At 35.4% G+C, this 72,089-nt stretch overlaps 1 long non-coding RNA gene and 1 pseudogene across 1 annotated transcript; both read left to right on the top strand.

Annotated features, from left to right (window-relative positions):
• LOC112662973 (phosphoglycerate kinase 1-like) overlaps nt 1–4,623 on the top strand; it is a 10,487-nt pseudogene extending 5,864 nt beyond the window's left edge.
• A 24,900-nt stretch (nt 4,624–29,523) lies between these two features.
• On the top strand, nt 29,524–65,394 carry LOC112662945 (uncharacterized). The gene is made up of 5 exons (XR_003138971.3): nt 29,524–29,712; nt 30,365–30,480; nt 42,150–42,242; nt 56,152–56,363; nt 62,364–65,394. It is a non-coding gene; the product is annotated as an uncharacterized LOC112662945 (long non-coding RNA).
• The last annotated feature ends 6,695 nt before the right edge of the window (nt 65,395–72,089 follow it).

The raw sequence follows: 72,089 nt of genomic DNA, 5'->3' as shown, positions 1-72,089 counted from the left end.
TATAGTCTGTTTTTCATGTCAGTACCTTACCAATGTCTATATACTGACTACTCTAGGTAAATTTTGATCAGAAATCCATAGTTTTCAAATTATTATCCCTCTTCATGTAATGTCTTTAGTTTTTGAGATATCTTTGGATTTTGCTATTTGGTTATTATGTGTCTACACATGATTTTCTTAGAATTTATCCTATTTAGAATTTAGTGATCTTCTAGATTCTATAAATTTATGTTTTCCATCAAATTTAGGATATTTGCAAATGTTTCTTTTTAAATCCATTTGTGCCCTCATCTTTTTATCTTCTCCTTCAGGAAATCCAAGAAATCCACTTACTTTAGGTATTTTATTGTGGTTTCATTTGTACCTAATTCTTGTTTAATTTTTTTTCTTGTTTAATTTTTAAATCATCTTTTATTTCCTGTTTTCTTGGGTTTGAACAATTTTTATTCATCTATCTTTGAGTTTGCAGACACCATTCTCTGTTATGTATATTCTGTTATCAAGCCCATCTAGTAAATCTTTTATTTAGGATAGTGTACTTTTAAGTTTTAAAACTTCATTTTTTAAAAATATTTTTATTTCTGTGCTGATATTTCCTATCTCTGTATTTATTCTATGTGTATTTGTTATGAAAGTTCTAACACATAGTAGTAGTTAGTATTAAGTCTTTGTCATGATAGTTCCAAATTCTGGGTCATCTGAGGCTTTGCATCTGTTGTCTTTTTTAAAAATGGGTACATTTTTGGGTGCCAGTTGGTTAAGGATCCAGGTCTTGATTTCAGCTCATGTCATCAAGCCCTGCATCAGGTTCCACACCAGGCATGGAACCTGCTTCTGATTCTCTCTCTCCCTTTCTCTCCCATTCCACTTGCACACACTTTTTTTCTCAAAGAAAGAAAGAGGGTCACATTTCTTAGGTCTTTCCATGTCAATTAATTTTGGGTTTTATGCTAGTCACTGTTCATGTTATTTTGTATAGATTCTGTTTGCTATTATAATCGTCTTGTGGATGTGGGTGGTTTTGTCCCAGGAGAAAATTAGTCCAGTTATGTTCAAGCTATAGGATCTTTATTGTCTTTTATGGGGAGTGGTTTAAATTTCAGTTCAGTTTTTTAAGTCTTTGTTATGTGGGTTTGGGTATACTTTGTGTGTATGCATTTCAAAGGTAAACCCAAATGTCATTTAATCATAAAATACTCTTATTCCCAGTAAGTTACACTTATGAGTTACATGTTCCTTATCATTAAGCAGTGCCCATAATTACCAATTAAAAATTGACATATCCCAATTAAAGATTCCAGATGTAAATGAACTGAATCTAAATAAGGAAAACCTTGCCTCTTCTAAATGTATCAGAAAGACTTATATTTTAATATATATTTTTAAAGCTGGTTCAGTAACTTGTAAAAATACTTTAGAGAGATGATAAAGAAATTCTTTTTCTAGCAATGACTAACTAGGACACTTAAGAACAGTCTTTTTGCTAAGAACAACTAAATAAGCTAGGAAAATATGTTTTTAAATGTCTATTTTAAGACACACAAAAAAACCTACCAATGTAAAAAGACTACCAATGCACAACTGAGAGAACCAAGAACCAAGGAAGAAAATTTCAGGGTCTAGAGCTACTTTTCCCATTAAAAATAATGATAAATGCTAAAGCATTGATAAGAGGATAAGACACTGAGCAAAACATTGACACTTTCATATAGCTGGGAAAAGTGTGGAGCTAAGTGTTCTTATAAATACTTGAGTTTTCAGTTGATACCTAAAGGTGTTACATTCTACATGTAACAGTGAATGTAAACTAGACCAGTTCTCATAATTGACGCCCAGTTTAAAATCACCTCAATTCCTGAGTGTATTATGGTGATGCACCCAGCTGCTCAACAATAACAAAAATAATTCCTCTCTGGAAGAAGAAAGCATTCTCTAATGCTTCAACTGATTGATATAAATTTGCTATTTAATAATATAGAATGTTGATAAGCAATACAAAGTAATCAGGCACAAAAAGTTCAGAATTGGCCAAAACACAAGAGAAAAAGCAGGCAACTGATATTTATCAAGAGAATAACCACATGTTAGAGTTACAGTACATAACTTTTAAATTAATATTATCAGAAATTAAGTGACAAGATGGAAATTTTAGCAGATGATGGGAATATTTGGAATTTGGAAATTCTAGAACTTAAAATAATCGAAGTTAATATTTCACTATTTGAGATCTTATTAATCTGTGGTTGAGTTTAATCATCAATTAGATGTAGCTGAAGAAAGAATAGGTGAGTTGGAAGATAGGTCAAATGAAAATGTCCAAACTGAAACAAGAAGCTCCAGAAATATGGAAAACCTGAGACTATAACAGACAATTAGAATATAGTATAAATGTCTAATGTAATTGAAGTCTTAAAATCGGAAGAGTTAATCAGGCAAAAGCAATAGTTGTGAAGATTGTAACCGAGATTTTTTAAAAAACTAATTAGAGGATTCAAGGCTAAGATTGAGGAAGTTCTGTAAAACTCAGGCAACATAGATACAAAAAGAAATATACTGTGATATGTCATAGTTCAATTATTGAAAACAAAAGTTAAATAGTAAACCTTAAAAGCAATCAGACCTCTACAGATTCAATTCAATCCCAGTCAAAATCTCAGAAGGATTTTTTGAGGAAATTCATGAACTATTCTAAAATTAAAATGGAATTACAAGGAGATTTTTACAATGAACAAAATAGAAAAACATACATTCCTTCTTTTAAGAACCATTATAAAGTTACATTAATTAAGACTGTGGCATTGGTATAAAGAATGAGACAAATATATCAGTAGAACAAAAGAGAGAGTCTAAATTTAGGTATAGACACAGATGGAAGTACCTAGAGAGACAACTTATTTTCAGCGAAGATGCTAAATTAAATCCACTCAGTAGAAATGAAGTCCCCTTAAACAAAAAGTGCTGGGTCAATTCTGTAGGTCACTCCATACACCAAAGTTAAATTACTTCAAGATGTATCAAAAGCCTAAATATAAAATCTTCTGCCATAAATCTTCTAGAGAAAAACATAGGAAATTGTCTTTGTCACCTTAGTAGGCAAAGATTTTTTTTAACCCAACAAAAAACCACCAGTCATTATAAAAATTGATAATTTGCACTTCATCAATATTAAAAACTTCTTTCAAAAGAAATCATCAAGAAATCCATAAATTAAACAAAATATTTACAAAATGCATAAATCTGAAAAATGGCTTTTATCTAGAATATATCAAGAACTTCACAAGTCAATCTTATAAATAACCCAATAAAAAGGGTAAAACTTTTGAAAAGATACTTTGCAAAAGGAGATACAAGAATAGCCAATAATGCTGTTGTTTAAAATCTAAGCCTCACCACCACTGTATTGCCAAGGCATTTCTTTCTAACAAGCTGCCTCTGGACAAACTGGACATGAAGGGGAAGTAGGTCATCATAAGAGTAGACTTCAGTGTTTCTATGAGAACAACCAGATAACAAACAACCAGAGAATCAAGGCTGCCATCCAAAGCAACACATTCTGCTTGAACGATAGAGCCAAGTCAATTGTTCTTATGAGTCATCTAGGCTGGCCTGATAGTGCCCCTATACCTGACAGGTTCTCTTTGGAGCAGTTGCCGTAGAATTCAAATCTCTGCTGAGCAAGAATATTTTGTATGGGTCTGGAAGTGAAGAAAGTTTGTGCTGACCCAGCTGCTGGGTCTGTCATCTGGCTGGAGAACCTTTGCTTTCATGTGGTGGAAGAAGGGAAGGAAAGAGATAATTATGAGAATAAGGTTAAGACTGAGCCAAAATAGAAGCCTTCCAAGCTTCACTTTCCAAGGAAGAGGATGTCTGTGGAAATGATGCTTTCGGCACTGCTCACCAAACCCACAGCTCCATGGTGGGAATCAGTTGGCCACAGAAAGCTGTAGGTTTCTTGATAAAGGAACTGAACTCCTTTGTCAATACCAGAGAGCTCAGAACAGCCTTTCCTGGCCATCCAGGTGGACCTAAGTTTTCAGACAAGATTCAGCTAATAGATAATGTGCTGGACAAAGTCAATGAGGTGATTATTGGTGGTGGAGTGGCTTTTGCTTTCTTTAAGGTGCTCAACAACCTGGTAATTGGTGAAGACAGAGCCAAAATTGTCAAAGAAGAATGATATGAGGATTACCTTACCTATTGACTTAGTCACTGCTGACAAGTTTGATGAGAATGCCAAGACTGGACAAGCCACTGTCCAGATGGCTGGATGGACTTGTACTATAGTCCCAAGAATAGCAAGAAATACTGGATGGACTTGTACTATAGTCCCAAGAATAGCAAGAAATACTGAAGCAGTTGCTTAAATAAGCAGATTATGTGGAATGGACTTGTGGACATGTTTGGGAAGCTGTTGACCAAGGAAACAAAACCCTCATTGATAAGGTGGTGAAAGCCACTTGAAGGGGCTGCATCACCATCATAAGTCGCAAAGACACTGCCACTTGCTGTGCCAAATGGAACACAGAGGATAATATCAGCCATGTGAGCCCTGGGAGCGATGCCAGTTTAGAGCTCTTGGAAAGTAAAGTACTTCCTGGGGTGGATGCTTTCCTCAGTGTTTAGTATTCTGTGTTTGGTTCCTACAGCCCTAAGTTAACCTAATACTTTCTGCATCTCCATATAGCATTAGCTAAAATCTTCCCCCATGTCAGGATTCAGCTAGTGTCCAAGAGATGCAGTGCCAAGAGCCCTCTAACAGTTGCATAGTGTCTCAGCTCTTCTTACACACCCTGGATTTGTCTACATACTTCAAGATGTCATTTGAATTTTTTAGTAACTAAACTGGTGTGCATTCTAAAGTGCATATATTTATATTTTGCCTGTTAAAAGAAAGTGAGCTCTGTTAGTTTCTCTTTTTGAAGTACTGTATTCTTATTAGTTTTGTCATTGTTTCATTACTCAACATGGAAATAAGATGAAATTCCAAGTGTGTGTGTGGGGGAGACAAAGTTGGCAATCTATTAAATAAATATTAAAAGTTTTTTAAAAAGAATGACCAGTAAGCACAAATATGTACAAAAAGTCTCTATGCTAGTCACCAGAGAAATATTAATGAAAACCGCAGTGATATATCAACTGTAATTCAATAAAAAATAAATTAAAAGCATGAATATGTACAATTTTACATCCACTGTAAGGGAAAACTGTTAAGAGTGACAATAATAATTGTTGGCAAAGTTGTGGAGCAACTGTAACTGTCATATATGCTAGTGGGAATGTAAAATTGTACAAGTACGTTGAATCAATGTTTTGCAATTTCTTATAAAGTTGAACATAACTGTTTTACCCCACAGCCCAGGAATTCTATTTTAAGTATTTATGCAAGATAAATAAAAACATAGGTCCACAAAAAGATCTATAAAAATGTTTATCACAGCTTCATCAAAATAGCCCCTGATTTGAAACAACTCAAATGCTCATCAATAGGAGAGAATGGAATAAACAACTTGTGGTATACTCATGCAGTGGAATACTTCTTGACAATAAAAAGTAAATCAACAGTACTGATACATGCCATGTCATGATGAATCATAAATGCAGTGGTAAACACACAATATGGGGGGTTCCTGGGTAGCCCAGTTACTTAACTGCCTGAATCTTGATTTCAGCTCAGGTCATAATCTAAGTCCTAACATCTAGGCCCACACTAAGCCCTGGGTGGAGCCCTATGTCGGGCTCTGCACTCAGCGGGAAGACTGCTTGAGGTTCTTTCTCTCTCTCCCTTTCCCTCTGCACCTCCCCCTGCTTGGGTGCTAAATAAATAAATAAATAAATAAATAAATAAATAAATAGCTTTAAAAACACTACACAATTTTGAACAAAAGAAGCCATACATAAATAATTATATCCTATAGGATTTCATTTACTTGAAGTCCGAGAAGAGAACTATAGTGATAGGAATTAGGACAATAATAGTTTAGAAGGAAGTGCCAAATTGAATAGAAAAGGCAAGAGGATTATTTTGTGGTGATGGAAATGTTCTATAGGGTATTTATAGGGTATGTCGTTTTGGATAGTAGTTACAAGGGTGAGAACCATCAAACTGAACACTTAACTATCAGTGTATTTTATTGTGTATATATTTCAATAAAAAAGAACTTAATGAGAAGTCATTACATATAAAAATGGCTAAAATTAAAACAAACAAACATGGTAATACTAAATACTGATAGGTTATGGACCCATGGAAACATCCAAGCACTGCTAGCACAACCAGTTTGGAAACCTAAAGGTAAATAACCAAAAACTTCTACCTAGAAAGTCCACTCTTGGGTGGACTTAGAAAAAAAAAAAAAAAAAGAGTAGGAAATGCTACTCTAGGTAATTTAATTTAATTTAATTTAATTTAATTTAATTTAATTATTCATAAGAGACAGAGAGAGAGAGGCAGAGACATAGGCAGAGAGAGAAGCAGACTCCCCTCTGGGAACCCGATGCGGGATTTGATTCCAGGACTCCAGGATCACCCCTGCCTTTGGCTCAGGCATGATCACTGAGCCAATCAGGCGTCCCTGCTCTAGGCTATTTGTAATAGTATTATTTTAATAGCTAAACTTGTGTGGTATATACATACACAACAATGAAAACTACCACTATATGTAACAATAAAGGGGAAAAAAATCTCATAACCATAATATTTTATAGAAGAAACCCAAAAGGGCTCCATACTGGGCCTAGATCCTACTTAAAATAAAAAACAACAACAACTAAAGAATACATACCATGCAAGTCCATTTATATAGGTGTCAAAAACAATCGTAAATTTCTCTGTGCATTTTTCTGTTTGCATGTTTTATTGCAATTTCAGAAAGTGCATTATAAAAGAAAAGGGAGAGGCTAGGTTGTGGGGTGGATTTGGATTATTTGAGGTAGAGGAGGCATCAACAAGAAGCAATGATTTTATATTTAGTCTCCATTTCTGTTATCAGAAAAACATAGTATCTCTTTTATATCTTTGTTCAATTTTTTTCTTCATTGATTTTACTGTATTCATCCCAGGATAAAGTCACAAATCTTAAGCCCATTGAAATATTTTTTGTTCTTTTCTTCCATATGCACTCTGAAATACACTTTTTAATAGTTTTCCAGTGTCATATTACCATGTTATCTTGCTGAATATTTAATGCATAGACACAATTTTCTGTATTTGCTTTCACAACTTTTTAGATTGACTCCTAAATGCAGCTTTCTGATGAGGCTAAAACTTTTTGCAAGTCTGTTAGACCCTTTCAGCTTTTATAAAAGTATGCTGATCTTTAATGATTGTGCTGTTAAGTGGCATGATTAATATATATTTATTTTTTTTGAAATTTGGACATAAACAGACTAGAAAAAGTAATAATTTAAGTATATTATTAATCTGTTTTTATTTATGCATATTTTTTATTCATAAAAAACACGAGAGCCTCAAATTGTTGTTCAAATCCAATTTTATTCTATTGTGCCATCCAGTAATTCCAGTGTGAAAAATTTCTTTGTAGTAAATAAATTACCTGATTAAAAGGATGGAATAATTAGAGATGATTCTATGCATTTTTCTTCTGTAACTCCAGGATTTCAACAATGCCAACAATAAAGCATTCTGAAAAATCAAGTCTTTTCCTTTTATAGATACTTTCATGTATACATTCTGTTTGGGGAAAATAATTTCATTCTTAAACATATGCATTTACAGACAAATGCAAATGTAATTGGCAAACGTAATACTTATTTGTAGAAAATATAGCAGCTATAATTTACTTAGTACCTTCATACTAAGGTGCTACATAGACAGTTTTCATGTACTATTTTTTATTGAGTGTAATTTTCCACTACAAATCTCTATCGTAAATGATCTCTATATTCTATTCCCTTTGCAAATGAGGAAAATGACTTGAACAAAACACACATGACTATTGTGATTCTCTACTGTTGCTGTTCATGGCTTTTCATAATTGACAATGACTTGTTCGAGGGTTTAGCCACTTCAGGACCCACCTGTTCAACCTTAGAGTGGCTCAGTATGGTTGTTGGAAACTTCTGATCTGATAAGTGGTAGAGGTATTTGTTAACGAGTCAAAAATGGGAAATAAATATTAACAGATCAGGTACTCTGACTCATGACAGAGGTAATATCATTGGAGATAAAGTTTTGCTGGGTATTTTTGCTTCAGCCCTACATAAAACTATAGATCTCTCATTTTGCTAAATCATTTCTAACAGCAGCCATAGTGGTCAAGCACATGAAAGCATGTCTTCTGTGTCTGCTCACTTCACTTTTGAAAATGCCCCTTCCATCAGAGCCCATCACCCTCTCCTTCCAGTGTGCCTATTTGTTCTGTGTTTCACCCAGGCCTATGGATTGTGCTTACTCATCCAGAATCTTCCTCCTCCCTTCTCACATATTAACATATTTCTCTCAAGTAACATATATCTTCAAAATTCCAATATCTGATAAGCATATCATAATAACTTTATTATTTTTTGTCATTTCAAAAATACTGTGGTTTGTGATTATCCTACAAGTGGCATCTCTAAGTGGCTTAAACAAAAAGTGAATTTATTAGCTAACTGAAGTTACAGCAGCTCTTCCTTAGGGAGTGTTTCACTCTTGGGCTCAAAGGATGCCATTTGGGATTCATCTTTCAAGTCTCCTAACTCTGCTGTCTGTGCTGACCTCATTGTCAGACAGAGTTTGCCTTTCTGGAGCAAGTATGCTTATACCTCCAGGCTTATCCATAAGCAGCTAGGCATTCTCAGTTAAAAAGAATGCATCTTTTCCAAGAGTTGTAGAGAAAAAGACCTGGGGTTCCTGACTCCAGTTGGTTTGTCACATGCCGCCTACTGAAACAGATCTCATGGTGACGTGGTCTTTTCCTTGGATGGATGTTTGATAGGGAAAAAGCATGCATTGAGCACACTCTGTATTTTCAATAAGCCTTAAAGCAGTTGTACCAAAATGTATGTAACCATAGACTTAGTAGAAGCATTTCTATTTTCATTTTAGTAGTTTCAGTACATAGAATTGGCATTTCAGAAAGGGAACTTACAGATATGAGAGCTGATGCAAACACTCTTTGGGAATATATGGACTTTGGGGTGGGGAGGGGAGTCAACTTCTCCCTGTAAATGGAATGGAATGTAGCAATGAATGAGTTGTTCTAGGGAAGATCTTAACTCAGAGTTCTGGTTCTCTCACCCACATTATAATCCTGTTTTCCTTGTCAACAGCTTTCCTGTGCTGATTTTAAAATATTCTAAGGGTTGTTGTTTGTTTTGCTTTTCTGGTAGCCATATGGTCTCTTTACAACCAAAAATGTGTTCTTCCTTTGAGGGGGATATATTCTGTTCTGGCTTGGGGTGAATACTTATATATGTTCACATTCACATCTTTACTCTTGAATTTGTTGAAAATCAGAAAAATCTAAGGCTCGTGAGGCCAGCAGTGAAACATTATGGTGCACAATGAAACATGTCTAGTTTATTTAAATAGCACAAGCAAAATGTATCCAGCAACTGGCAGACCATTAGAGGTATTTCTCAGTGGTATACCCTAATGCCTAATATGTCATCGGCATGTAACTGCTGGAAATTTGATCAGGGATTCCCTGTGCCATCTAGAGTTGAAGATAAAGGATCAAGATGAAAATTTCCCATCCAAAATACCCTCTTTCCATCCAATCAGATAAAATTGGAGTAATCAGTCTGTGCGTAGAAAATGAAGGCATTAGCCCTAGAGTTTAATTCAGAATCAGGGAAAATACAATATGCTCTAATGTTAAGCAAATACCTTCTTCACTGCAAGTGGGTCATCCAGAGCCCAAGCTGCTTAAGAAAAACAGATAAAATATGGCAATTCCAAGTACAGACCAATAAAGGCCAAGTGTCTAGTTAATCCTTCAAAGGACATGTGGGTAAGCAAAGTCCCTCAGTAGCCACATGGTGCTGTGAATGCCTGTTAAGGGTTGAACATGTCTAATTCATATATGACTGCAGGGTCATCATGATTTAGTGGGAAGGAAACAAGACATGATTTGTAGAAACCAATGAAAAGGAAACCATTAACAGAAGGTTTTAAGGTTTAAAAGGTTTTAAGGAACCTTTTTAAAAAGAAAGTTCATGTCATAGCTCCCAAATGACAGCTGTCCCAAAGAGCACAAATGAAAAGACTCCAGCTCATTAACTCCTTTTTTAAAGGCCGAATAGAAACAGAATTTAAAGGAGTAAAAGCAGGAGAGGACTTTCCAGGCATCCACGTGAACTCTCAATTATTCTGGAGCAGCTGGCCTGGTAAGCAGTTCATTACCTCATTTTCAAAGGTTGGTTTGAGGTGTGATATGATGTTCTTTTTACAGCTTTAGAAATTCAGTCTGTATTTATAAAATATTATCTTCCTTCCTTCAGATTTACAAAAGAGGAGGGGGAAAATAGGGTTTTGGCAATTTCCCTTTAAAATTCAAGTCCTCCATGCAATGCGCATGCAATTCTAGAACAAGGCTTGACAACCTTTCTCTGTGAAGGATGGTGTAGTAAATATTTTCAATCCCTGAGTGTAGAAGTTTCCTGTAGCAGCTGTTTAACTCTACCACTTAGTACAAAAGTAGTCATAGGCAATAGGTAAATCAGTGTGCATGACTGTGTTCCAATAAAGCTTTATTTTCAAAAACAGGCAGCAGGCTGAGTTTGACCCAGAGGCTACCATTTGTCAATCCTTAATATAGAAAATTGTTTAGCTCAGAGTCATGCCATTGTAGTAACTCAATGACTAGCTGCAAAAGTCAATGGTTATATGTATATGAATAGTCAACTTTTGAATGACTGGTTAATGGTATCCCAGTATCCTGAGCTGCATGACTTAAAATAATTCTGATATCAATAGTAACTGATATAATTTGTATTTCTGATGTAACTAGTAAGAGTTGTGGATAGTTCTCAGAGGTTTACATGTTCTGATTGTTAATAACTATTTTGTGAACATTGAATTCTAATTATGCATTTGTGTGTACACACATACGCATACATACATAGGCATATATTTTCTAAAAACTATTTTTTGATCATCACAGTACTTTGGAAGTAAGGTAACTGAGTTATTTAAAACTGTGTTTCTGATTATGTCATAGATCCATTCTGGACATTATTAATAAATCATATTCTATTGTACTCTTGTTTTTGCAAAACCTTTGTTTTTTGAAGCTACATTGTAAAGTTATTTTACTTTAATGCTTTCATTTTCTTTGACTCTAAGAATGAGATACCAACTTAGTTCTTTAAGAAATATATAATTAAGAGTCATATGATCATAAATTGGGAAATGAGATAAATCCATATTGTGTTTTAGCTCTGCCTCTTACTAGCTTTAGAAATCTGTACAAGTGATACAAGTTCTTTAAGCTTCTATTTCTTCATCTGTATGTAAGATAAAGTCAGTAATATGTGTAAAGTATTTAGCACAATTCTGAGCATATAAGGAATGCTCAATAATTTACAACTACAGGCTACCTCGTTTTATTGTGCTTTGCTTTTTTGCATCTTGCAGATATTCCATTTCTTACATATTGGAAGTTTGTAGCAATCCTGCATCATGTAAGTCTATTGGCACTATTTTTCCATTAGCATTTTGTTCACTCTGTGTCTATGCATTACATTAAAGTAATTCTTTCAATATTTCAAACTGTTTAAAATTTTTGTATTTCTCATGGTGATCTGTGATCAGTGATCTTTGATGTCACTGTTGTAATTCTTTTGGGGCACCATAAACTGCATCTCTATAATATGGCAGACTTAATTAATTAACGTTCTATGTGATTTGATTGCCCCACCAAAGCCCTTACCATCCCTCTCCCCCTCTTCAGGCCTCCCTATTCCCTGGCATACAGCAATATTGAAATTAGGCCAATTAAAAACCCTAAAATAGTCTCTAAGTGTTCAGGGGAAGGGAAGAGTTGCACATCTCTCACTTTAAATCAAAAGCTAGAGACACCTGGATGGCTCAGTGGTTAAGCATCTGCCTTTGGCTCAGGTGCGATCCTGAAGTCCCTCAATCAGATCTCATGTCTGGCTCCCTCCATGGAGCCTGCTTCTCCCTCTGCCTATGTTTCTGCCTCTCTCTCTCTCTCTCTCTCTCTGTGTGTGTGTGTGTCTCCTGTGAATAAATAAATAAAATCTTTAAAAAATAATAAGTTAAAAGCTAGAAATGCATAAGTTTCATGAGGAAGGCATGTCAAAGGCTGAGATAGGCCAAAAGCTACATTTCCTGTGCCAAATAGTTCGCCAAATTGTGAATGCAAAGGAAAAGTTCTTGAAAGAAATTAAAAATGCTACTGTAGTGAACACCCAAATGACGAGAAGGCAAACAGACTTTTTGCCAACATGGAGAAAGTTTCAGTGGTTTAGTTAGGTCAAACCAGCTACAACATTCCCTTAAGCACAAGCTTAACCCAGAGCAAGGCCCCAACTTTCTTTAATCCTATGAAGGTTGAAAGAGGTGAGGAAGCTACAGAAGAAAAGCTTGATGCTAAAGACAGGTTGATTCTTGAGGTTGAAGGAAAGAAGCATCTCCATAACATAAAAGTGTAAGGTGAAGTAGCAAGTGCTTATGTAGAAGCTGCAGCAAGTCATCCAGAATATCTAGCTCAGGTAATTAATGATAAGGTGTCTACACTAAGCAACAGATTTTCAATTCAGACAAAATAGCCTTCTATCGGAAGAAGATGTCATCTAGGACTTTCATAGGTAGAGAGGAAAAGTCAGTGCCTGACTTCAGAGTTTCAAAAGACAGAGACTGACTCTGGTTAGATGCTAAAGCAGTTGATGACTTTAAGTTGAAGCCAGTACGCATCTACCATTCCAAAAATCCTAGGGCCCTTAAGAACTATGCAAAGTCTACCCTGCCTATGCTCTATAAATAGAACAGCAAGCCTGCCTGGATGACAGTGCATTTATTTACCATATGGTTTACTGACTATTTTAAGCCTCATGTTAAGATCTATTTCTCAGAAAAAAAGATCTCTCAAAATTTTACTGCTCCCTGACAATGCACCTGGTCACCCAAAAGCTCTGATGGAGATAGACAATGGGATTAATGTTGTTTTCATGCCTGCCAATACAGCATCCATTCTGTAGCCCATGAGTCAGGGACTCATTTCAAATTTCAAGTCATATTACTTAAGAAATATACTTTGTAAGGCTATATAGGTGCCATAGCTAGTGATTCTTCTTTTGAATTTGGATAAAGTAAGTTGAAAACTTTCTGGAAAGGATTCACAATTCTAGATACCATTAAGAGCATTCATGGGGATCCCTGGGTGGCGCAGCGGTTTGGCGCCTGCCTTTGGCCCAGGGCGCGATCCTGGAGACCCTGGATCGAATCCCACGTCAGGCTCACGGTGCATGGAGCCTGCTTCTCCCTCTGCCTGTGTCTCTGCCTCTCTCTCTCTCACTGTGTGCCTATCATAAATAAATAAAAAATTAAAAAAAAAAATTAAAAAAAAAAAAAAGAGCATTCATGATTCATAAGATTTTATATTTAGTCTCTCATGAGAGAGGACTAAATATCAACATTAACAGGAGCTTGGAAGAAGTTAATCACAACTCCCATGGAAGACTTCAAGGGCTTCAAGGCTGCAGTGGAGGAAGGAACTGCAGATGTGGTGAAAATAGCAGGAGAACTAGAATCAGAGTGGAGACTGAAGATGTGACTGAATTGCTACAATCATGAAAAAACTGGAACAGATGAGGAATTGCTTCTTATCAATAAGCAAAGAAAGAAGTTTCTCGAGAGGGAATCTACTCCTAGTAAAGGTGCTATGACGATTGTTGAAATGACAGCAAAGAACATTACATAGACTACATAGAATATTACATAAACTTAGCTCTCAAAGCAGAGACAGGATTTGAGAGGTTTGACTTCAAATTCAAAAGAAGTTCTACTATGGGTAAAATGCTACCAAACAGTATTGTGTGCTTTATAGAAATTGTTAAAGGAAGAATCGGTCAATGTAGCAAATTTTATCATTGCCTTGTTAGAAGACATTGCCATAGACACTCCACTTTTCAGCAACCACTTCCCTGATTAGTCAGTATCATCAACGCGGAAGCAAGACCCTCTGACAGCAAGAAGATTATGACTTGGTGAAATATCAGAGGATGGTTAGCATTCTCTAGCAATATTTCTAAATTAGGGTATATATTTTAGACATGAGTGTGCTATTGCACACTTAAAACAGTAGAGCATAAACATAACTTTCATGTGTACTGGGCAATAAAATATATTTAACTGGCTTTATTATCCTACTCACTTTATTGCATTGGTCTAGAACTGAACCCATAGTATTTCCAAGGTATGCCTCTATAATTATATTTTCTTTAGTAAGATGGGGGAACCACTCACATAGCCATTATTACCAGTATTATTAATATATTTCTTGGTAAAATAGATGACTACTGTTTTTTGCTTACCAGCTATATGGTAATCTTACCTGGATTTTTCTTGTGGTTTCTAAGTGACTAAGAGTGAAACTGCCCTCATCTTTGGTTCAAAGAATAGGCATATGACCCTTTTTTGACCAAAAGATTGCTTTAACAGGAGCTTGAATAGGAGCACATGAACGCTTTTTGGCCAATGAGATTCAATTTGGGGGCTTTTATTAGAAAGAGAAGTGGGACAGTATGTAAGCCCAGAGCTGCTGGCAGAGATATTTTCCTAAAGCCATACCCACCCATGAACTTTTCATTTTATGTGAATCAATAAATTTGTTGTTGCTTTTACTTTATGCATTTTGAAATGGGTTTCTGTTCACTTGCAACTGAATGAGACCTGGCCAATACAACTAATTATTTAACATTTCCTAGCAGAGTGGATTTTATCAGCTAAACAATGGCTGAAATTTTATTTTTCTTTTTGGTAGAACAGTATGTATGATTGACCTTTCTTTCTTTCTTTTCTTTTTTTTTTTTGATTGATCTTTTTTTCTTTCTCTCTCTCCTTTCTTTTTCCTTCCTTCCTTCCTTCCTTCCTTCCTTCCTTCCTTCCTTCCTTCTGGCCTTCTTCTTTCCACTTCCTTTCCTTCCTCCCTCCTTCCCCTCTTTCTTCTCTTCCTCACATTTTCCCTCTGGCTCCCTTTCTCTCTCTCTCTCTCTTTCATTCTCTCTCTGTTTCTCTGCCTAAATGTCTTTCTTTCTTTCTTTCTTTCTTTCTTTCTTTCTTTCTTTCTTTCTTTCTTTCTTTCTTCTTTCTTTCTTTCGTATTCCTTTATTTTTTTTGACCCTACAGATCAAAATTCAAAGTAATCATATAGAAAGACTTAAATTTGTTATAAAGATAAAATATTTTATTCTGTCAGCGGATGTAATAGAATTCTTGATAAGGCTTTCTTTGAGAACACAAAACCAGAGTGTTAACTCTGGGGAGGATGCTAAGACCAGCCCCTTCTTCCCACAACAGAACTCTTTGTCCTAAGAGATACAGACCTGCCCAAGTTTGCAAAATTAGTTACAAAAAAAAGGATTAGAATTCAGGTTTTCAATCCATACAGGAGTTCCCTTTTGATGTGCATTTATATGTTTAGCAGGCCATCTTGTCTGTGCGACATGAATCCAAATGAGTAAGATTTCTCAGATTGAAAACAAGAAATAACCACAGATGTATTTGTTTTGTACACACAGCCTAATTATATTCATAAAAATAATAGCATCTGTTTAAATGCAGGTAATAGTTTAATATAGCTGTCAAAATCTGTTAGCAGAGTTTTCAATGCTTTGATTGGCTCTACAGCTGTCGTATTTTTCCTCTGTATTGCTTAAAGCTTTACATGGATTTTCATCGAATTTGGATTAAAAGTAAAGGGCTGCCCTGGTGGCGCAGCGGTTTAGCGCCACCTACAGCCCGGGGTGTGATCCTGGAGCCCCGGAATCGAGTCCCGCATCGGGTTCCCTGCATGGGGCCTGCTTCTCCCTCTGCCTGTGTCTCTGCCTCTCTCTCTCTCTCTCTCTCTCTCTGTCTCTATGAATAAATGAATAAAATCTTTAAAAAAAAAAAAAGTAAATATGAGATGACTTTGGAACAATGACAGAGTGACCTTGGGAAGTTACTTGATCTCTGCAAACCTAAATTTCCTCATTTGTAAGGTATTTGTGATATTAGTCACTTCAGCTTAGTAATAATTTAAGTAAAGATAAATGGGACAATATTTGCCAGGTATGTAGCCCTGGGCCTGGCACATAGCGTCTAAGTCTGCTCAGGCTGCTATCAACTGTGTCTTAAACAAAAGAAATTTATTTGTCTCAGTTCTGGAGGCTTGGAAGTCCAAGATCCAGGTGCCGGCAAATTTAGTTTCTGGAATGAATGGTATTCCTGGAAAACAGACCCTTCTTTCTCACTGTGTCCTTGCATAGCCTTTCCTCCATGCTTTCACAGATGGAGAGAGGGAGAGATATCTCTTTCTCTTTTCAACACACCAATAATCCCATCGATAGTCTCACTCTGTTAAAGATATTTGTGACACTAGTTAAAATGGAGATATAATGTACAGCATGGTGACTCTGGTTAATAATACTGTATTGCATATTTGAAAGTTGTTGAAAGTAGATCTTAAAAGTCCTCATCACAAGAAAAAAAATGTTGTGACTATGTATAGAGAAGGATGTTAACTTGAGTATTGTGTGGTGGTCATTACACAATATATATAAATACCAAATCATTGTGATGTACACCTGAAACTAATGTCAATTATGTTTCAGTAAAAAACAACAACAACAACAAAAAAAAAAAACACTTACCTGATAAAATAATATAAGATAAAATATAATAAAATGGTAAAGCCAACTTAATTCAGAACTATCAGGATAGTAAAGGGAGGGGCACTGCCATGAGGTTTTCTAGTAGGGGAGAGAGATTGGGTTCAACTCTAAATACAACAAGGAATGGAGGGAATGTTTATAGCCCAAAGAGCAGGGTAGAAGTTGCTGGAAGGAAAATTACTAAGAGGAAACATCAGGAGTAAGGGGGATTCTGGCTAAATTCATCTAGCAGGATTCTTGCTGAAGGCAGGCTATGTGACCAGACATCGCCTGAGGGGAATGGGGGATGAGGAACCCAGTTATCTATCAGGGTGACTGGATATTGAGGGTGGATAATTCTGTGACTGGATATTGAGGGTGGATAATTCTGGCTTACCTGACTTATCAGGATTTTTGCTGAAATCAGACAATGCAGAGGTGGACAGGGTAATATAAAAGTTGAGGCCTTCTTGGGTAGAGGCCTCCTTGGGGAGAGGCCTCAGACAAAGGAGCTTGACTAAGGTTTGGTCAAGGAAGACTGTTACCCTTCATGACCTAATCTTACTTCCCAAAGGCCCTGTCTGCAAATAGCATTGCACTGGGGGTCAGGGCTTCAACATGTGAATTTGGGTGGGGAGGGGACACAAAAATTCAGTTCATCCTGATTAGTGTGTGTTTATTTTAAGATTGAGTATTCATTTTAAGATTATTGTCATGTTGATATTGTAGCTATACTCTAGCTCAAAATTAACCCATAGCACAGGCTAGCTGTTTGAAAGAAGTTTTCTTGCATCCCCACATATGTTCTCATGCTTTGTTTACAAGGGTGGCATTTTGGTGAGCTTCCTCAAGTAGTTTGTCACATAACAGACAGTGCAGTGAAAGTGGAGTGGATTGTGTGTCTGAAATCCATAACAATCACAAGTTGATCTATTTGTATGATAATAGTACAGTTAAAAATAAATAGGCACCCATACCTCTGAAAAATAGAATACAATTTCAGGAAGCCAGTGAGTTCATTAGTTTCTCTTAACGATCTAACAAATAACATTTCACATATTATAGTCTTCCACCGGGAACCCTAAAAAGAAAATTAAGCTTTTTGTGTCACATCCTGGATTCTATTGGTATGATATGTAGTGGTCCTACTCACAACAGCCAGACATTAGAGAGGGATAATACAGGAGAATGGATAGGAAGGGGGGTTAGTGGGGGGGAAACCTAAAATCATGTTTGGAAAGAGCTATAAGACAATGCTCTTTTCAAATGTAAAACATTTGATTTGAATCAGGTGATGTGTATATTTCACTGAGCTCCTAAAGGGGCTTGTAAAGATCCTGTGACACTGAGGCTCAGACTGGTCCTTTACTTGGCAATATTGACATCTCTTTAGTCATTATCCTCTATATTAGAAGTTTATCTGTGATTTTCACCCCATTCAAAGCATCAGATTATTATTTAGGATTTCACTGAATGTTCAGTTACCTTTCAGAATTATGGTCCTCAATCTGTAATAGGTATAGAAGTCACCCAAGAATCTTAGCATACAGGGCAGGACTTGACGATGTGTATTTCTAACCAGCTTTTAGGGTTGGGTTACCACGCTGGGGTCTGCAGACCACCTCTAAGCAGCACTGCTGTTAGAAATTTCTGCGACAATGAATATTCTATATCTGTGCTGTCTCTAATAGGTAATTACCAGCCACATGTGAATACTAAGCACTTGAAAAGTAGTCTGTGTGAATGAGGAATTGAGCTTTTAATTTTATTACATTTAAATTTAAATAGTTACATATGGCTAGTGCTTATCCTGTGTGACTACATAGTTCTAGGGTCAATAAGAATAATCTCAGCTATCACCCTGCCAGTGTCCTCTCCTCATGTTAGCCCTCCAAGGGGTTCCTATTGCATTTGTAGAAGGTAAAGGCAGAGCTAGTCTACAGATACAGTGTTGTCCAGCCACTACTACCAATCTTGCTGCTTCTTAAACCTACTCCTCCAACCCATTTGCTATCATCATGCTGGGCTTCCTATGCCCACCTGTCTCTCTTTGTGCTCCTTCTGAAGCATGATTTATGATGTCACTTTCCCACTCTCTGGAGCTCAACCTTTGTCTCCTCTTCCTGACTTAGTTTATACTGTTTCGGATTTTATTTCAGAGGTGTTTTCCTTGAAATTCCTGGCATGGCCAAGCATCCATACTTTGGATGTTCTCTCCGTCATAGTTCCTGTAGTAGTAGAGATTCTCTGTGCCTTTTTTGTGGTCATTTGATTAATATCTGCCTCCTCTCTAGGCTGAAATTCCTTGAAGACAGGGATTATGTCTTTTTCTATTGATCATTGTAGTCTCAGAAAGCAGCATAGAAAATGGCCCATAGAAGATGTTGAACATTTATTTGAATAATAATGTTTAACATGTATTAATACACACATATACTTACTTGGAGGTACTTGTTAAAAATCTAAATTCCTTTGCCTCGCTTTGGCAAATTTCAAGTCAGTAAAAAATTAGGATGGGGAATAATAGTCCTCATTTTTATCAAGCATTTGAGCTGCTTCTGATGCAGATGTCCATGGGTTCTATTTTGAGAAATCGTGTTCTGGGTAGTCCTAGAGGACAGTGAAGTTTAAGTGTATTTTAGTCTTCTTTTGATGAAAGAGGTGTGAACATTGGTTTACTCACTCCCTTTCAAGGATTAAAGGAGGAACCCTCCTCCTTCCCCCATGACATATTTGAGCAAAGCTGGAGCAAAGCTGAGCACAGCTAGAAAGTATTGCTTTCATAATACATTCATGTGGAGTTTCATAATGCATTCAGCAAACAACTCATATTTCAATAAGAGAAATTATATTAGGATGCAGTATATATGGGATGGGAGAACAGAGTATGCTGGTGAATTGACTACAACTATGATATAATCGGTTGAAAATTGCTGCTATTAATAGTATACTAACAAGTTGTGCTATAAATACGAAAAAGAAGAAAAATTAAGTTATGCCAAGTTAAAGGGTACACGCATTGGCCAGCAACAGTTATTTTGCATTATGGATGCAAATCATTGTGAATCTGGAAGCCAAGTGAAGGTGATGAAAGGAACAAAGAAAAAAAAATCCAACATATTTGCACACCCATCTGGAAGGAAGGGGTTCCCTCTCATGCAGAAGGAGGGATGAGAAATAAAAGCCTCACTATTCTATCTTCTTGCCTGCATTCTTCTGATTAGAAAAAATAGTGTCTTAGAGGAACTAAAATTTACCCTTTTTCAGAAGGAGATCAAGCACATGAAAGAAACATGATCCTATTAATAGGATGGTGCTTCCTTCTTTGGTTTATTCAGCACACCTAATTATTCCATGCTCATTGGAAGCATAGTGCAGTGGTCCAGAGCATTCTCTCTAAAGCTAGACTGCCTGTGGCTTGGTGTTTGAGCGTCTGTCTTCAGCTCAGGGCTTGATCCCAGTGTTCTGGGATCGAGTCCCACATTGGGCTCCCTGTGAGGAGCCTGCTTCTCCCTCTGCCTATGTTTCTGCCTCTCTCATGAATAAATAAATAAAATCTTAAAAAAAATTTAAACCAGACTGCCTAGGTTCAAACCCTCCTATCACCATTTAATAGCATTATCAGTAGAGAGGATTGCTTAAGGATTTGAATGTCTCAGTTTTCTTATCTATAAAATTGAGATAATAATAATAGTAATAATAACCATATCTATTCCATTCTTGGAGGTTATGGTAAGAATTTGGCTCTTACTTAAAGTGAGATGTGAGTTGCTGTGACTTTTTAAACGGTTTTTAACAAAGTATTACCATAGGAAAATATTCAAATATAGTAAGTATTAAAAAGGCATACAATAATATAAACAATGTAATTCTAGAAAATAAATTCTAGAGAGAAATACAATAATAACACACTAACAGTAATAAATATCCTGTGTTTAGAATATGGCTGGCTTTTATCCTCTTTGTACCATTCAGTGTTTTACAAATTATAAAAAATAGTGTGTTTCACATTTGCACGCAAAGAAATAGAATATTATTTTCTAAAATATTGGTGGTAGCTAAGCAACTAGCAGTGAAATATTAACATCTGGTAATTTACTGATCAAACACTTAGTCACTTTAGGCAATTTGTATACATTACTGATGGTCACCAAGGGAAGCTTTTCAGTGAGTTGAGACAACCCGATTAAGTGATAGAAATAAGTTTCCCTTACTCAGTTACAAACAAATACTTTGCCTGTCTTATCTGGATGACTAGATTAATGCAGAATTCACTTCAGGACAAACATACTTTATTCCCTCTGTTATCAAAGGTATTTTTGTACCTTTATAAACCTGGGATTAAAACTTGTTCATTTTAAATTTAGTAGAGTTTTAGATGATCTGTTACATTTCATGTGAAGTTTGGACGATTACAAATTTAGTCTGAATTGATAAAATATTTTGTCCTTTAGGAAAAATGTTATAATTCTGTTATATCATTGAAATGTTAATTTCATGTTGGGATTTGGATAAACTATAATTATCTTATAATGATACTCACTTTTACAAGAAAATTATTTGAATAGAAGGAGATTTAGGCATCTATTTTGCACATACTTTTATAATTGTTCTCTTTCTACAGTGAATTCTTTCTATACACATTACAGAATTGCTGAGTGGTTTAGTTTGAATAAAAGAAATTTGCATTTAAAATATTTTTTCTCTACTACTTATCCTTTAAGTTGAAATAAGCAATGATATATCCATTAAGAATCTCTCTGTGGTTAGAGGCTAATAATTCAAATTATATTAAGGAATAAGTAACTGTCAATTCAAACTTAAAAAAAAAATCCAAAGCTAGATTTTTCTTCAGGTGTAGTTGGGTCCCAAGACAAGGCCACATCTTTAGAAATTGTTTCCCTGTCTCTTGATTCTACTTTCAACTTTGTTCAATTAAGTCTTGGTAATTCCGTTTTTCTTTTATGTGGACAAGATGTCTGTAGTATCCTAAGCTTCCCGTTTTAGTAAAAGACGAGGAGGAAACAGTAAAATTATTTTTTGGTAGGTCTTCCAAAAGTTCTGAGATATATTCTCATTGGCCCTTCTAAAATCATGCATCAAAGGTGGAAATCAAATCATGTGCTCAGAGGAATATCAGCACCTTGTTCATGCCCAGTACTTCTTGCTAAACTTTATGAACTGAAGGTGGGTGTCCTGTTGAAAATCAGGGAAACAAATATTGGGGAGTTAAGCATCAACCATTCATAGTATTAACATTGCTAAGGAAGTCTTTAGTAAGTGTCATAGTCAGTTTTTGCCCCCTAACAAACAACCTAAAAAATCCCATTGACTTGAAACAAATATTTTTTCTGGTTTTCAAGTCTGTGGGTCAGCCTTACATGTTTCTAACTAATTAGTTAATAGGTATGTGAGGCATATTTCTCTACTGGTAAGTGACATAAAAACAAAAAGAGTGAGCAGAATTATGAAATGCCTTTTATGTCTTCAGCTTATAGCTAGGACTTGGTCACTTTAACCCACATCCTAGTAGGCAAAGCAAGTCATGTGTCTAAACTCAACATAATTTGAGTGAGGAAACATATTCTACTCACATTAGTGAGAAGTGATGCAAGGTCATATGACAAAGAGCATAGAATCTATAACTCTAAGATAAGACAGGAGTGAGAGCAATGATCCAGTTCACCAGAGTGTGTTTCTAGTGCTCACTTGATGACAAAGTCAACTATCAGATTTTTCTCCATTTCTCTTTGTAGAGTTTATTATTAAGATCCAAGAAGGTAAATTTCTGTTCAAATTAAATTACACACTAATATTGGTATGTAATTTGTTTTATAATAGTAACCAATGCAATGGCAAATTTAATTCATGTTTAAAATTATTACTGGCATTTTCCCATATTACAATTTTTGAGTACCAAACTTTATTGAAATCTTTATAGTAGTTCTGGAAAAATTCAGATGTAAATTTCAGTTTATAGCTGAGGTTTTATAATATCTTTGATTTATTCCCTTGGAGTATATTTTCTAAAACTCACAAAGGAAAGTTAGGTCAAATCACCATTATATCTGACTATACTGGGGTTTGATTGGTTTAGTGTCATAAGTGTAATATGAGCTAAGTGTATTGTTATACAGTAATTTGGTAAATCATCTCAGTAGATGATAGCAAATTACCCACTTTTGTTCTGCCTGATAGATAATATGTTCTAGATGAGCAATTAGGTATTAGTTATACACAGCTGTAGCTTGTGTGACAAATACCTTTAAGATCACACATTTATCTCTCTCTTTGTGGATAAATTGGCAACATGCCTCATATAGGTCCTTATTGTACGGTTTTTATGTAGTTCCAGGCTACTGGTCCAAAAGGTATTTGTATATAGTCATACATGGGTGTAATGCCATCTTTTAAGAGAAGGGCCAGTTTCTATTAAACATTATACTTGGTAATACTGATAGAATACACTATATTTTTCTTTGAATTGTCCCCATTTCATTTTCCATTTAGGTTATCTTTTCCAACCTTGATAGCTTAAGAATTATACTTTATGACTTTGCAAATAATGGTTGCCTATGTATAATTAGTATGTTTGGAATATTGGTGACTGTGTCATTGACTGAAATGCCAATGTGCCACATGGTGTTCCTCTGAAGCAGGATTTTTCAATCTGAGCACTAGTGACATTCTAAGCCAGCAGACTTTTCGGTATGGAGGACCATCCTCTATTCTGTACACTGTGGGATGTGTTATAGCATCTCTTGGCATCTGCCCAGTAGATACTAGTAGCACTTTCTTTTGTCTCAGGATGTGACAACGAAAAATGTCTCTAGACATAGCCAAGTGTCCCTAGAGCAAAATTATCCTTACCAAGGATAAGGATAGATAGGATACCACTGCTTTCAAGTGATTTGTAATGAATGGTGACATATAGGATAGCAGCCCTCTCTCTCTGTCCTGCTTATCTTACCTAAAATTGTTGGTCAGCAATTGGAAAAAGAAATGAGGAAAAAGTGAAACTAATGTCTCCTATAACATAAGACTATGAATTTGGGAAATAATCAATTGCACATTAGGAAAACATTTTCATATCCTTTTAATCAGGTTTTTTTTAATGTAAAGCTTTATAAGATAGTGAAGTTCAGGTCTACCAGGTCTCTCTGTTCCTTTTGTTAGAAATGTTTCCCTCTCCCTATTGTTATTGTTATTATTGTTCCCTTAATAGCTATTAATTTATAAGATTCCATTTATTCATTGCCTTTGCTGTGCAAAATATTTTAGAACAGATGCTATTGTAAGTGATCTCCATTATATCTACCAAACTTACTCTGAGTAGACAGTTTCAGAAAATTAGAAGGGTCTGGGGAGTAAGAATCTTTTATATTTGGAGAGAGAATGACTTAGGATTAATTGAACATAGTTAGTAAATGATCTTACTCCTTTAGTGTACCCATCGGCAGGAATAACAGATGAGGTTTCACGATATCCTTTTCACCACAAGAATACTTTGGCTTCTATGTTCACAAGCTTTAGAATCTAAGATAATTTCATGAATCTTAAGTTCTAGGGAAAATACAGTCCAGCAGAAAGAATTAGGATTTTGATTAAATAGAATCAGATTTCAGTTCTGATCCCTATCTACTTGCTGTGCAACTTTGGCCAAATTGTTAAAAATCTCTGAATCACTGTTTCCTCATCCACGAATGGAGATAATACATTTTAATTGTGGAGATTGGGGCAAGAGTGAGTTGGCGATGGGAAGATGAATATATCATGAAAGAGTTGTCTGCATTTATTCTCTATATTTCCTTTTATCCCATTCTTCATGTTCAGCACCAACTGTTTCACTGAAAACTGCTCTCAGAGTCACCAAAAACCTACTTACTAATAAATCCAGAGGACAGTTGATCCTTTTCTTAATCAACTGTGCCTTTGCTTTAAACAAAGGATCAGCAAATGCTTTTTATAAAGAACCAGATAGGAGATATTTTTGATTTTGTGGGATAGAGGGTATCTGTCTCAACTACTCAACTTTGCTATCATATGTGAAAACACCCACAGACAATATATAAATGAATGGATGTGGCTGTGTTCCAATAATACTTTATTTACAATGGTGGGTAGTGGGCTGGATGTGGCTCACACATGTAGTTTGCTGACCCCTACTCTAAACCCCTCGTTGGATTCCAACTGCACTTGGTATCCTTCAGCTTTCTGCCTACAAAGGATTCATTTACTATCACTGACCACTCCTCCTCTGTCTCCTTCTTGGGTATTCTTTTCCTGCTCACATGTTAATTGTCTAAATTAAGATGGTGCCAATTGGGAAGAAGTATTTGTGTTTCCAAATGAGATCATTATTTCTATCTCAAGCCTTTTTTGTCTGGATGAAGGCCAAGTCTCAACAAGATATACAAGGTTCTTTGTTATTTGATTTCTCCTACCATTCTCCTCTTCTCCTCCTCAAATTCCTCATTGCCTGATAACATCCCAAGCAAACATTTCCCCACTTTGCCTGGGAAAAGTGCATTTCCTTTATCTTTTCTCCTGGATGGGTTGTATTTATCCTCTATACTCCACCTACTTAGCTTCTTATCTCAGTAGGTTTCTTTAAATCCCCACTGAAGATTGAATTCTAGGCTTTGTCTACATGGTTTCTTTGAACCCTATCTTTATTTCTACCTTTGTCTTTCTTTCTTTCTTTCTTTCTTTCTTTCTTTCTTTCTTTCTTTCTTTCTTTCTTTCTTTCTATAGGCTCCACTTAGAGCTTGAACTCACGACCTGAGCTGAGATCAAGAGTCACACACTAAAAAAAAAAAAAAGAGTCACACACTTAACTTACTGAACCACCCAGGCGCCCCCTACCTTAGCATTTCTTATATTGTTTTGTGATTAGTCTGTTTACATTGTTTTTGTTTTGTTTTGTTTTCAGTCAGAATGACTAAAAAATAAACAATGGTGCCAACACCAAATGCTGAGAAGAATGCAGAGGAACTAGAGCATTCATGCATTGCTAGTGGGGTTATAAAATGATATGGCCACTCTAGAAAATAACTTGGCAAGTTCTTAAATACATAAATGTAACTACCATATGACCCAGCAAGTGCAATTTTCAGCATTTATTCCAGAGAATGAAAATTTAAGTTCATTCAAAAACCCGTACATGAATGTTTATAGCAGTTTTATTCCTAGTAGTCAAAAACTGGAAATAGCCCAGATGTCTTTCAACAGGTGAATGATGAAACACAGTAATACAGCAGTATTATTGGTACAGCCACACAACCTGGATGACTTTCAGAGAAGTGTGCTTAGTTAAAAAGCATCTCAAAAGATTACATACTATTATTTATTCTTATAAATCCACTTATATATTATATAGATATATAATAATATAGATACATAATAATATGATTATATATTTGTATACTATCTATATGTGTCTATTTACATATTATATATATGATGCCATATATCCATTTATATAGCATTATTGAAATGATAAAATTATAGAAATGGAGTTGAGGAGAGAATAAAGATGTGGGTGGGATGCTGATGTGGTTGTATTTATCCTTCTGTTGATAGAAATGTTCTGTATCTTGACTGTATCAATGTCAATATTCTAGTTGTGATATTGTAAATAGTAAGATATTGTAATGAAAGGAAATTGAGTAAAGAGTACATGGTATCTCCCCATATTATTTCTTATAACTGCATATGTATTTAAAATTATCTAAAAAAATTAGAATATCAACTCGGCGTCTTCCATGATAGATTTGCAGTTGGATTGCTATGGAAAGGAAGAGAAAGGGTGGCATGTACGTTTCTTTGGAGAGCAAAATGCCATGGAAAGCATCAAAGGGAAGTAACTTTTTAGTTGAGTCTTAAAGATAGAGTAAATATCACACAGAAAAATAGGAAAAGAATGTTCTACCATGGTGATAGAATGTCAGAAGTCAAGACTGGGACACTGGGCAGGTCATGGAACAGTGCATGTTCTGGAAGACATTCTTTGATTCATGTCTCTATTCTCCACAATAAATCCTCACTCACATAATTGATGCTTAGTAAGAGTTTGTGGGTGATCAGATGACACAAGTTCATCCTCGGAAGTTACAAGTTAGACTTATTTTTTTAAAGCAGGAATATACTTCTGATTAATCTTAATATATTCATCAATTAAGGTAATTTAATACATATTAATCTTTAATCACAGTACTCTGGGTGAACATTCACAGATGTATGTATGGCCAGACCATCTCTCCTCCATCAGTACCCAACTTAGTGCATAGAGAAGGCCTTCATAAATAATTCTCACATGAAAGAATAAACCTATGAATGTTGCAAGTAGGTGGCACTGGATAGAAGGCAGAGAGTATATAATTTGCCAACTTCAATAATGTATGTATTCAAGGCATAAAATAGATCTTGAGTACTATTTGTTTATAACAAAATAATCACCTTTTAATCATAAAATGTATAAGCAACTAGAATATTAAGCAAATGAGAAATACAATAAAGAAAAATGATCATGAGAATCTTAAACTCTGCGTTAAGCCCTATAATAACTTTCCATTTTCACTAAGGCAGTCAAGCGATATTCATCCCTTTCTCTTGACATTCATTTATTCGTGCATTAAAAAAATAGCTGCAGAATGCTATCTATGCAAAAGGCACTAATGCAGGCTTTCATTATCCTTCTGGTTAAAATCTGAAAACTTGATACTAGCTATGCATATATTTACATACACACACAATTATGAATACACATATGCGTGCACATACATGCATCCAGTATCTTCAAAAACTGTCCAGAATGGAAATGTTTTCTCAACACCTGCAATTAATGTGATTCCTGAACCGTATGTTCTTTGACTACATCTTGTAAATAGTCTTGAATTTCAAGCTACAACCTTTCAAAAGCTCTGAACTTATTTATGCAGTGAATAAAGTTTATGGAAGAAAAATAGCATTTAAGAAGTATTTTTACTGCAGGGTGACCAAAATCTAGGAAAAGAAAAAAAGGGAAAGATGAATTTTCTTACAGATCCATTCCAGTAAGTATAGGAATTTAGAGATACAATTTATGGAGGACATACACTGTTGTGTAGGTCCTTAGAGAGGTAGAACAAGTTTCCCATTTCATTGGGGTGAACAATCTACCCTATGATCAGAACCAGTTTCTTCTCCAGATGTCTCCCTGCTGTTTTGTGCCCCATCAACCTTGGCTGCATCCATTCAACTTTTAGGCAAATGATTAAATCTAGTTAAATATCTCATGCTATATTTCCCAAAAGAATATTCTGGGAAAATAATGAGTATCATATATTCATAATCTATTAAAGAATTTGTCACAGAATAGTTCATTGCTGATTAAAGTTTGCTAAGATTGAAAGAATGCGTTGTAACTACATAAATAGATGATTTGTCAAAAGCCACAAATGAAGTGGAAAATCATCACTATTTACAGACATTTAAAATACTGTTCAGTTCTTGACAACTTCTTGATAATTCACAGGTCTCTCAGGTTCCAGTAACAATAAAGGTGTACATATAGTATGGTTCTGGTTTGGGGTGATTTGAAAAATGGGAATGTTCTATCCTTGGAAAGATGAAGTAGTGGGACTCTATGTCTAACATATAGTTCTACCAACTAGCTGTAGTCTCTCTGAAAATAGAAATACTGATAATTCCCTTAGAAGTTCTTAATGAAATTTAAGTGAAACAATGCAAATAATGCACTTGCCTAAATCCTTATCATGTTGTAGAATCTTTTGATGTAAGAGAAATACTAAGATGAAATCATACAATCAAAATACATCTCTGAACATATTATTATTTTATTTTTAGTAATTTTTTATAAAATAAATTTTTGCTAATGGCTATCATGTTTGCAGTGGTCTGCTACTCTGGAGTTGTAATAGTAACTATATAATTGGAAAAAAGAAGACAATATTGGTTGAGGCTTTTCTATGGCTGTTTCTTTGCTTCAATCTCTAGACTCATGAAGAGTAAGAATAAGGAGCAAATAATGTAATAATGTCTTTAAAGTGTCCGTGTCATTGACTTGAAGTTTTTCTGTTTTTTTTTTTTTTCTTTCTTTCTGTTTTTGTATGTCCTTTCAACACCCTAAGTGACCAGCGCTAGGGAAGGGGTCATGGTCTGGCTGGGAAATGGATTATTTTTATGAATGTGGGGAGAAATTCATTTGAATTAGTTATATAGTGACTGATGAAAGGAATTCCTTGAATATGTGAATGTTTATTGTACATATTTCGAGCCATTTCTCTTCTCTCTTCTTATTTTTAAAAGGAATGGTAGATGATCATTTTATGTTCTCTTTATTTCTTGTTCTAATCTTACCCTTTCCCACTTCTCACTTCCCACCACCTCATCATCATAAGCACACGCATACACATACATACACACACAAGGAAGTCAGACTTTGCTACCGTTGTCCCAGGAGGAAGTTAGTTATCACAACTTCTTTTCTTTTTATTCCACTACTAATTATTTAAAATTTCTGTTGGAACCTTTATTCTAGGATCTCCCCTAAGACAAAAACTCTGGTAACCATAGCAGCATTGCCATCCAATTTCTTGAATCCACAACAAAATGCGGCTAGAAATGCTTAGCACAGTCTCCAAGGCAAACATCGCTGTGATGAGTGACAAACTGAAACAATAGGAACTGCTCCTGTTGCCATGGAAACAGGCCTTTCCGTCTGAGCGGCTCCATCCTAGGATTCACAATCTGAAGCTTTGCAAAGGAATGCTTGTCTTAACTTCCCTACTGGTTAGCACTCACCAGCAGACTAACGTTGCCTTGACGGAAAGTATGAAAGATCATTTAGAAAGGGGAAAGGTTGAACTCCTCCAGCTTACTGTCATTGAAGAGGTATTTATAGCTGATGTATGCACATGATCTTCAGATTTTATTTTTTAGTGTGTCCTACAGTAATAGTGACAGTTCCTTCTCCCCTTTCCTTCTGCTTCCCAGTATCACTGTTGCAAGTTGCAAGGAGCCCTAGAGCAAACACCATCAGATGAGTAAAGCAAGGCATGTGGAAGTCAGCCTTGGTATTAATTAGGCGACTTTGAAGGCAAGGCATTGTGGAATGTGAAATGCAACAAGTAGTAATTACTAGCCTTAATAAAATCATCAAACTTGAAGTCAGGAACTCAGACAGGGTTCAAAAGCTGCAGGAGAGGCAATGAAAACATTTGTCCTTAACATACCTCCAAATAGTACGGAATAATACTAGAAAAAAAATCTCTGTGTTCTGTTTTGAACTCTTTTTTTTTTTCCAACCTTATTTCCTGCTGTTGCTCTGAACATGCTCTGATCCCGCTACTCTTCAAAAATACACAGCCTTTGCTGCCTTTATTCCATTGTTTATGCTCTTTTATCACCAAGAATGCCAACCCTCCTGGAAAAAAATACTGTGAAAATTTTACTTTTCCTTTAATGCCACTCTCAAAAGGTCGCTTCTTTATGAATTATCCTTGAGACCCCCCACTTGTGTTTGCTCTCCCTGACTTTCTTGTAGATCCTCAGATTTCACCTTGGAGTTCCAGAGTAAACTATATTGCACACAATAGGGAGACAAGGGGAGAGAGTGAAAGAGAGAAATCAGCAGAGAGAAGCTGAAGAAAAGCCAACCATGTAAGTTGTGCAGGTGATTTTGCCTACCGTTTCAGTGGATACATGTATGGGCCAAAGGAGGCTGAGATGTGGGGTATCTGTTGCTCTCTGAAGTGATTGGATTTCCTACATGTGTAGTTTAGTTTGACTATTCAGCCTTTTGTATTTAATTTTAGTATGTAAGATAAACATATGTATATAATTCTAGTATTTAAGATAACTATATATATATATATACATATGTATATATCTATATATCTATATCTACATTTTACGACATCACTCCCAAACTCAATGTAAATTGCACTAAAGTGATTTTTGTGGTGGTTGCTAGTGTTCTTCTTGATGTTGGCTGCATTGGACTCAATGCTGATTTACCTTGGAAGCAAGCTATGTACAGGCTTTGGAGTAATTCAGCTATTTACTCTGAACGTATTTGACCCTTGAATTAAAACATATTGACTTCAAAATACAGTAAGTTGAAAAATTAAAATGTCAATATTTAATTAAATGCCTTACATGAATTCAACTTTTTAAACTGTAAAATTAATATTTGTACTAGATTTTCAATGGGAAATAATTTTGCAATGCATTTTATCTATCTGCAACAGTTCTTGAAAATGCACGATCAAAAAAAATTGGAATTTAATTAGTCACTTGTAGCCACATTCTGTCAAATGCAGAAGTGCAAATTTCCTCATTTAGAAAAATTTCTCTTAAGATATTTAATATAGAAATTGATGTTTTGTAATGTCTTTGATAATCTGTGAGCTAGGGGGATTCTAGCAGCTAGACTTAGGACTTTATAAGACATTCTTGAATTATCTTTACTGAGAGATGATACAGGAACCCCACAATTGCCTACCCAAGGATTTTTAGGAGTAAATTTAACTACCCTTCATTTTCATCTCACCTGCCTTTGTAAGACATGATTCAGCTGGTTCTTCCTTATGATACCCCCTGTGTCTTCTGCTATAGATATTTGGTTGCCATGACATTTTCATATCCTTTCCTTTGCCTATTATTTCCTTCCTCCTCTTTTAAATTATGTTCACTTTTTGTACTTTAGATCCAGGTTGTTAGGCTTTTATCAATGTAACTGGGTTGTAAAAGTGTACATACACTCAGGTGTGTACAAAAATCATAGCCAAATTATTTTATGTAACTAACCTAAACTTTTTCATAGATTGTTATCCTTCTAGGCAGCAGAGAGAAACTTGTTTATCAGCAATATCTGAGTACCTTCCAATTTAACAGTATCTTCCAAGTTTAACTAGACCCTCTCCGTTAAATATTTAGCCAGGTTAGAAGTCAAGCTCCTGTTAGGGCTGCTTCATCTCCCCCCTCGCCATCCTCACCCCTGATGCAGCCTTTCCAGAGACAGCATCTGGATGTAAGTGAAAGATCTTTATTGTGTTTCATGGAGAAAAAGCTGCCTGGAGTTTACTTACTACTGATCTCTTTTCAGAATGACTCATCTGGTATTTGTGTGTTCACTGGTGGTGTCCAAGGGGTGCAGTTAATTGAGCTCTATTCCTGAGCAACTAGCTTTTTCACCAGCTAGTCAAAGACCTTGAGGTCTGGTCTCTTAGCTCAGTGGTGACCTTGGGGTCTGGTCTCTTGGCTCAGTCTTGATGACTTGGTCCCACCTCAGTAATTGCTGGTGTTACAGATCCACCCCGCAGACTGGCTGTGACTGTTTCTGGGCTTCATTTTCACTGACCAAGCTTATTGTTCTTGGGTAAAAAACCACTGTGGCCACATCGTTCTTCACAGCAATTCTTTTGGTAATCTCCCCATCCAGACCCTCAATTCCTTATCTCACTATTTTTGACCTGTGATCCATATCAAAAATTTCTCTGCTTATGACACTTTCCTTTATTACATCTTTCTAAATCCAAATACTGTTTCTATTAAAAAAATAAAGAATGAAAAAGAAAGACACATGCAAAAGTAGCTTAAGTTTTCACAGCTTGTATCCATTGAACTTTTTACAATGCTGTCTAGGCTCATTATAATACATTTATGAACACTTTTACGTATAGGAATGGGATGCTACAGTTAATTTTGAAATAAAAGACTATTCTCCTGGACTCACTTGACTTCAGCTTGGGAAAAGATGACTAACTCAAACTGGGCCAGTTATATTCTCTTTCCCGAGCTCCTATGATGCAACCCTTATTTGTCAATCAGAAGCAAAAAAGAAAAATTACCTAATTGTTCAGAGAAAAGAATAGAGGTAAAAATAAGTCCAGTGTTGCAGGTACCTTTCCATTCCCTCTTCACATTTATTTCTGTGGCCTTGTTGTATTCTCACCCTTGGAAAATGGAAAGCACTTTGAATCTTCATAATGTTTCTGTTATATTTCTATAAGTTAACTCAAGTTGATTTCTGGTGTTTTTAATAAAGGATTTTTAATGAGCACATGTGTAGGGTTTCTTTCTTTCATGGCTAAATTACCCCATCAAAACCAAAATGATTGTTTTGGCCTTGATTTTGAATACTTTCAAAGAAAAATGATTCTAAAATGTTAAAGGAAGGGTAATCTCAATTTGTAGTTCCGAAGTGTGACAACTCAAATCAGTTTTCTTGCATTGTAGAGGTGAGGAGAATCCTTCTCTCTTCTTTGTTTGAGTCTCCATGTTACCAGTTTCATATTACCATATTCAGGAATTCAACTAGTTGCTGCAGTTGAAGCAGAAGAAAAAAATCTATTTCTGTTGGCTGATATTTGGATATTTTCTGTCTGTCCCTTTTACGAATATCCTCATAAAAATTTTACTCTAACTATTGTTGGTATTTTTAAAGAAAAATGGTTTGTTTTTTTTTCTTTAATGCAGTCTTAGCAGTATTTTCCTGCTATCTTAGAACACTGATACCTTAGAAACTTTTGTCTTCTTTAGTTTAATATTCTATAACATACGTTTTGCAGTGCTATGCATGGTTGGATTCTATTTTCAGGATTTTAAAAAGTATTTTTTAGAAATGTGTCAACTTGGTAGAATTATATGAATAAATCACGCACACTCTAATTGTCAACTTGTTATCGTGTTTTAATTCTTTCTGGCAATGTCCAAGATCTTGAAAAGAAAAATAAAAACCACCAAAATATAAATTTCATGACAGTATTTTAAGTATCTAAAGAAAAATTATTTAAAATTGTTAGCAGATTAAAGAATAGTGTGGTTTTCTGGTCAGTACTATTTCATACAAAAAAATTACCCAACATTACTCAAACTAAAAGATACAGATTTATATTTATTTTCTTTCTATTTGATATTACCTCATAAGTACTAATCTTAAGCAATAATAGAAGCATTTAACACAAAAAGCATTTATATGTTTATAACTTTTTAAAATATTGGAATAATATTAAACATACAGGAAAAAAAAGAAGAAATACAATTTTGTGTGTGTTTACAGGTACCTGTGGAGGCTTTATTTAAGTGTGTATAGGTGTGCATGTGTACATATGCATGAGTATTTTTTTAATTTACTACTATCTGATGGATGAATGACTTTCTTCTCTAACGAACTGCCCTTTTCCTGCTCTGTACTTGTTCCTATTTCTGTTCCTTAAATTGTCCCTTGAAATAGGCCTTCACATAATAGATAGGATTTTAAAATAATTATTATATCAATTTTGGTGCTATCTGTAGGTAGCAGAAGAGAATATTTAATCCTTACCTATCAATCACCGAAACCAAGAACCATCAAACAATAGCTAATTTTTACCTATCAACTCCCTCATCTAATCATTGTTTCCATAATATTTTGAAGCAAATCCTGGACATATGCATTTCCTTTAAAAGTATTTCAGTATATATTTGTTAAAGAATGTTCCTCTTTTAACAAAACCACAACACCATCATCACATCTGAAAACAAAATGGGGTTCTACTAGCCTACCTACCTTCTTATTGAAGTGATTATGAACTCTTGACAAAAGTTTAAGAAAATTTTGTTTGAAAGCATTAGACACCAGAAACAAAGAAAAATAGAAATAAATAGAACCCTTGAAAGGAAAGAAACCTGGAGAGATCCACATTTAACTAGTCTTTCCTGAAGGAATTCCCAATTTTGGGCAGGGAAAGCAACAGATTAAAGGCTTAACTATGAGAAGAGATTTCATCTGCTTCCACACCAGGGAGTAAGAGTTTTGTGTTGACATCCTACCTAATTGGAGGGGCTTCACAGGAACTTTGCTTTCAGTAGAAACCTTAGAAGGGACACATGTTAGGAATAAAATTTATAGTAAGGGCCATGGATTAAGGGCAAAGCAAAATCGCCCTGTCCAACAACGCCTAATAAAACATTCCATAGTATGTAAGTGATCTATAGATAATACAAATATATGCTAGAAAAAAAATTTCTTCTGAGAATGCTAACGAAATCTATCATCTCTACAGAGTATTATCTTCAATTTTCAATTTAATAATAAAAAACTACTATACCTATGAAAATAAAGCAGGATCACCATATTCAAGAGAAGAATAGTCAATAGAAACAGATCCAGTGGTGACTCAGATATACAAAGGTTTTATAATTACTTATGTTAAATATGTACAGGAAAAGATGGATGTGCTCAGTGAAGGCCTGGGATTTTCAGGAGAGGAATAAAAAGTATTAAAAAATGAATTAATTAGAAATCCCAGAACTAAGAAATACAATATTTCAAATTGCTAGAAACATCACTGGCTGGGCTTATGAGCAGATTAGGCATGGCTCAATAAAAGCAAAGAGCTTAAAGAATGGTTAATAGAACATTACTTTATGCTTGTCATAATTTGCAAGTCTAACTCATGTTTAAAATCCAGAGTGAACATCCACATACAAAAATGAATGTTTCTGAGTTTTAAATACTTAATATATTAAAGTGTACCTTTTAAAATTTGGAGGAATTTCCTGTATTTCCCCCCATTTCTTTCTATGTCTTCATGGATGTTCCAGTCACCTAGGTTTGAAATCTACTATACCTGGCTCTCTTGACACACCTTTGTGTGAATCATCAAGTCAGTATCATTGCAATTTTTTTGTTCATTCTTTCAACTTCCTTTTTTAAAATTGTTTTTGCTGAAATTCCCTTCCTCCCTAAAAATAAATGTGTTCCCTTCTCCAAACATCAATATAAATTGGTAGGTGGATGAATGGGATTATTAATAGAAAAATGGATATGTCAATCAACTTTGTTGATGCTCATTTTTATTTTTTTATTTTTTAAGATTGTATTTATTCATGAGAGACAGAGAGAGAGAGAGGGAGAGAGGCATAGACACAGGCAGAGGGAGAAACAGGCTCCATGCAGGGAGCCTGACATGGGACTTGATCCCAGGACTCCAGGCCCAGGCCCTGGGCTGAAGGCAGCGCTAAACCACTGAGCTACCCAGGCTGCCCCTGATGCTCATTTTTAAATTTAAATTGATTTTTTAAAGTATCTTAGTTAAACTCAATATTTTTTTCAGTATTTACAAAATTTTATTTTCCCTTGGCAGTAATAAAAAAGAAAATCCTCTTGTCCTTAGGGAACTTAGATCACCTTGAATGTATGAGATTTATGTGATAGACCCGATTTATTGCTTATCCAACAATTCTGCCTTTCTTTCTTACTGTCAGAATCACAGCAAATTAGAGGAAGAACAATGTACCAAATATTGTATTAAATCAGAACTGATCTATGCTAACCCTCAGTTTCTGCCTTTCCTATTTGTCATGTATAACTTTTCCAATGGCACTTACAGGTGTGCAAACCCTTTCTGGCCCATAAAATGTCAAAAGAAATCTTCTGTGGTCTTCAGGCAAACTTTTATTTCCTAATAAGAAGACATAGGCTAATGGGGCACCGAAGTGGCTTAGTCAATTAAATGTCCAACTCTTGATTTCAGTTCCAGTCATGATCTCAAGAGTTCTAAGATCAGCCATGTGTCAAGCTCCACCTTGGGCATGAAAGATTCTCTCTTCCTCTCCCACTTCGTACCGCCACCAAAGACATAAGCTAAGGAGGAAAAAGTCCTTTCTCCCTACTGTCTTCTAATTTTGAATATAAATGTGATATCTGGAGCTTGCAACTATAAGGCAATAAGCCTAAAATGAACAGAACGAAAGCCAATGTGTCAACAAACATGGGTAAATGGAAAGAGGCCTAAGTTATTGATAACTTTTTTTATTTTTTTTAATTTATTTATGATAGTCACAGAGAGAGAGAGAGAGGCAGAGACACAGGCAGAGGGAGAAGCAGGCTCCATGCACCGGGAGCCCGATGTGGGATTCGATCCCGGGTCTCCGGATCGCAGGCGCCAAACCGCTGCGCCACCCAGGGATCCCAGTTATTGATAACTTGATTAAACTTTTGAACTAGCCTTTAAGTTCCTATTTCTAGACTTCTTATTAACTGTAATAACTATAGTTCTGGTTTTAGCCACTCTTAGTTGTTCTTTTTTTAATGTGCTGCCCCCCCCCATAATTCCTGATGAACAGAGCCTACATATGTGATATAGTTTAATGACAATGTAAGAAAGTATATAATTATATACTAAGCTAACAAAAATTAGGATAAGTTATTGTAACATGTACAATATAATTTGATAAATTAGTACCTTTTTGAATCAGAAATGCCATCATGGAAGATTTGCCTTAAACGGCAAGAGTTGGGCTGACTCTGTTTTCCCACCTGAGAGAAAATGAATAGTGAAAGCCTAGTAAAACTCAAATCTGTTTTCCTACTTTATATTTTTATGAAGGTTGAGTTTACTGGATAATAAATTACTTTTGCTTTCATTATCCCTAGTAAATGTAAAGAAATAAGTTAATAGTATATTTATGTTTTTAGTACAAACTTTCTGGTTTGGAAAATGATCTGAGTCCAATAACCTTCCAGTTGAACTGTCATCTACACATCTCCTAAATATTTGTCAGGATTTTTCTTAAATTCTATTGGAGATAAGAAATTGGAATCAGCACATTTACTTTTGTAGCAGTATTTGATTCATGGTGATTCGTTCCTTTTATTAAGTAGAAATATGCACTGTGCAAGTTCTTTCCCTCAGTATGAGTCCAATTTTATGGAATCAGTAAGGATAAAAGGTTTAAGGATAGTTTTATCGTTTCATCCCCAAGAGCTTTTCCAGTTTTCTCATCCCAAGTTTGAATGACAGATTTATAATAAAGTTTTTTAACTTTAGTCATTTGTGGGCTCTATCTTCACAGATAAAAACTTCATAGTTTTTCCATATCAACTGAACTACCATTTATTCAATAACTTCCTAATGTGATTTATTTTTTTACTTAAATTATTCTAGCTTTACCCTACAGCAATAGACATTAAATATTACTTTGATTTTCTAGTGATATTTTTCTAATAGGCATTTCAATAAGTCAATATTAAAATAAATATATTTATGTTCAGCCTAAGTAATATGTACATCACATGTTGCGAAACACTACATAAATTTCCTATCAATATTTTTGTCTGTCTGACTTATCCAAAGAAAACATGAAAGACACCAAAAAATTTTTAAAAAACTCAACATCACTCATCATCAGGGAAATAAAAACCAAAACCACACTGAGATACCACCTCACACCTGTCAGAATGACTAAAATTAGAAACAAAGGAAACAGCAAATGTTGATGAGGATGCAGAAAAAAGGGAAACCTCTTACACTGCTGGTGGGAATGCAATCTGGTGCTGTCACTCTGGAAAACAGTCTGAGTTTCCTCAAAAAGTTAAAAACAGAACTACCCTATGACCCAGCAATTGGACTAGTAGATATTTACCCAATGAATACAAAAATACAGATTTGAAGGAACACATGCTCCCTGATGTTTATAGCAGCATTATTAACAATATCCAAATTAATGGAAAGAGCCCAAATGTCCATCAACTGATGAATAAATAAAGATGTGGTACATATATGCAATGGAATATTACACAGCCATCAAAAAGATTAAAATCCTGCCATTTGCAACAATGTGAATGGAGCTAGAGTGTTTTATGCTAAGTGAGATAAGTCAGAGAAAGACAAATACTATATGATTTTACTCATATGTGGAATTTAAGATGCAAAACAGATGAACATATGGGAAGGGGGAAAAAAAAGACAAACCACAAAACAAATTCTTTACTATAGAGAACTGAGGGCTCCTGGAGGGGAGGTGAGTGGGGAATCGGCATTAAGGCACTTGTGATGAGTACTGGGTGTTATATGTTACGTGATGAATCACTAAATTCTACTCCTGAAACCAGTATTACAGTATATGTTAACTAACTGGAATTTATTTTTTACTTATTTATTTTTTTAACTAACTGGAATTTAAATAAAAACTAATAATAATATACTATAGTAAACTATAATAAATAAAAACTAGTAACTTAATAAATAAACCTTAAAAAATAACAATAATTGCAAAAATAATGGTAAGAATGATTTTGTCTATCTGAAAGCCTTTCTGTTTTCCCTATATACTTTATCAAACCTGCTTGTCTGACTACCTAACATACTTCCTTTCTTCTTTTTTTGTGACAAGATAAATGAAACTTCATTTGACATGAAACTAAGAAGTGTAATGAGTGTGAATCTTTCCACTTAGAAAATCTATTTTTCCCTTTAATTCCAGTATAGTTAACATACTGCATAATAGTGTAATACTAGTTTAAAGTGTACAATATAGTGATTTAACACTTCTGCACAATATCTGGTGCTCATAACAAGTACCTCCTTAATGCTCCTTAATGCTCATCACCTATTCCACCCATCCCCTTACCCACCTCCCCTGTGGTAACCATCAGATTGTTCTCTATAGTTAAGAGTCTGTTTTTTGGTTTCTCTCTCTCTCTCCCTTCTATTTTTTTTCCCTTTGCTCATTTGTTTTGTTCCTTAAATTCCACATTAGTGAGGTCATATAGTAATTGTCTTTCTCTGACTAACTAACTTATTTCACTTAGCAGAGTACTCTCTAGCCTGATCTCTGTCATTGCAAATGGCAAGATTGCACTCCTTTTTATGGCTGAATAATATTCTATTGTGTATATATACCACATCTTCTTTATCTGTTCATCAGTTGATGGCTACCGGGCTGCTTCCGTAATTTGGCTATTGTAAATAATGTTGCTACAAACATTGGGGTGCATTTATCCCTTTGAATTAGTGTCTAGAAATCTATTATTTCATCACAGATTATTTCTTCCCTTAGCTACCATACTAAAAGTCAGATTCTCTATATCTGCTGAGGGATGTGCCTTTAGGGGGGAAGTGAATATCGTTTTTTTTTTTTAATTAAAAAATAAGAAGATAAGCAAGATAAATTATTCTACCCATATGTTATTTAAGTTAATGTAGGAATACCTCAATTGGAAGGATAGTTGTTTTAATTATAGAAATTCACTCTGCTTATAATGAGGGTAAGAAGACAGACTTGAGGGATGCCTGGGTGACCCAGTGGTTGAGTGTCTACCTTTGGCTCAGGGCATGATCCCGGTACTGGGGATCGAGTCCCACATCAGGCTCTCCACGGGGAACCTGCTTCTCCCTCTGCCTGTGTCTCTGCCTCTCTCTCTGTGTATCTTGTGAATAAATAAAAATCTTTAGGAAAAAAAAAGACAGACTTGATTGCAGTTATTTTCTAGGAAAAAATTTTGGTTACACCAAGGCAATTAAATATACCTTAATGTAATGTTTTTAAAATAAATATCACTGAATATTTTTAGTCTCACATAAATGAGAAAATAATTCTCTGATGAGAAGTAATACACAGCAATGCAAGAAAGTCAACAAGAATTTTATAAAGTGATAAATTGGAATAAAGTAGGGGAATTTAAAAAAAAATACAGTTATATGAAAATTACAATATGCAGTTACAATGAAGAGAAAGAAGCCTAAGTGAATAAACAGTGAATTGGTTTGGGTGCAAATATTTCAATTAGAAGGACACAGTTTCTTAGATAAAAATATATTTCTATCCTAATTTATACTCATTTTATAGGGGAGAATATTTGGATGCAAAATAAATTGAGACCATAATATTAAGCTTATATAGTTAAGATACATGGATTAGTCTCAAATTTTTATTCATCTAGACTTGTTGTGGGGGGTGAATAACTATTCAGATGCCTGGTAATAAGGATTTAAGTCAACAGTTTCCTTTGATAACACTTATTCCCAAACCCAATCTGCTCATGAAATTTCAAAACAAAACAAAGCCCTTAACATTTATAAGTTGCTAACACGAGGAAATTATATGGAGTTTTTTTAAAGATGTAGGTAACATGCTTCATCATAAAAAAGCAGAATTCTTCAAATTACACATTACTTTTCATGATTGCTGTTTAAACTTAAGCTTTTGGCTTAGGTTGGCTCATGGGACAATTCCACCTTATCCTATTCGCCTTTATTTAACGTAATACAAGAGATTTTCTGGTTGAATCTTGGGGTTTTTGTTGTTGTTGTTGTTGTTGTTGTTGTTGTTGAATCTTGTTTTCATAGGTCTAAATCCCCCATTTAATCAATTTCACAGTAGCTTCTGTGTGCTGGTGAGAAACGTATGTTTTTTTTTTTTTCTCTTCTGTTTTTATTTTTCTCCCCTGCTTAAGTGAAAGATTTGTGAACCTTATTAAAGAAGGATTTATCCATTCGCCTCTGCTTTATTCAACTAAATTACCTATGCTACTTTGTGATATGGAATTTGCTTAGTTGCTTTTATACTTTGGATGCAAGTATCATATTTAAGATCATATAAAGATGTGTTAAGCCACTTGCTTGGTGTTCCATGGAATGGATTTCCTTCAAGAAACCAGAAATAAATACAGTTATTATCAGTATAAGTTCTATGCCAAGAAACAGCAAAGCTTTCTTGAATAAGAAACAAAATGTTTTGGGAATGCCATATATCATGGAACCATGATACATACTTGTGCTGAATTAGAGATTGATGATGCTCTACATCAAACAGGTTTCAGCAGATCTAATATCTAAATTGCTTTTTTCTTTTCAATAATAAAGAATTTAAAAATAATAATAATAAAGACTTATTTACATTGATTTCTTCATATTCTCTTATTAAATCATCCCAATGGTAATGATCTATACTTGATAATCAAAGTGAAAAGTGAAAACATAAGCCAAAAAGTAAAACAAGAGAAAAACTTACCTGTTAACTTCATTAACCCCATGATATAACCATCTAAGTTAAAGGCTTAAATATTATTATTAAGATGGGCTTAATTTTCCTCTTTTTCTAAACTAGTTTCAGCAAAGTACAAACTGTGGCTTTTATCATAGTCTGTACTTATTATGGTAATTTATATGTTTATCTCTGTAGGGTGTATTGTTGGTCTACTAAAATATAGTTTTCAAAAGGACATATACTTTGTCTCTTGTTTCTCTGATGCACCACTGACATCGAGCACAATGCCTGGCACCTGGCGAATATTTGTCTGAATAAATGCCCAAATGGCCTAGAATAATTACGTTATAAACCAAGTACTATCTGTGTTTCCAGGCCATGTCACAACGTCTATATTTGGACAGACATTGAAACTCATCAATCTAATTCCCAATGAAGGAATTCTACCCATTGCATAATCAAGATATTGTCAGATAGTTTTCGTCTCTTAGAGCAACAGAAATAAAGACCTACTGCAATTGGTTGGAAGCAACCATCACTAGTCTCCCTCTGTCTCCTGTTTTCTCTTCTAGACTAAAGCAATAAATAAAATGACATTCTGCTCTCTCTTGAGTTATCTGATGAAATATTCTGGTGTTTCAGTGCTTGATCGTGAAGGCAAAAAGGTAAGGGTTCTTTTAGATACACTATGTGGCTACGATAAAGTAATATAGGTGACTGGTTTGGAATTTTGAAGTGACTAAATCTAACCAGGTTCAGACACAGAAAGTTTTAAAAATCTTCAGGAAGTTTCCAGAATGGAGAAATACCAACGTTAAGTGGCTTTAAATGTTATAAATGCAGGTAATGGAAACAAAAGACATTATTAAAAGGAGCCACAGAAGTTTTCCATTTTTATCAAGACATCAAAATTCCCGGCTTCTTTGGCTCTCTGAATGAGTTAGAAAAACTCCATCTTTACCTATTTATTTAAAAAATATGAATAATAATTTGTCTCTAAAGTTCTCAGAGTTATTTGTAATTTGAAAAAAGGACTTATTAATCCAAATGTCTTTTTATTTCCCCCCTGAATGCCTTCTTAATGGTTGACTTTTAGACTGAGGTAGTTCCTTAAAAAATTAAAAATAGAACTACCATATGATCCAGAAATTCAACTTCTGGGGCATTTATCCAAGAAAAACAAAATCGGTAACTCAAGAAGATTATCTGCACTCCCAAGTTACTGCAGCATTATTTAACAATGGCCAAAATATGGAAATAGCCCAGGTGTCCATCAATGGATGAATGAATAAAGTTGTTGTCTAGGGGCTTCTGGGTGGCTCAGTCAGTTAAACAGCCAACTCTGGATTTTGTTTAGGTCATGATCTCAGGGTCCTGGGATTGAGCCCTGCATCAGGCTCTGCACTTAGCATGCAGTCTGCTTGAGATTCTCTCTTGAGGACATAAAGCTAAGTGAAAAATATATCAGACAGAGAAAGACTAATACTGTATGTTGTATACAGATTTTGTATACACTATTGGTAGTCCCAGAGGTAGGGTGTAGGCGGTAGAAGAAACAGGTGAAGAGGGTAAAAATGTGCAAACTTCTAATTTAAGTTGGGATGATGTACAGCATTGTGACCATAGTGAATAATACTTATAAGTTCTCATCACAAGAAAAAATTATAATTATATATGTGACAGATGTTATCTAGACTTACTGTGTTGATCATTTCATAATATATATACAAATAGTGAGTCATTATTTTGTACACCTTAAATTAATATAATGTGTGCCACTTACACCTCAATAGAAAATTGTTTAATTTTTTTTTTTAAATACCAGGGAAGAAGTGAAAAGTTAGGGAATTTAAATTGGGGCAAGTAATTTAGAGATCACCTACTTAGCGTTTTAAAGTAGGATGTAATAAGACTGATTTGCTTCTCAAAAATGTAGGATAGAGTTTAGGTAGACTAATTAGGAAGGCAAGGATGTTGTGAACTTTTTTTTTTTAATAACAGGCAAGAGAGAGGAATTCATTTTGAAAAGTTATCTACTTAAGACAACTATAAGGAATGAAAATAAGCTTCTTTAAAGTAAATATGGTTAGGAGACAAGAAATAACAAAATCCAGCTAAAGATTATTTAGGCTAATGATAGATCAGTCACCTAAGGGACATAGCTTCTAAATAAAATGTGGATGGCAGTCCATGGTGGAATGTATTGTAGAATGCCAAAGAAGGTCTAAAGGAGAAAACAAAACAAAATAAAACATTGCATTTGGCAACAAAAATGAACTACTTTGAGATTATACAACTGTTGAGTTTTGGTACCAGAATACATTTTAAAACACTTAAAATGGGTGTGCCTGGGTGGCTTAGTCAATTAAGTGTCCAACTCTTTGGCTCAGGTCATGATCTCAGGGTCATGATATTGAGTCCTGTGCTGGGCTAAGTCTACTTGGGGTTCTCTCTCTACCTCTTACTCTGGTCCTCCCTTGTCTCTCTCTCTCAAATAAATAAATAAATAAAATCTTTAAAAAATGCTAATTCAGTATTTATGTGTAAAGAGGGGGAAGGAATTGATCAGAACTGTTTAAATAATAAAGAACTGTGATATGTATCTATAACCAGGAATGATTTTAATTATTCCTATAATGAGGAACCATCATGATTATGTACTGATCAAATAGTGAGACATAAAGAATAATATTTTACATTTATATTCAGCAGAAGAATCTAGGCTTAGTACTTCTTTCTGAAGTAGGCATGTGGAATTTGAGACTGGAATATCAGGCTGGGATTCAAGTGCAGAGAAGGGAAAGAAATGAGAGTATACAAGGGGTCTAGGGAGGACAGTGAAACACCCCAACTTGTTACCTACCTTGACCTATGTAGAAAGGTACTTCCATACAAGACTCAGAGAAGAATCCAGAAAACATATTGTCTAGCATTCTTTTTGGTCTGTAGTTCTTTAGGGTTACATACCTAAGAATCATCTGGAGGAATTGGTTAATAGGTCACTTCTGATACAATACATCTGGAATGGGGTCTGAATTCTGTATTCGTAATAAGTTCTAAGGTGATGTCTGCGCTGCTGATAGTGATCACAATCAGAGTAGCAATGTCTAGAGCAGACATTCTGAAAGCCCAATGTGCATCTAAACAACCTGGAGGGCAGGTTAAAACAGGCAGCACTGCACTCCACCACCAGAGTTTCTGATTCAGGAGGTCTGGGGTGGAACCTACTAATTTGCTTGTCTAACAAGTTCCTGGGTGATGCTGATGCTGCTGGTTGGGGACCCCTTTGAGAACCGTTTGTGGAGAATATCACATTAGGCTGTGTTTTGTTTGTTTGTTTTGACTCAGAGAGTGGACTTTCTTTCATTTATTTCTTTCTTGGTCTTTTTGGCTTCTCAGCCAGGACTATCATCTAGGGTGGAATCTTCTAGAACTACTGCTCTAACTACATGAAATATTTGAAATTTGACACCAACTATATACACATTAGTTGTGCTAAGTAAAATTTGATCTGAAGAAAAATGAGTTTAATCTTTTTAATACACTGCTTTTATCATATGTCTTTTGATTAAATAAACCAATAACAACCAGATTCTTGAAGTGAAAAGTCCGATAAAGCAAAGCAAATCAGATAAGCAAATAAAGAATGGTGAATGTGACAAGACCTATGTACATAAACTGGTAGAGCTTCACAGAAGGTTAATGATGCTGAGGGAGAGACACATTCTGTAGCAGATCATGAACCTTATAGAAGAACCTGGACACTTTCATATCACGAACATGACATTTGATTTTTGACCTTTGCTCGCTGGACAAAACCACAGTCTATAAACTACAGAGATACCTGGAAACATTTGGAATATCCTGAGGATATAACTGGATGCATCAAAAGCTTTTTTTTTTTGGTTGTGATTTTTTGTTTGTTTGTTTATATGAAAATACTCAGAATGATGCAACCAAAAAGGAAAAAATAAAAATCAAACAACCTTCAGAAAAAAAACACAAAACACAAAAGTGTTGCATTCTCACTTAGAGGAAAAATGTAAATACTTTATATGCAATGTCTTCTGCTATTTTTTAAACCCTTTCACCCCTTATAGTTTTCCCTACCAACTCTAGCTAAACTGTTATAGCTGGGTTCCCCCAAAGGAAATGGTTTCTTTTTCTATGACATCTTATTCTCCAGTCAAATATTGTTTCTGCCAATCTTTCCAGGTCAAAATTACACATATCTTCAAAATTTATCTCAATTCTTTGCTTTAGAAAGATCCTTAAGTAGCCAGTTTCAAATATGCTTCATCTTTTCTCTGAATATTTTATGTTATTGTTTCTGTTATTTACAACATTGTATGTGAAAATTCAAAGTTTTAGAATTATGAGATAAAATATTAGAATATTTCATTTTTCCCAGGATACATATCCCAGTGTCTTACAGTGTTCAAGGCATGAGTTCAGGAATTAGACTCTCTGGGTTCAAATCTGTCACTCTCACATCTCTTCAGTTGACATACCACAGACCATGTCTCTAAACTACAATGTTAATTTCTGAAATTGGTGTGTTGTAGCTACTCAGAGCTTTAATTAGCTTTTACATAAAATGGAATAATACATGCTTCATAGCACTCAATAAGCAAAAATGTTTAATGAACAAATACTGAGTAAATAACTTGGCATTGTACCCTCGGCAACTGGTCATTTAAATTTGGACATGAGAGTGTATATTGAAAGCAAGAGGATTTTGATAATGAATTTTTGGTAATTTGCTAATTAAGGGATTTATAATGACTGTAGAAATAGAGTGACTATAAACTGAAACAAGGCATGTAGGCCAAACCAGGTGTAGAACTTTTAGAAATGTCCTGGAAAATCAACAACGTATGGACACTACATGCATAGCATGAGTTCAGATTTATTGAATTAATGCTTTAAACAATGTTGGAATCCTACTGAGAGTTAGTTCGGCTACTCAGGTACACTAAGCATGAAGATTTAGTGATTTAAATATGATAATATGGGAAATCATAAAAGGCTATGCCGGAATTTGAGCACTTTTGCAGCAAGAAAACAGAAAAATAGCACCTGGCATCCAGTAGTTGCCCTAGCACTATTAGCTTGAACTTGGTATTACTACAAACTGGCCTGATGCTCACAGTACAGACCTCGCTGTTCCCTTGTTGCGCATAAAAAAATCTCATAGAAAATTTAAAAAACATAAAAAATCTCAACATCAGTCTATGAGCATGATGGGTTAAGACAAAAACAAGACCACTCTATTAATCATGTCTGAATAGAGACTAAACATGGATATTACCCAAACCATTACCAACACCACTTTCTCTCATGTGATATGAGTGCTGCTTTTTTTGCTCATTATAGCTGAAGGATCTAGTCTTCCCTACTTTTAGATAAGATTTCTTAATATATCCAGTCATAGAGTTATCCCTACTCCCTGAGAATAGCCAATCCAGAGCAAACCCCTGCTTCCTTGAGCTCTCCCTCAAATCACTTCACACAATCCCAATACTATAACAAGTCCTTTCTAGCACCCTCCTACTGAGCTGTTCCATGATTCCTCATGATGAGTGTCGTCCCTCAGTGCCACCGCTGATAAACCCAACTTGTTCAACTACAGCTGTGATACTGATGCACTTTGGCAGGGGGTGGGGCCGGGGGGCACTGGTAGCAGATCCCTTTGGACAGTTTTGTGAAAGACAGTGTAGGAGGTGGGGGTGAATAAACCTCTTACAATTTTAACTGACACTGTCTTCCTAGATCACATTGAAAGATATTGGAGCATTTGTTTTGTCCAAGTGCTCCACACTTTAAGCAGATTTGTTAAGTGTAAAGGCAGATTTATATAATAGTTAAAGCAGTTAAAGATTGTGTGTTACCTTCCAAGGATTATTACTTCTGCAGTTCACTCTGGGAGAGTCCTTTAAATAACAAATTCTCCTAGTGCATTTAAGTGTGATTGATTATCAGAAATTTGATTTAGGAGAAACTTTTCATGAACACATTGAAAGCGGGATACAGCTGTAAGGGGAGATATTAGAACTTGTTGGTCTAGACAGTAATTTGATTTGCATTCATTTTTTAGTTTCTAGGTACACTATTCTAAACTTAATTAAAGCCAACTGGGAAAAAAATTGTTTGAAGAAAGGATGTTTCTTAAGGGCTCAATGTGAAATATGAAAACATTTCTGGTTTTTCAGATGAACATTTTATCACCTGAGGTGAGAGAAAAATGCACCTTCTCTATATTTTCCAGAGAATAAATTGGCACCAAACACTTTTAGTAATTCAGTTTTTAAAGATAAACAGCTTCTATTTTCTTTACTATCTATCTTATTCTCTCCTTTTTCAATGTTGTGTAACAATAAGACACTCTTCACAGCACATACCTTGTTTGAACCCGGTTAATTTCAAAAGCTTTATTAGATCTTGTTTTTGCAACATTTTTATTGGAAATATGTATATATTTTTAATATTGCTGAAAATGAATTATGCTTTGGTATTATTCCCTTCCAAATTGTTCCCTTTGTTTCTGGCAGAAAGTCATGAACCAGAAGTGGCCACAATGATCTCTTCTTTGCTATAATATACCTGATAAGAAGTGATTTCTCATGGAGTCTGTGTGTAACTTGGTCATCAGATTTCATTCATTGTAGGAATAAGACACATTGCATATTTTGGGAAGAAATGATGGACAGATCTATTGTTTTAAAATTTTAGTCATAATTTTTAACTGCCTTTAATGTCACATAAATAACCATACAGTTCATTTTGGTGAGTCTTTACACTGTGGGAATGGTAACAGCAAAGTGAAAACCCATTTCAACTCTGTTTAGGTCAGTCAGGTCAATTCTGGGTTCAAAGAATGCGGCTAAAGGCAGTGATGTGAAGGAAGCCTGGAGTGGCCAGGATATAGACATAATCTTTGCTGGAAGTAGCTAGTATGTCATGCACAAATGCCCAATGGGAGGCATAACTTAGTCCGCACATACAATCATTTGTGCATTGAACTTTCTCTCCTTTAAGTCCTCATTTTTTTTCAGATAAAGGAGTTTGATTTATTTAAAAGTGAGTTAAACTAATGATTTAACCAAAATGATTAAGCTAGAGTTTAAATCATATTAGAACACCTGTATCTTATCATTTCCAGTTCATTTATTTCATTTTAAGAAAATGATGATAATTTTAATTTTAGTTTTGAAGAATTTGGTTTCTTAAAATGTTACTTGATTCCTCAGATCAACTACTCCAATGTTTACAAAGTTCGAGTTTCTTTAAACATTTTATTTATTTTAGAGAGAGAGAGAGCAAAGGAGCAGGGGGCTAGGGGATGAGGGAGGGAGAGAATCCTAAGCAGGCTCCATGCCAAGTGTCAACCCCACTCTGAGCTCAACCTCATGACCCTGAGATCGTGACCTGAGCCGAAATCAAGAGTCCGATGCTCAACCAACAAAGCCACCCTGGCCCCCTACAAAGTTGTTTTATGCACAGAATTCATTCTTCACAATAATCTCACTCAGTATCCCAGTATATAAAATATGTAATATCAGAGCCTATTTTATTGACGTAGGAGAAGGAAGTATAAAGCTCTTCCTGCTCCAGTATCCCTTTCATCACCTTTCCCTTTCCCAAATGGGTGGGTGATACTTGAGGCACTCTCTGAAGTGCTAAGGTCTTCAGAAGTGAAGGTGGAAAACTTCAGAGGGTCAAGCTCCTCATTGTATGAGGGAGGAGTTGCAGTTTCAGTTTTGGGAACCAACAGCTATCGAATGATAGAGATTAAACAAGAATACAAACACCTTTATTCTCAGCCCAGTTATTTTTTATTCATATTACTGTAATTTAGTGATTGCTTAATCATTAGGTCTTTTTTTTGAGAAAAAATAAGATGCATTGTAGAAGGAATTGGAAAGTACTGGGGAAGAACTAGAGGTTTAAGTAGAAAAATTAAAGTATGAGGCATAATGACTTATATCTTGCTCTTAAAATCTTATATTCCTTTTTAATATTAATTTCTGTAATTACTTTGATAAAGACCAAATAGCTGCTCATAATACACAATCATCTTGCTGACCAGCCTTTGGTTTGGAACTACAAAACCAGATTATGATCCTATAAGATAAAATTTTTGTTTCGTGTCTCTCTATAACACTTACTGACATATTTAGTAAACAAAATACTAAGTGGGTCTCTGCATGGCCAGCTCCTTGTCATCCCTCAGGGATCAAGTTAAATTTCATTTCCTCAGAGATTTTCAGCAGGCTCTACTTGTCATTTTTTCTCTCTCTCTCTCTCTCTCTTTATTTCTTTCTCTTTTCTTTCTTTCTTTCTCTTTTCTTTCCTTTTCTATTCTATTCTTTTCCTTTTTCTTGTCATTTTCTAGAATGACACTTGTTTACCTCCTGCAGATGAAATAATCCAGATTTATCCTTTTTGTATTTTTTTAATGATTTCTGATTCTGCATATCTAAACTGTAAGCTTCATCATGCCAAAGTTCATGTCCCTCTTTCTTGGTCACTGTTGTATCTCTAGCAACTAATACAGTTCTTGTCACATGACAGGTGCTCAATATATAATTATTGGACATGTAAATGAATATATTATATAAATAGCTATCTCATGTATATTTCAATATCAGTCATGTATAAATACTTTCTAAGATGCATGTCAGGGACGCCTGGATGACTCGGTGGTTGAGTGTCTGCCTTTCGGCTCAGGGCATGATCCTGGAGTATCAGGATCTAGTCCCACATCGGGCTTCCTGCACGGAGCCTGCTTCTCCCTCTGCCTGTGTCTCTGCCAATATCTCTCTCTCTCTCTCTGTCTCTCATGAATAAATAAATAAATAATCTTAAAAAGAAGATGCATGTCATATCTATTTGTACAAACACATTCGTAACTTGATATTCAGTACTGAAAAATTAGAGCTCTGCATGTTCCTAAAATTGTCAATGGTACTTGTCGGATGACGTCTTGATGTGCATTTGTGGTGCTTATATTAGGTTGTAGAGTTCAGTGAGCAAAGTTGATGAGGAAATACTTGGCCATATGCTTCTTCAGAATCGCAGTAAAAGTGTGACTGACTCTCCAGCTTTTCCTTTCAATAACTTTGAATTTCCAAATGGTTCAGTTACTTTCATAATTTTCATCTTTGGCTTTCTCTCCAATTGTTACAAAATTAAAGTCAGAAATACAAGGAAAGATTAGAAAATATAAATTGAATGTTTTCTACCCCCTAGAGTTCCTATGACTTTGAAAATCATAATGTACCCAATACTTGAATTGTATTTAATAAGCAGCTCAGAGTATTCTAATCAATCAATAATCAATTGACCATCTCTTTAATGAAAGCTTATGGCAGCATTGTGATACAGACATGTAAATTTGTAAGAAAAGATCCCTTCCTTTAGAGAATATAATGTCTATTAATGATGAAAGTGTTACCCTGCAAACCAATTATTTAATTGTTTAAACCAAGTAGCATTAATTATATAGGTAATCAAGATAACTAAGAAGTGAAGCACTGTGAGCAAGGATCATGATGGATGTTTAATGAAAGAGTTTGTATTTAATCTTAGCTTTGAGGAGTAGATAGTATTTACAGAGGTTATGGAATTTTTTAGGAGCTGGTGGGGAGGCAATACACAAAAGTTCAGGCTTCAAAGGAAAAAGACAACTTAAAGAAATGTGGTTGAACCTGGTAGAGCCAGACGTCTAAGAAGTAGAAAGAAATGAAGTATTGTCTATTGGATAAGAAAAGTTAATGGAAGATCTTAGTTATGAAGCAGTTTCATGCAGTATGTAATATGGAAGCATCTTTTGTCCTTATGCAATTCAATGGTATGATGCAACATGTATTTTTAGAAAATTAATCTGGCAATGATATGCATTCATTTAAAAAGGAAAAAAAAAGGATTTAGAGAAAGGGAAGTAAAAATATATGTTTAACTCTTCTTTTCTCAAGAATTTCTGGCTTTTTGAAAATATTCTTTAGTCATCCAAAACATAGTTTCCATCTAGACCAATACATGAATCACTCATAGCTTAAATATGACAAGGTATGTACCAAATGTATCCCAAATTGCAGATATATGATTTAGAGACATTTTTGTTTATGAAGATATACGCAGTTAAGCACTTCTTACTTACTGTTATATTGAAACAAAACGCTCATAGACAACTCTGTGACAGCTCCATGCAGATGAAATGTTTTCATTAGGTTTATGATAATAAACCAAACCCAAAACAAGTTTATAGAGTGTGTGTAACGGTAGGAAATGAAATGAGAAGAAATTCATAATGATATCTCACTAGCATTCAAATTGATCAGTAGATAGTGAGTGGGTGATTACCATTGATCTATTTCATATGCGCATACAACAGATGTTATCTTTAAACACCTCCAAAAATATGTTTCAAGCTGAAATCCACAATCAATAGTCTTTGAAAAGACTGAAGACTTGAGATGGATGCCAGGAATGAAAAAAAGTTGGCAGCATCTCAGACCATGTCAGGAGGAGAATCAGCATTTCTGAAGGTGATAAAAGACACACTTTTTAATTTCAGGATTTAAACGTAGTTTTTGGAGTTTTTTTATTTGTTTTTCGAAAAGCTATATTAGATTTAGCTATATCAACAGCCAGAATTAATTTATTCCTAGAATTAAACTGAGAGTTATATATCTGGTTGAGCAAACCAAAAGCCTAGGAGTCATCATTGATGTGTTCATTATTAACATGGCCCACACCTAATCCATGACCAAGTGCTGTTGATGTCACTCACTACATATCACAGTACAGCCAGCTCTTTTTTTTTTTTTTAAAGATTTTATTTATTTATTCATGATAGTCACAGAGAGAGAGAGAGAGAGAGATTGACACAAGCAGAGGGAGAAGCAGGCTCCATTCAGGGAGCCCAATGTGGGATTCGATCCCAGGGTCTCCAGGATCGCACCCTGGGCCAAAGGCAGGCACCAAACTGCTGCGCCACCCAGGGATCCCAGCCAGCTCTTCATCATCTCTGCTGCCATCATCCTTGTTGAAAATGACATCAGTCCCCCGTGATTATGTACCATACATTCATGCTGATCCTTGTGCAGTCTATTCTGTACCTAGCAGCCAGTGTGATCTTTTCTGTACTTCTCTGCATCCCACATTAAAACCTTTTCATGACTTCTTATTCTTAGGAAACAACTCCAAATCCTTAATGACTAAAGGCTAAGTATGTCCTCATCTCTACCTATCTTTGCAGACTCATGCCATCACCCCCTCTCCACGTCTTCCCATAAGAGCCATTTCCTCACAGCACATATTCTGTGCAGATACTGTTTCTTATGTCTGGAATGCCCTCTGCCACCTCTCTTCCTATTCAACTATTTGTTCCTTGAATATTGGCTTCAACTTGATTCTTGGGGAAAGACTTCTTTGAGCTACTAGTTTAGAACCTGTGATATTGTTATATGATGTCTAAGTATCAGGTTCCTTTTAATTCAGAGCACTCAAATCTTTTATAATTATAAACTCATCATTTTGACTTTTTATTTTATATTTGTCTCATGTACTAGACTTGTGTTATGTGAAAGCAGAGGCCATGGCTTCTTTTTCTTGCCATTCTTTTAAAAACTATTTTCTTGTGACGCCTGGGTAGCTAGCGGTTGAGCGTCTGCCTTTGGCTCAGGTCATGATCCCTGGGGTCCAGGGATCGAATCTAAAACTAAAATTATTTTCTCGCTTGTTGGAGGTAGGGATAGAGGGAGAGAAAGAAAGAGAACCTTAGGCAGGTTCCATGCCCAGCATTGAGCCTGATGTAAGACCCTGTCTCATGACCCTGAGATCATGACCTGAGTCAAAATCAAGAGTGGGAAACTTAACCAACTGAGCCACCCAGGTGTCCCTCTTTTGCCATTTTACCCCTAACACTGCACATGCTGGACACATAGTGGGTTTTTTATTTTCTTTTATTCCCACACTTTTGACTAGTACTTCTTAGACCTGTTGATAAGTGCCTTAACCACACAGGCCACTGGTTTCCCATCTGTAAAATGGGTAATTGCTAAGTCCCATTTTCATGAAAATATATTCCCTTTGGCAATATTTGTTTATGCTAAATAAATGCAATTTGACTCAGGAATTCCCCTCTTTGGTATAAACACAACAGAAATGCATACATAATGTCTGATAAATTCACCAAACAGCTCAAATTTGCATCAAGAACAGAATAAATATATAAATCAGGATGCATTCATGCAATGAAATACTATCCACAATGAAAATGAAGAAAACAAAGTGGATAAATCTCACTAGCATAATATCAAGTAAGAAAAGCCAGAAACAAAAGAGTAGACACTTTGTGTTTTCACTTTCATAAATTAGAAAAATATGGAAAACTAATTTCTGTCAAGAGGAGTCAGAATAGTGATTAATTTTAGAGGCTAGTGATCAGGAAATGGTGTGATAGGAGCTACTGGAGTGCTCATAAAATTCTCTTTCTGGATCTGATTGGTAATTATACGGGGGGTATTCACTGTAAAAAAATCGATGAGCTGAACACTTACCAATTTGTCCATTTTCTGCATGTCTATTTTCCTCTACTAAAAAGTCGGATGTATAAGTTCTATGATTATAAGTAATTTCAAATCCTAATATAATGGATGAATATGAGAAAACAGGCTTTATTTATCTAAGGTGCACCAAGATATTTGTGAAATTGTTAAAATAATTTTGTCAAGAAGATTACTGGAGACTGAAAGATTGATAAGATATTTGAAAAATAAACAAGCTATTGTTTCTGACAGAGTAGGTTATTTAAATTTTGAATCATTTTTACTTTGTTAACTTGTGTTTCCTAGAAAATAAAATAGTTTGTATTTTCAAGGCATTGAGCTATGTACATTCTTCGGATTATTAAGTAATGAGACAGATATTTTCATTTTTCTGGACTTAGACACTGACTAAAAGTCTGTAATAATACCTGACATTAAATGAGCACTTATTCTGTGCCAGACACTAGGGCAAATACCTTATATACAATACCTCATTTAATCTCCATAACAACCATGTACACTTAGTTCTCTTATTTTCATCACCTTATGAATGAGGATGTGAAAGTTTGGAACTTAAAATGCCTTTGAGGAAAGTCACAGGAGGTATAAGTGACAGAGCACTGAATTGAACTGAAATTAAGGGTTTACCCCCCCAAATGTTTGATAAATCCAATAATATTTGTTTAATTAAGAATTTAACTGAAAACATTTTTGTATAGTTCTATTTATTAAATGTTTTCTAGTAATGTCTGAGATAAGTATTGCACTATAAGTATTTACATGACTAGGACACATATGAATTTTAGGGAACTAATGTAACTTTTAGTTCACCCAAAAGAGAATAGCTAGAAGGGGAAAGAAAGAGCTTTAAGAATGTAGGAAAACCTATAAAATAAACCCATTATTTCTCTAAAAATGAAAAATAATATTCATTTGATTGGGGCTATCACATTTTATGAACAGAATTAGAAAATAAATTACATATTTAAATAAAGGTTAAATGTAATTTACCAAATTTCCTTATTTCTGTAGCCTATTATAGAATTAATAGCCTAGGTTTCAGGACAAGTATTTTATGTCTATAAATGTCCTCATTATATAAATGTTATGTACTCTCACCAAATAATTTTTATAAGGATTTGAAATATATAAAATATATAGTTAATACTCCTCAATAATTTTTACGACTAAAGCAAACTATTTAAAATCTTCATGCAGTCTACAAGTGACTTTTGAAATGTATGGGTAGGAGATAGCAAGACACAGAGCTGATAAAACTGTTCCATTAGCAAAAGATTTGTTAGCCCTAACATTACAATCAATCATATGTTTTATCCTGGAGAACATTCTAAAATAGCCTAAAATAATGAGTTAGGTTTTTAACTGTAAGTAGTCATTTATAACTGCTTGTATTAAAAAATAACTATAAATGATTTATTAAAAGGTGAAAACTGCCAACAGTTATAGCACAATGATCAGTGTTGATATAAATGCAAAGATAATAGTAGCTGGCTATTCAGTTGAAAGTTTCCTCCCATTAAATAGGAAAAAAATCACAGGAGCTAAAATAGTTACAGACAATGCCCTGCAGACATTGAAGGCAATAATAGTTAATGTGAATTTAAGAAACAAATTTCCTAATTTTGATATTCCTCCAATTTGCTATTGATCTAAACCCAGAAGTCCCCTTGGGTTTAATGAACAACCAGTATTCATGCTGAGAATCAACATATTTGTGTCGTTATCTCTGAGAAGTGAACTAGCCCTATCACTCTATCATTGATAATAGAATTTATCATATATTCTACTCTGTGTACATATATATGATACATTCTTCTGAAAAATTATCTCATTATTTCCTTGACTACATTAATAAATTAGGAAGCTAAAATCTTCAAGCCACAATTGGCACTATTTTTATTTCATTATATTACAGGCTTGGTTTCATACAAGGAATAGTGTTACTCAAATTTTTGCTCTGGCAAAACATTTCAATGAAATTATTTTTACTTTGCTTTAGCTTACGTTCCTGGGATTGAAGATGTCTGCTGGATAGTAAATAAATTTCAGTGACCACAAGTTAAAGGAAGAAAACAATGCCTCAAGAATTTATTGAAAGGAAATTGCGACAAGTATTGTAATCCTTAAAGGATGGGATAATTAATCATTCATCTATCTCTTGGGACAGAGACAAAACAAAGGGATCATGTGTCCTGCCTTCTTTTTCTTCTTGTAGGTATTTTGTCTGGAAATAACCACTAGTTATTTGATCTAGCATTTATCTACTCTCAATGTTGAAACTTAATTCTTGTCATTGATTCACGTCATTCTGAGGCCTTACAGTAAGGAGGAATGCTTTTCTTACCTTTTCTCCTGCTATCCTTTAGTAGAAGCTGAATGTACCAACAGTGATGCAGAGACTGCTATTTTGCCATTCTGGGTGTGGTCAGTCCCTTCTTCTTCTTTTTTCAAATTTTTACTTAAATTCCAGTTAGTTAGCATACCGTGTAATGTTAGTTTCAGGTGTAGAATGTAGTGATTCATCACGTACATATAACACCCAGTGCTCCTTACAACAAATGCCCTCCTTAACACCCATCACCTATTCAACCCATCGCTCCAGCCACCTCCCCTCCGGTGACCCTCAGTTTCTTCTCTATAGTTAAGAGTCTGTTTCCTGGTTTGCCTCTCTTTTTTCCCCTATGTTCATCTGTTTTGTTTCTTAAATTCCACATATGACTGCAATCATAAAGTATTTGTCTTTCTCTGACTGGCTTATTTCACTTAGCTTATTTCACCCTCTAGCGCTATCCATTTCATTGGAAATGCCAAGAGTTCATTCTTTTTGATGGCTGAGTAATATTCCATTGTGTGTGTGTGTTTCTTGTGTGTATGTGTGTGTGTGTCTGTGTGTACACCACTTTTTCTTTATCCATTTGTCAGCTAATGGGCATTTGGGTTTCCATAGTTTGGCTATTCTTGATAATGCTGTTGTGAACATGGAGATGCATGTGTCTCTTTAAACTGGCATTTTTGTATACTCTTCAGTAAATACCTAGTAGTGCTCGTTAGTCCCTTCTTACTCATTATATGACCTCAGTTAGCTGGAGACAATTTACATAGGAGAGTCTCGGCCCTTATTATTTTTCCTTCTTGCATAACTGTAATCAGTTCCTATCTGAACATCTCTAGCTGATGCCCTTTTACCCTGCTCAGAGGGATCCCTTTTAAAGGAGTGTCTGCCAAAGGCTTCCATTCACTTCCTTGTTCATAGAATTGCCCTAGGGCAATAGAAGCTGCTTTCCTGCCAGTAGCTTGGGCACAAAGCTCCCTAGTTGACCCAGAGCTAATGACCACTTGGAGCAGGAGATGCAAATCTCAGCCATTTGCCTTTCAGGCAAAACAGATTTGCTGTGTGATTTGTATTTCCTTGCTTCCTGTGGGAGCAGAATGAAGCTAGCCATCACTTGAAACCACATTCTTATTTAGCTTCTCCTTTTCTCTGGAGAGGACTCCCTTAATGAATTTCTTGCAAGAGAATCCCCATCTCAGGGTTTGCTTTTAGGGAATCTGACCTAAGATGCTACAATACATTTTATTTGTATGCTTAAAACCCAGAACAAATGGTACTTTGTCAGCCAATCTCCCACTAATCTCATGGAAGGAAATAATTGCTTTCTCTCTGTGAGCCCTGTACACTCCTTAGGGTGTTTATTATCGCCTACCATGAATTAGAGCTATTAATATGTAGTTTTGCTTCTCTCTAGCATGGATGCTTCTTGAGACTAGGAAATAACTGATATCATCTGTCTCATGTTCACCTCTTCTGGCTCTTCTTTTCATACATCTCAACCTCCTGGTATCTCTCTTGGTCTCTTCTCCAACCCCCATCCCTGCTCTCCTGTAAGTCTCTCAAGTGCTTTTATGATTCTGGACCTTTTTTCTTGCTATTCCCTGTGGTTGGCATGCTTATCCCCTCTGTTTTCATCATGATACTGATTATACTTCAGGTCTCACCTTAAAAATCAACCTCTCATAGATGTGCCTTCCCTAAGCCTCGGGACCAAACAGCTCTTGTTGCCACGTTGGTTTTTCTTATGTTCATCCATTTGTTTCCTTCATGCCTTCTGTTTTCCATGAGTGCTATAACAAATACCACAAAATGGTAGCTTAAAACATCAGAAATTTATACTCACTGTACTGGGACCTAGAACACTCAAATTGAGGTGATAGCAGGGTCCTGTTCTCTCTGAAGGCTCCAGGGGAGAGTCCTTCCTTGCCTAGCTTCTAGTGGCTCTTGGCAATCCTAGGCAGTTCTTGGGTAGTGGACAAGTCACTCAAATCTCTGCCTCTGTCTCTCATGGACTTCTTCCCTGTGTGTCTGTGTCACTGTATCCAAATTACTCTCTTCTTAAAAAATTAACAGTAATAGTGGATTTGAGGCCCACCCTAATCCAGTATCATTGATTAAGTGCTGCTTGATTAGGCGCAAAGACCCTACTTCCAAATATCACATTCATAGGCTCCACATGCACATAAATTTTGAGGGGACACTATTCAACCCAGTACCTCTTTATAACATTTAACGTAGTCAACTTGCAGGCATTATTCTCTTGTTTAGTTGCTTGTTGATGGTCTCTTTGCTGTGTTGGCTATGTCCACAGCTGTTATCACCAGTCCCTAGATGAATACCACACACATAGTAGGCAGTCAGTAAACGCTGATTGAATGAATGAGAAAAAACATTCTTCAAGCATCAAGCACAGATTCATGTTAAATGTGCATGTAGTTGCTAATTCAATGCCTGCATAATGACAACCTTATGCAGCGTGAGTTTTGTCTACTGCCTTTTAGAGAAGAGAGGGTTAGTTTTAATCATAAAACACTGAAACTTAAGTGATGTTAATGACTCATTTATCAGTTTGCTGTTAAATATCATACAAAAAGGTAGATCTTTTATTTGGAACTGAATCTTTCATTGCATGCATTAAGTACACGTATGTATATCTATATAGATAATGGGATTTAACTGGTAGAAGTAAAGGCAGTTCAAATAATCAGAGTTTGTATTCTGGATAGATTATCAGACATATGATTATTAGTTGCTCATAAACTTCATACTCAGTCTACTCTGAGTATGAACTTTTTTGGAGAGTGTCTTTTTCTTTTGACACAGTGAATGATTTCATAATAGACAAGGGCTGTAATTTGCAAAAACAATGAGATGTATTCAGAAGCTCAATGGGGCTGGTGCTAATGAGAGGGGAAAAAACAAACATAAACAAAAACCTTTGCATATAAATGATGTTTCAGATATTAATTTTAATTAACTTGCTAGCATTCAATATATGGTACACTGGTTTCTAATGTTTATTTTCTTTCTTTTTCTTTTCTTCCTTCCTTCCTTCTTTCCTTCCTTCCTTCCTTCTTTCCTTCCTTCCTTCCTTCCTTCCTTCCTTCCTTCCTTCCTTCCTCCCTCCCTCCCTCCCTCCCTTCCTCTCTTTCTTTCTTTCTTTCTTTCTTTCTTTCTTTCTTTCTTTCTTCTTTCTTCTTTCTTCTTTCTTTCTTCTTTCTTCCTTTCTTTTCTTTCTTTCTTCTTTTAATATTTTTGACCCCTAAAGATATATTCAAGTTAGTACCATCAAGGTCACTGGGTATGCGCAACATGGAATTAGCCTGAATAAAATATTTTGGTTCTATTCACCAAAGATCCCAAGACACCTACTGCATGAGTATTTTTGGTACTTTCAGGTGATGGTACAGCTCTTTGGCTATAGAATCAGGAGTACAGTCGTGTGACCATTAACAAGTTACATCACATCTAAGTCACTTCCTCCTTTTTCAAACTAGAAATAATAATGGTACTTCCCTCATAGGGTTATTGTGAGGAACATGATTTCAGACATGTTTTAGTCCTTGTTAAATAATAGTTTTACTGGAATGGGAAGAGTAAATAGTAACTGTTTTCCCTTCCTAATATACAATCATCAAAAATTTGAAGTTTTCGAAGTTTGCATGGGACACCAATGGAATATCAAATAACAGGATAAGAGCTAGAAAACAATGTGAAGTTTCACATTCCATGCCTTCGATGGATGCAGCAGTATGCAATGAATACTATTTGAAGTAAGTGTATTTAGGAAATTCTAAATTTGGAGCTTATTAATCGTTTTGAGAAAATTTCTTTTTTCTGAGTCAGATTTAGTCTGCAGTGGCATAGGATGTAATCTGTATCTGACAACTTCACCCTAAAATGTGGTGGCTGATCCTCTGTCCTCAGTGACATTATTCTGAGATTCTTCAACTCTGAACAAGAGGCTTAGGAGGAAAGCAGAAAATATTTTACATAGTGATCAGTTCTTTTCTCTCCATCTGGAGCTAGCCTACAGGTTGATTATATTTGAATATTTTTAACATAATATTAAAATGATACACATCGTTTTGACTGGAAGTTTTACTCCTTTGCCAGCTATCATATTTACTCCTTATAGTCTTTTAGTTCCACTATCTTCAGTTACAATGATGAAATGTTTAATACTAAATGTGGAAAATAATCATTATTAACCTATTTCTTCCTACCTTCCACTGCTTTTTTAAAAAATTTTTTTGCATTTTCTTTTCCCTCTATTCTTGCAACAGTTTATTATACCTAAGGTCTTCCTGCCATGTTACATTGCTTGTCTTTAAATCATCTTAGATTTACTCCCAAGAACAAATTTATTTGTTTATCTTATGACATTTGAAATAGCAACTTATTACATTCATCCATTCTGTTTTTAAACAGTTCTTACTAGTGAAGAATTCTTAAACATAGTCTTCATGTTTTGAAGAACTTCAGGATCTTCTCACAAAGGAGACTATCATAGACATAGAAGTTAATTTATTTGACTCATCTAATGTAGATACTCAGATATAGATTACCTGTCTCTTAGAATGACTAAAACCAGATGATGTAAGGATATCACCGTTACCTGGTTTCTTTCCTATTTTTCAAATCTGCTAAATTATTATTGGAATCATATGGTTCTTAAGACAGGCTTCCATCCTCTTGAGTGCTAATCTGTTAAAAAAAAAAAAAAAGAAGAAAGATTGCTGGGGCACCTGGATGGTTCATTCGGTGTAGCACCTGACTCTTAGTATTGGATCAGGCCATGATCTCAGGCTTGTGAGATCGAGACCCTGCATCTAGCTTCTGTGTTGGATGTGGAGCATGCTTGAGGTTCTCTCTCTCTCTCTCTCTCTGTGCTCCTCCCCTTCTCACATGCATATGCTCTGTCTCTCAAATAAATAAATACATCTTTGAGAGAGAGAGAGAGAGAGAGAGAGAGAGAGAGAGAGACTGCTGCCTTCTCATCACTTTAAAAAAGGACCTTGGGGATCCCTGGGTGGCTCAGTGGTTTAGCGCCTGCCTTTGGCCCAGGGAGTGATCCTGGAGTCCCGGGATCAAGTCCCACATCAGGCTCCCTGCGTGGAGCCTGCTTCTCCCTCTGCCTGTCTCTCTCTTTCTCTCTCTCAGTCTCTCATGAATAAATAAATAAAATCTTTAAAAAAATAAAAATAAACAAATGCCTTGGACTTGACTTATGGGTGATATGCCTAGTGATAGGCATTATTGGAATTGCCACATGACATTTAAATATCTACTACAAAAGCTTAATCTTACAGATTATTTTGATTTTTCTCATTGAAGATGTGGGATTTCCAGCAGTTACTCAATAATTCTAGATGGGCTTTAAGTCCAGTGTATATAATAAAGTTATATAACTGTAGTATATTATAATGTGACTATAAAATATATTTATAATATTCTATACTATAATATTTCATTAATACAAATGACATATTATTACATATTCATTCCGTGAATATGTCATTTGTACATTCTAGTACTCTGTTTTTTCATTATGGTCTCATATTCCACATTTAATATGTTGTAAATGTATTTGTAATATTAATGATAATTTTAAGTTGTTTCTTGGTTGGCAAAAATGGTCAACTTGTTTGTTTTATTATGGTGTATTTTATGAGAGTCTGAGTAATCTTTATTCAGACTTTTGGGAGTCAACTTCAAGCTCTGTTAATCTCCCTAAATATCTGTTATCACAGAAATAGACACAAAATTATTGGGATTGAACCACTGATTGAGATAGTCAACAAAAAAGATCAGTATGGTTTGTATTATTTTTCTGCTTAGATTTTTCTTTTAATTTTTCTTTTATTTATTTATGATAGTCACACAGAGAGAGAGAGAGAGAGGCAGAGACACAGGCAGAGGGAGAAGCAGGCTCCATGCACCGGGAGCCCGACGTGGGATTCGATCCCGAGTCTCCAGGATCGCGCCCTGGGCCAAAGGCAGGCGCCAAACTGCTGCGCCACCCAGGGATCCCTCTGCTTAGATTTTATTCTGTATTTCTCCATATCATTTTCTCCATTTTGAATATATGGATTCTTAATAGTAAGAATTGGTAACTGATACATATATCTAAGGTACAAATCAGAACCAGGTAAAAAAGTTTATAATTTTATAAGAATGTGATTAAAGGTGTGCATTTTTTCTCTTGTTTTCTATCTTCTGTCTCATATATTAAACTTCTCTTATAGTGTATTTTGGTTTTTGTTTGTTTGTTTTGAGTTTGCTGTTAATTGAAGATTCTCCTTCTACACCTGAAACACTGTGGCTGGTAACTTAATAACAGAACAGACCAGGTACTGTTTTATGAAATCCCCAAATTCTAAAAGCTGAGATTAACCTTTATCAAAGTGTCCTAGTACTTGGTCAGTAGCCCTCTTTATTTTTCAAAAAAAAAATGTCAGGGCTCTGAAATATTTCTTTCTCTAAGCACCTGTCAAAAGTCAATGGAGAAAAAGAGGTTATAAAAGCAGATGGTTGGATCATATTTGTAATCTTAATGACTTTGATAGTTTGCTGAAAAGTATCTTGCTCTTGTTAAAGATTGACAAGAAAGAGTGCACCAAATGCTAGACATCTGGAAGTCAATATAAAAGGAAGGAAAGACAAATGCTCCTGGTAGGCTCTCTTGCCTTTTTAAGATACTGTTTGTTTCTTGTGGAAAGACTTGTAGTCAATAGGTCACTATTAAATGTGCACTATAGCTTTTATTTTCTCTCATTTGTGAAAAATGAAGTGAGGTCTGATAGTTTACAGGCAGCCTAAATTTCTGGTGAGATAGAATGATAAACTTTGCTGGCAGAAAAAAAGGGAATAAAATAACATTCAAACACCTCAATGATCTCTTCTGTCTTCTGTCCTTAAGTCTTTCTTGTGTTACAGAATCAGATAGTTTTCAGAGAAATAATGCTTGGATTCATAGGTTTATTACGTGATAATGGTAGATGTTGTTATCAGTAGCTACAACCAGAAATGTATGTAATAGTAATGCCTAAGGCTTAAAGAATACTTCATTGCTTTTCAAGCTCTTTTAAAATCACAATAAAATGGATATACCCTGCAAAATTGTAAGGGCTGTGGGGTGCACACTCTCCTGTTTTATAGATAAGAATACAAAAGCTAAGAGAGGTTAAGTGTTTAATCCAAGGTCATCCAGATAGTCAGTGGCTAGCTGGGAACAGAATCTGATTATTTTATTTCTTACTCAGGGTTCTATTTCACTGCACTAACTCTCAGGACACATAAAATGACATCTATGTGGATGAATCCAAAGTGCATAAAAACAAAAATCTTAAGAAATTGTTTTCAAATCTTAACAATCTTTAGCCCATGTGAATATTGGCAAGCCACAATTTCTTTTTTTGTTTAAATTTTTAGAAGGGAATTTTCATCACATTGACCCAATAGAAATCATATTTAAGTTCATAGGACTGTGATTTCATTTATGTTTCCAAAACCATGGTGAGCTTCACACAAAACAATTTTTCCATCTTTTAAGTCTTGCTAATCCACTTTAAGCCAGGCAAGAGTCACACATCATTTTGGCTGCTGTGATCACATACAAACCACCTCTGCTAATCTCTTCAAAGGGGATTTTCCTTTGCACAGGCATACTGCACAGCATGGGACTTACAGGCAGTACCTGCAAAGTTTCCCAGGTTCATTTATAATTCAGCCTTTATCCTAAGACTATAGCACGGAAGATCTCTTCCAAATAATTCCAGGCCCTTTCACTGCTGCCTCTCGTTGTCTCTCCAGCTTTTTAATAACTGATGAAGTCGAGGATGCAGGCATTACAGAAAGGATTAACTGTGATTCACATCGTTTACTTGCAAATGGGAATAGAAAACTACCCTGATATTTGACACATTGAGTTTCCAGGATGTAGCTGAGAGTTTTGGTTGTTGAGTCTTCTTAGCTTAGTAAACCCTACATATATATGTAAAAAATCATAATTCTCTCATGTGTCTCTGAATGCTGATTTCCATTTTAGATCAGGTACTTCAAAATCTTAAGCATGATTTAGATAGTTTTTAGTACATAATGAATGGCATTATAAATAAATTTGAGTGAGCAAAATATAAGCACAATATTTCTTTAACAATTGGACAGAAAGCTAAAACTGAAAGAAGTTTATAAATCCCGACTTGACACACTTCATCTTAAGACAAACAAACCTTTACATAATTTATAAACATTCCAGGGGAAAAAAAGACAAATGTTGAATTGGTGAATTCCAGGATATGAATGTAAAAACTCATTTTGCTATATGATTTGTAATGATATTTTGTTAACTGTGAGATTTAATTATCCATAATTATAGTTCAAAAGATTTACGTTTATAGTCTTGTGTGTTAGAACTTTGGAAAAGTTTGTCATTTAGAATCATCTTTATATTCAGGGTAGTATATCCCACATGACTCACTTCAGATCCGGTGGTAATTCAGTAAAGCATGCCGTAAGGAACATTATGATTGCGCATCCTTTTGTTGTTGTTTGGAAAAATTAATAGGTTTCTAATTTTAATCTGGTCCTTCTGCTGAGAATTGGTACTTGAAATGCTAAAAAATAAGGCAGAAGGTCACTGAACATCCTTTCTAGAGGACCTAAAATTGTATCATTAGAAACTCTTATTTTTCTAAATATGATTATGGGGGAAAAAAAGTCTCAGCAAGAAGGCTGCCTGTGGAGAAATCCCTAAAGCTTTGACAACTTGTGGTGGAAGATGCATGAATTGTTAGGTTATTTTCTTTTTAAGAACGTATCTTAACTATTCTAAGAACTATAACTGGATTAAAAAAAGGATAATGATTTGTGTCTTATCAAAAATATAAATTGCAATGTTTTTTTAAAGACCTCTGTCTATCGATGAATCTGTCTGTCTTTCTGTCTGTCTAGTATCCCTAAGAAGGAGATAAGCAGAATCTTCACCTTGGCAAGATAAATAAATAAATAAATAAATAAATAAATAATAAATAAAAATAAATAAATAAATAAATATCATCTCATATTCTTAAATTCTTAATCCATTTATGACCAGATTTTAAATATAGAATGTGGGATATTAGAAATGTTAATTTTCTGAGACATTCATTTAATAAATAACACAGAAATACCCTAATTTCTTTAAATCAGCGGGTTTCTCCAGAAAGTAGGAGGAGAAATCACAGACTTGCAGTTCAAACCTTAATCACTCCCCTGCTTGTTTCTTTGTGGTCCAGCCTTAGAATAAAAGGCTTGGTACCTTCTGAAGTCCTTTCTAGCTCTGTGATGTTTTTCACTTTCAAATGTGATGTGAGTCTAAAGAAGATAAACATGTCACGCTTTTAACAGGTGCTTTGTGGTAAGTGCCACAGTGATTTTACTTCACTATCAATTCTCCTTGGCTATCCACACTGACCCTCCTCCTTCCAGGAGGCACAAAAGTAATAAAATACATAATAACTTTGCTATTCTTCACTATGCTCTCACTTTAAATTGATACTCCTATCAGCAAATAGCTCATTGGAAAGTGATATTACCTTTTGGAGAAAGGGTAGAACCATGTGATGTCAAAAACTCAGTTATTACTTCCCTTGAGCTGCAAGAATGACTAGTAACTTTAGTTAGTTTCCTATTTTGTGTTTGGATGTGGTATTTATCACTAGTTCCTTTTTGCGAGGGAAAAATCTCTCGGAATAGAACAGCAATTCCTTAGAAAACCAGGTCAGGGATCCCTGGGTGGCGCAGCGGTTTGGCGCCTGCCTTTGGCCCAGGGCGCGATCCTGGAGACCCGGGATCGAGTCCCACGTCGGGCTCCTGGTGCATGGAGCCTGCTTCTCTCTCTGCCTGTGTCTCTGCCTCTCTTTCTCTCTGTGACTTAAATAATAAATAAAATATTAAAAAAAAAAAAAAAAGAAAACCAGGTCAGGTTAGTTTGGTTGAAGGATCAAAGAGAAGAGCCAAATGACAGTGGAGGGGTGGCATAGGATGTACCTCAGTTCTTAGTTCTGTAGCTGGTAATTCTCCAGAGATTGACAACTGATATCTTGATTTTGAGTGCATCTCTCTGGCTATATCCCCACACATCTGTATTCTAAACTTCAAGCCCCATTAGCATGTAGAATACTAGGTAGAGTCCTGATGAAAGTTTATTTGGCACAGTGTTCATCCTGTTATGCACAAGTGCATAGAATTAAAATAATAATTTCTAGTTGATTTCATGCTTCTGTAGCTTAATGGTCTCCAATGCTACTAGTAGATCCATTATACATATTTTTGTACAGAAAAGATGTACTGAAAGAAAATGTCAGCTTTTGAATAAACCTGTGTCCAAATTTACTCCAAAATGAAATTGAAAAGAAAATTGGAACTATGACTTTTAGAAGGATTTACTACTCTCTCCTTTCTGGGTAATTTGATACCACGGTATTCATAATGATCAGTGAAGTACTAAGGGCAATTTTGTGCTCATCTCTACACCAACCTGACATCTCCTGTTTTTACTTTAAGTGCAATGAAATGTAATTAGCCAACAGCTTGGGGCTTGATTAAAATGTCACATTTTATAAATTTATGGTCATCTTCTGTGCCTTCCTGAAAGGGAAAGACTCAGAATTCAACTCAACCTACATGCTGGGTAAAGGTATTCATTCATTAAAGAAAAGGGAAATGAACTCCCTGGTGGTATTCAGGAGTTTCTATGCACTTCCTTATAAAGTACATGCAAATGATGTATAAAAACTAAGCTTGAAAACCTTTATGTGGATTTTGATTGTTGATTTTTTAAAACAAAAGGCTTAGAATGTATTTCCTTAAAGATATATTGATTACTTAAGTCAGTAATAGTATAATAAAGCAAATAAGAACTAATAAGAAACTAACGAGAAAATTAAAACAGGTTTCTGATGACTCTGACTCTCCTACTAAGCTTTGCCAGGAAACTTGGCCGAATCTTCCAAAAATAGATGGAGTGGTATACCTTCCACTCCTTGACCTTTGGCTATACCATGAGACGTTAGCCAATGGAATGTAGGCAAGCGACAGTGCCCGCTTTGAGGCTGGGCCTTAGGAAGACTTGTGCATTTCTAATGGCTCCTCCGCAATCAAACGAAAAGATCTGTCAATCTCAGACTGACCTACAGCTTATTAGAGAGTTACTCAGACGATTTCTCTCTACATCAGCCAAACCACCACTCAACCGACTCACGGTTGTGTGACAAATAATTGCTGATGGTCACGGCTAAGATTCCATGGTTTGGGGTTAGGCAGCAATATAGTTAGCAATATATTTAACTGATACAGAAATGTAGGAAACCAATATGTAGAATGAACTAAATAGTGAACTAAACAATATGCAGGATGATCTAGTAGTGCTTGTCCAATTCATGGATAAGAATTGTGCCATCCAGCACAAACAAGTAAATTACTGATGTTGAGGGATACACGTTTTAATAATTTAGCGGACTTTTCTTAAAGCAATGCATTTGGATCTTAGGGGTGCTGAAAGCAGAAGTTCCCTGTATCAAATATTTTTATAAAGTGAGCACTTTTGAGATATTAGTTGTTAGTCTAATTGATAAATAGGACAACTTATTAAAGTGAGTAGCAAATGACCTCATGATTTCCTTTTATCAGTGCCATGTTATATTTGTCAAGGTTCTCATTTGAAGACAATGGAATCTTTTCCTAGATTCAGCACCAAGGACTCATTACAGGACTTAAACAGATGATAGAATCTTTGGGAAAACTGAAGAAACAAACTTTATTTTGAGCTTCCACAAATGATTCTCAAAACTCGTTATAATATGGGGCCCCTAAGGAGGTTGCTGCCTGAGCCCGGACCAGGAAGGTGCTGTCTTACCAACCCCAGAACCACGCAGCCCAAGTGGTGGGCCACAAAGGTAACACAATTGCCTTTCTCTCCATCTAACTCAGTGCTAAATCAGTCTTCCTTTGGTGCATCTGATGCATTGAGAATAGAGCTAGAAGGAAGTCAGTAAATATTTGTAGAGTCGTAGAGTGACTACAATGTGCCAGTCCTTGCCTTAGGCACTGGAAAGACAAAGGAAACAAAACAGAGACCCTTGTCCCAATGGACCTTCCACTTATGGAGTGGGAAATAAATAAAAATATATAGTGTATTGCTTGGCGGTAAGTACTGCAGGAAAATAAAGGAAGAAAGAGATGAAGAGGTAGTGCTGTCAGTAAAGGCATACAACTTAATTTTTTGTTTGTTTGAAAATGCCTCACATTCAATGTGATAGCTGAGCAGAGTCCCAAAGGAAGCAAAGGAATACACCATGCAGAGACATCTGGGAGAAGAGCATTCCAGAAAGAGGGAACAACAGGTTCAAAAGCCCTGGGGAGTGTGGAAAAGAGAGCTGGGTGTTTAGGAAATGGGAAGAGGCTGGTGTGAAATGAAAAATGCTGAGATTGGAACACAAGGGCCTCAGAGAAAGAATAGAGAATCAGATTGTGTGCGTTCTCACAGGACACAGTAAGGATTTTTGTCTTTTACCGTGAGTGACATGGGAAGTCACTGGAAAGTTTGACCAGATGTGTGATTTGAACTGACATGTTTTCACCATTTAAAAAAAAGAAAAGGTGAAATCCACAGATTATGATTATCCATTTTGAAATGAACAATTCAGTAGGATTTTACCACACTCACAATGCTTCATAACCACTACCTCTATCTGGTTCCAAAACTTTTTATCACCCCATAAGAAAACCCCATGCCTACTGAGCAATCATTCCCTACTGCCCATCCCCCTAGACCTGGCAAATACCAGTCTGCTTTCTGTCTATGGATTTGCTTATTCTGGAAATTTCATGTAACTGGAATTGTACAATATGTGACCCTTTGTGTCTGGCTTTTTTTTTTTTCTTAACACAGTGTTTTTGGAGTTCATCTACATTGTAATATGTATCAGCATGTCATTCCTTTTATGACTCAGTAATATTCCATGGTATGTATATACCACATTTTGTTTAACCACTCATCATTTGAAACATTCATCAGTTGTTTCCACCTTCATCTACCAATATTCGTTTCATTATCTTTTTTTCCAACGCTTTTGAGTATATATCTAGAGGTGGAGTTTCATGGTAATGTGGTAATTCTGTATTAACTCTGAAGAACCATCAAACCTTTTTCAATGCAGCCACATAATTTTATACCCCTACTCTCAATGTATGAAGGGTTTGATTTTTCCATACCGTCACCAACACTTGTTATTTTCTGTCTTTTTGACAATAGCCGCTTCAGTGGATGTGAAGCGGTATCTCATTTTGCTGCATTTTTTTTTTTTTCAAAACGAAATCTCCCTGGCTGTTTTCCTGAAAATAGACTGTATGAAGGCAAGGGCAGAGGCTATATAGTATTTGTAAGAATATATATTCTTTTCAATAAAAACCACTGTGGTAGAATGGAAAATGAATTTGCATTGTCTGTTGATGTATTAATATACAGAATGTAAAAACATGAAGCTATATATTTCCCTACAGGGAAAGTCATGTGTAATGAAAAGTAAAAGTATTAACACCCTTAGAGAATGGTCACAGAATCTTGTGCACTGCATGTTTGAATGAGGTCATGCAGTTCCAGAAGATAAGGGCTATGCTTGGGAATGAATTTACAGCTTTTTATCAGTCATTTTCCCTTTAGTTGTAAGAAACAGAAAAACTAAATGAAAACCAGATTCAGTAATAATGGAATTGTCTCCTGCAACTATTACACCAGGGGAGCAGCACACATAACTCAGAGAAGAGGCTTAAGTGATGTCACCTGGGGACCCAGTCTCTCAATTTCATCTGCATCTAGTTCTCTTCAAGTGTGTCTATCACTGTAGCATTTGCAACATTTATTCTGTCTCAGCTTTAAGCACTTCAGAGAAGAGGGCAACTGTATGGCTCAGTCGGTTAAGCATCTGCCTGTGGCTCAGGTCATGATCCCTGGGGGCCGGGATTGAACCCCATATCGGGCTCCCTGCTCAGCAGGAAATCTGCTTAGCCCTCTCCCCTCTGCCCATGCTCAATCTCTCAAATAAATAATAAATAAAATCTTTTAAAAATAAAATAAAAATTAAATTAAAAAATAATACTTCAGAAAATATGTGGATAGATAGATGATAGATATAGATATCTTCACACACATACTACCTACTTGGCAATCCTAAGTAGTGGCAGATCTCAGATACTATATGTGGTCTTATAAATGCAAGTGTAACAAGTAATGGGTTACAGAGAGAGAGGGTGCTGATTCTGTTTACTGAAATTCAGGCCAAGACAAGGACAAAACAGTGATCAATTGCTGTAGAACAGATAACTTCAGACAGGATGCCCCTGGAATCTCATTTGTTCTTTTTTTCCCCAACAAGTTGAAGGTCAGTAAATTGAATCAACATAATTTTGTTTTTTTTTAATGTGTCAAGATTGTTCCAGCTTTGGGCTCTCCAGTACCAGAGCCAGTGGCCATATGTGGCTATTGAACATTTGCAATATGGCTGGTGCCACATAGAGAAGAGATAATACTTAAGAGATATATTACTGTATATTATTACATGTAATATAGTTTACATTTCACCAGTTGCCTTTTACTTTTTTAATTAAGTTTCCAGAAAAAAAATTATATGTGTTGTTCTTATTGCATTTCTGTTGGACAGCACTTTCTAGATACAGTCTAGAAAAAAGGCAAAGGCTGTGTCCTGTTGGACAGTTAATTCTAATGGATAGAAGGAAACAATTAACAGTAGACCCGCTGAGTGAATTATATGATACAATAGAAGTTGATGACGAGTTCAGGGGTGGGAAAAAAATCAGAGTGAATAAGAGGGATCAGGTGTGATGGGGAGATAGAATGTATTTTTCAAACTGAGTGTGAGGACAGATTGCTTTAAGAAATTGGAACATTTGAACAAAGAATCCTGCAGTATGAAGAAGAGTTTTGTGGGAAGTAGGAATAGTAAGTGCAAAGACCTTAATATGGAAGCTTGCTTGACTTGTTTGAGGAGCAACAAAGGGACCAAGGAGTGGGGCGAGATTAAAGGGAAAATAATAGGGACTCAGGTCAGGGGTGTGCGAGGTAGGACAGGTTATGGCATGTTTGAAGGCTTAGACATTTGAAGACAAACTCAGAATGAAATGGGGATTCACTGGAGAGTTTTGAGAAAGGAATAGCCCAATTTGACTTACATTTTAAATGGATTGCTCTGGCTGGTGTCTTTGGGTGTAAATCAAGAGACCAAATTGCCAGCTCAGCAGAATTCTAGGTGAGAGATGGAAATGGCTCAGACCAAGGGGCTGGCAGTATAGATTCTGAGAAAGGTCAGATTGCCAAGCTATTCAAATCTCCCCCAAAATTATTTTCAAACTTATGATAAACTAGGGAGATTCTAAAGTTATTAGCAGGTTTCTCTGCCAAAACAATATGGACTTATTTCTTGCCCCCGTTGTGTACAGATTTGAGCTCTGTGCCTTTTGTCCCCATGTAGGCTTTGAGTTATTTATATGTTACTTAAATAGGTTCAAGCTTTTCTCTGGAAAACAATTATCCTTAGGAAGTGGGA

Source organism: Canis lupus, chromosome 20 (genome assembly GCF_003254725.2).
Source record: "Canis lupus dingo isolate Sandy chromosome 20, ASM325472v2, whole genome shotgun sequence".
Lineage (NCBI taxonomy): Eukaryota > Metazoa > Chordata > Mammalia > Carnivora > Canidae > Canis > Canis lupus.
Note: the sequence above shows the minus strand (reverse complement) of the source record. Positions and strands in the feature narration are given on the sequence as shown.